This window comes from Dasypus novemcinctus, chromosome 2 (assembly GCF_030445035.2).
Source record: "Dasypus novemcinctus isolate mDasNov1 chromosome 2, mDasNov1.1.hap2, whole genome shotgun sequence".
Lineage (NCBI taxonomy): Eukaryota > Metazoa > Chordata > Mammalia > Cingulata > Dasypodidae > Dasypus > Dasypus novemcinctus.
In genome coordinates this window covers 161617933-161690021 of record NC_080674.1, presented here as the reverse complement: position 1 = coordinate 161690021, position 72089 = coordinate 161617933, and the positions used below count along the sequence as shown (strand labels likewise).

Sequence of the window (72089 nt, the reverse complement as noted above, 5' to 3'; positions counted from 1 at the left end):
GTTTGTAATATTGTGCTGCCTTCACTAACATCTATTACCAAAAATTTTCCATCATCTCCAATAGAAATTTTATGTATTTTAAGCCTTATCTCCCTATTTCTTACCCCAACCTCTGGTAACCTATAATCTAGATTATGATTCTATAAATCAGTTTATTCTAATTATTTCATATCAGTGAGATCATATATTATTTATACTTCAAGTTCCATCAATGTTGTTGCATATTTCGTAACTTCATTTCTTCTTATGGCTGAATAAATATTCCATTGTGTTTATATACCACATTGTGTTTTATAGTCATTAGTTGATGAATACTTGGATGGCTTCTACTTGTTGGCAAGTATGAATAATGCCACTATGAACATTGGTGTGCAAATAACTCTTGGAGTCCCTGCTTTAAATTCTTTTGGTTATTTTCCTAGAAGTAGGATGGCTGGGTATATGGTAATTCTACACTTAACTTTCTAAGGATCTGCCAAACTACCTTCCACAGTGGCTGCACCATTTTACATTGCCACCAGTAATGAATGAGTGTTCCTATTTCTATGAAACCTCTTGAACACTTCTAATTTTCCATTTTTTAAAACAGTAGCCATCCTAGTAGATGTGAAGTGATATATCATTGTGGTTTTGATTTATACTTTCCTAGTGGCTAGTGATATTGAACATATTTTCATGTGCTTTTTGGCCATTTGTATATTTTCTTTGGAGAAATGGCTATTAATCTCTTTTGCCATTATTTTAATAAGTTGTCTTTTTGTTGTTGAGTTAAATAATTTTTAAATATATTCTGGATATTAAATGCTTATCAGGTATATTGTTCTCAAATATTTTCTCCCATTTATTAGGTTATCATTTTACTTTCTTGATATAGTCCCTTGAGGTACATTGTGTTTAATTTTGGTTAAGTCTCACTGATCTTTTTTTTTTCTTTCTTTTGTGGCTCATGTTGTGCATAAAGTGTAAGAAACCATTGCCTAGGATTCTAACAGTGCTTCTATATGTTTTTTTCCAGGATATTTTTGGTTCTGGCTCTTAACTTTAGGTCTTTGATCCACTTTGAGTTGATTTTTGTATACAATATGATATAGGGGTCCACCTTTATTCTGTTGCAAATAAACATCCAGTTTTCCCAGCAACATTTGTTGAAGAGACAATTCTTGCCCTTCTGAGTGGTTTTTGCCCCCTTGCCAAAAATAAGCTGGCAAGCTATGCATTTGGAAAAATCCTTGACCAAATGGGGAAATATTAAATACAAATGAGTTTTTATGCCTATGAGATATCAAAATGAGTTGGAGGTAATTCCAGAGGTTATGCTTATGCACATCTCAGGAAGATCTCACTGACAGGCACAGTAAACAGTGCCTCAAACAGGAGGGCTTCTGAGGGCTCTAGAGACATCCAAACACTATAGGCAGGGCAGACAACCCCAGGAATTCGGCAATCTATCAGTGGGCCTTACTTTGGAATATATTTTCCCCAATGTAACAGAGATAGATTCATTTATAATTTTCCTAAATATGGCTCTTATGCCCCTTTTATTTGAACCTATAATTAGCAATATACTCCTTAAATATATGTTACACAGTTAAATCTTTGGTCCATCCATCTGCCAGTTGAGCCCTGAATCTCAGCAGAGTTGCAACACCTACTGTCCAGTTCATGGTACTCACCCAGGACAAATAACAAAAGAATGATGATGGGCAATGCCCATCTCAAAAAACAGAGAGTCAACAGACTCCAGCACCTACAATCTGATCTATTGGACTTACCACACTCAGCTAAGATGGAGTTGAAGAAGGACAACCACCACACCATGGAGCCTAGAGTGATTACAACTGAAAATGGGAGGATTGCATCCAGCATCCATGTGGAATCTGAGCCTCCTCTTGACATAGAGGTGCAATGGACACAACCAATCCAATGTCCACATAGAAGAGGTGGCATTGGATTGGGAAAAGTGGACATGGTGGACGATGGGTATGGGGAAAGGCAGGAAGAGATGAGAGGTGGAGGCATCTTTGGGACATGGAGCTGCCCTGGATGGTGCTTCAGAGGTAATCACCGGACATTGTAAATCCTCACAGGGCCCACTGGATGGAATGGAGGAGAGTATGGGCCATGATGTGGACCATTGACTATGAGGTACAGAGGTACCCAAAGATGTACTTACCAAATCCAATGGATGTGTCATGATGATGGGAACGAGTGTTGTTGGGGGGGAGAGGGGGGGTGGGGGGTGGGGCTGAATGGGACCTCACATATATATTTTTAATGTAATATTATTACAAAGTCAATAAAAAAAAATTATTCTCTCTTAAAAAAAAAAAAAACAACAGAGAGTATCCACACTGTAAGCAAGACATTCCTTCCATCTGCCTCAGGGGATATAACCCCCTTCTCAATCAGAAGCAGAATGGGTATCACCATTTCAAAATCCTCAAAATTGAGGAATGAACAAACAAGGGAATACAACTATGGACTAAAGAAGACTTATTATTATTCTAGAAATGGAAGATCTTGTAATATTTATATAAAAGCAGTGGCCACCAGAGGTTCTGAGGGGAGGGAGAGGAAAGAATGTGTATAACATGGACATTGGAATTGTCCTGCATGGCATTGCAATGACAGTTACAGGTCATTATACATTTTGTCAAAACCTATAAAATTGTATGGTGCAAAGTGTAAATCATAATGTAAACTACTAACCATGGCTAATAGCAATGCTCCAATGTGTGTTCATCAACGTAACAAAGGTGCCACACTAATGACAAATGTTATTAATAGGAGAAAATTGTGGGAGGGGGAGAGGGTAGGATGAAAACAAAGTTTAAAAAATCAATTGGCCTTAAATGTGAGGGTTGATTACTGAGCATTGATTTATATGTCTGTTCTTCTACCAGTGTGATGGTGTTTCAATTACTGTGACTTTGTAATAACTTTTAAAATCAAGAATTGTAAGTCCTTCAAATTCAATTTTCTTTTTCAAGATTGCTTTAGCTATTCAGGGCCACTCATTCTTCCATATAAATTTAATGATTGGTTTTTCCATTTTGGCAAGGAAGATTTTTGGGATTTTGATTGGAATTGCAATGAATCTATGAATTTCTTTGGGCAGTATTGATATCTTAAGGATCTTTAATTTACCAATCCATGAACATGGAATATCTTTCCATTTATTTAGGTCTTCTTTAATTTCTTTTAATAATGTTCTTTAGGTTTCTGTGTGTATATCCTTTGCATCTTTGGTTAGATTTTTTCCTAGATATTTGATGTATTTAGTTGCAATTGTGAATGGAATTTTTTTCTTTATTTCTTCTTCCAGTTGTTTATTGCTTGTGTATAGAAACACATTGATTTTTGGTTGTTGACCTTGTCCTTTGCCACCTTGCTGAATTCATTAGAGCTAAGAGCTTTATTGTAGATTTTTCAGGATTTTATGCTTATAGTATTATATCATCTGTAAGTAGTGAAAGTTTTACTCCTTCTTTTCTAATTTGGATGCCTTTTATTTCTTTCTCTTGTCTAACTGCTCTGGCAAGAACTTCCAGTACAATGTTGAATAACATTGGTGATAGTGTGCGTCCTTGTCTTGTTTCTGGCCTTAGAGGGAAAGCTCTTTGTTTATCACCATTAAGTGAGATGTTAGCTGAGTGATTTTCATATATGCCTTTTATGTTGAGGAAGTTCCCTTCTATTCTTACTGTTCTTAGGGTTTTTGTCAAGAAAATGTGCTGTATTTTGTCAAATGCCTTTTCTGCATTGATTGAGATGGTCATGTGTATTTTCACCTTCATTCTGTTATTGTGGTGTGTTATATTAATTGATTCTTTTATGCTGAACCAACCTTGCATACCAGGGATAAATCCCACTTGATCATAATTCTTTTAATATGCTGTTGGATTTGGTTTGCTAGTATTTGTTAAGGATGTTTGCATCCACAATCATAAGAGATATAGGTCTGTAGTTTTCTTTTCTTGTGGTATCTTTATCCAGATTTGGTATGAGGATGATGTTGGCCTTGTAGAAAGAGTCAGAGAGTGTTCCCTTCTCTTCAAATTTTTAGAAAATTTGAGCAGAATAGGAGTTAAGTGTTTTTATTTTGTAGAACTCCCCTATGAAGCCATCTGGTACTGGGCTTTTCTTTGTTGGGAGTTTTTATAAAAATTGCTTTGCCATTAATTTGTTGTTGAGATCTTCTATTTCTTCATGAGTCAGTGTGGGTAGTTTGGGTGTTTCTAGGAATGTGTTCATTTCATCTAGGTTATCTGATGTGTTGGTGTTCTCTCATAGTACTTTTTATTTCAACAGGGTCAATAGTGTAGATCCCTTTTTTATTTATGATTTTCATTATTTTTATTTTCTCTTTTTTAATTTGTCAGTTTAGCTAAAGCTTTGTTACTTCTATTGATCTTTTCAAAGAATCAACTTATAGTTTTGTTGTTACTATCTACTGTTTTTTGTTTGTTTGTTTGTTTTCTCTTTCCTTTATCTCTGCTCTAATCTTTGTTATTTCCTTACTTCTTTCTTTGGGTTTAGTTTGCTCTTCTTTTTCTAGTTCTTCCAGTTTTGAGGTTAGGGTTGAAGTATTTCTTCCTTTTTAATGTAAGCATTTAGAACTATAAATTTCTCTCTCAACACTGTCTTTGCTGCATCCCATATATTTTGGTATATTGTATTTTCATTTTCATTCCCTCAGGATATTTCCTAATTTCCCCTGTGATTTCCTTTTTAATCCATTGGTTGTTTAAGAGGACATTGTTTAGTTGTCCTGGGTGGTGCTGCAGGGACAATTACTGGACATTGTAGATCCTCCCATGGCCCACTGGATGGAACATGGGAGAGTATGGGCTATGATGTGGACCATTGACCATGAGGTACAGCGATGCCCAGAGATGTACTCACCGAATGCAATGGATGTGTCATGATGATGGGGAAGAGTGTTGCTTTGAGGGAGTGGTGGGGTGGGGACGGTGGGGGTAAATGGGGACCTCATATTTTTTTAATGTAATATTTTTTAAAAATGAGTTGAAAAAATAAAATAAAAAAAGAGGACATTGTTTAATTTCCACATATTTGTGATTTTTCCATTTCTCCCTCTGTTATTGATTTCTAGCTTCATTTTATAGTGATCAGAGAAGATACATTGTATGTTTCCAATTTTTTTTTTTTTTTTTGAGACTAGTCTTAGTCTAGACCTAACATCTGGTCTATCCTAGAGAATGATCCTGGTGCACTCGAGAAGAAAGTACATTTTGTCACTCTTGGGAGAAGTGTCCTATACATGTCTGTTAGATATAGTTGGTTTCGAGATACCATATAAGTCTTTTATTTCCTTATTGATCTCCTCTCTAGATGTTCCATCCATAAATTAAAGCGCCGCATTAAAGTCTCCTACTATAAATGTAATACTTTCTATTTCTCCCTTCAAATCTATCAGTGTTTGCTCATATATTTTGGAGCTCTGCTGTTAGTACATATGTTTATAATTGTTACATTTTCCTGTTGAGTTGACTGAATTTATCAGTATACAATGACCATTTGTGTCCCTCATAACTATTTTTGACTAACAGTCTGTTTTATTTTATATTAGTATAGCTACCCCAGCTGTCTTTGGTTACTACTTGGACAGTATAATTTTTTTCCATCCTTTCACTTTCAACCTAGTTATGTCTTTGAATTTAAGGTGAGTCTTAGAGTGTATATAGTTCTGTCATGCTTTTTTATGCATTATGCCAATTTCTGCCTCTTGCCTGGAGAGTATAACCTATTTATATTTAAAGTGAAACTACTGATAATGCAGGACTTTCTTCTACAATTTTGCTATTTACCCTTTGTAAGTCATATACCTTTTTTTTGTCCTTCAATTCTTCTATTAATTCCTATTTTCATATTTATTTGACTTTTTGTATAGTACCATATAGAGTCCCTTTTTATTTCTATCTGGATATATTTTTCATGTATTTTCCTTGTGACTACCATGAAGTTAAAATTTAAAATCCTAAATATGTAACAACCATATTTTATTTCATAGCAGTTTGACTCTACTAGCATACACAGACACTGTTCCTATATTCCTCTGTCTGCCCACCTTTTTTTGTATTTGTTACAAATCATATCTTTATACATCGTAGATCCCAAACCATAGATTTCTCATTACTTTTTGTATATTTGCATTTTAGCACCTGGTAGGAAGTAAGAAGTGGAGTTATATACCAAAAAAATACAATAATCCTGGCATTTTTAATTATTCAAATGGTTACCTTTAGAGGAGATCTTTATTTTTTTTATGCTGCTTTGAACCACTGTCTAATGTTCTTCCTTTTCAGTCAGAAGAACTCCCTTTAGCATTGTTTGTAGGACAGGTCTAATGGTGATGAACTCCCTCAGCTTTTGTTCATCTGAGAACATCTTATTTTCCCCTCATTTTTGAAAGAGTCTCTCCAGATATGAAATTCTTGGCTGACAGTTGTTTTTTCTTTAGCACTTTAAGTGTTTCAACCCACTGCCTACTTGCCTGCGTGGTTTCTGATGAGAAATTGGTACTCAATCTAATTGGGACGCCATTGTATGTAATAAGTTGCTTTTCTCTTGAAGCTTTCAGAACTCTCTCCTTGTCCTTTGCCTTGGACAGTTTGAGCAATATGTGATCGGGCATATTTTTCTTTGTTTATCCTGTTTGGTGTTCTTTAGGTTTCTTGAATGTGCGTGTTCATATCTTTTGGTAAATTTGGGAAGTTTTCTGTCATTGTTTCTTCTACTATTCCTTCTGCTGCTTTTTCTCTTTCTTCTCCTTCCAGGACTCCCATAGTGTATATATTGGTATGGTTGATGGTATCCCAGAGGTCTTTTAAGCTACCTTTTTATCATTCTTTTTTCTTTCTGCTTCTCATAATGACTCATTTCAATTTTCTTGTGTGCCAGGTTGCTGATTCTTTCTTCTGCCAGCTACAATCTACTGTTGAAACCCTCCTGGGAATTTTTCATTACAATTATTTGGTCTTCAACTCCAAATAGTTCTGTTTGGTTTCTTTTTAAAGTTTCTGTCTCTTTACTGAGATTCTCATATTGTTCACTCATTATTTTCCTGATATGTTTTAGTTCTTTTTCTGTATTTTTCTTAATTTCCTTGAGCATATTGATGATTTTTTTTAAGTCTTTGTCTGGTATACTCATACAGTGGTCTTTTTCACTTATGTTTTCTGAACTTTTTTCTTCTTCCTTTGGGTGGGCCATCATTTCCTATTTCTTTGCCTTGTGATCTTTTATTGCATTTTAAATTTTATTATTTTAATAATTTTTTATTATTTTAAAGTGTTGCTCTGGGATTTACTCCCTGAGATGTCTGTTTCTCAAGTTTGTAAACCTCTGGTGATTAAAACAATTTCTTGAGCATCAGTACTTCTATCAGGAAGGTCAGCCCAAGGCAAATGCAAAGTGCATTTGCATTTTATCTTTTCTGGGTCAGTGTCTTGTCATGAGCTTGTGCTTGATAGAGTCCTCAGGAGTTCTCCTGTTTACAGGAGTTTCAATGCCTCCTCTACTTCTCAGGAGACAGACTTTCTCCCTCTCCCAGGTTTTCCAGAGCAGAAGTCAAAACAAGTAAGCCTTTGTCCCAGGTCAGCCACCTTAATTATTCATTATACTGCTTTTGCTGTCCAAGCTATTTTTGCCTGGAAGGTAAATTCTGAGAGGGAGGCCTGCCTGAGAGGAGTTTCCCAAATCAGGCTTTCCTGACCTCAGCGAGGCCAGCAACCCACAAAGCCTGCTCCAAACTGGAGAGGGGATGAGGCGGGAGCAGGACAGGGAATAGGAGTTTCTTCTACACCTCCCCAAAGCTATGCTTTCTTGACTCTGTCCCTGCCCAGCCAATGTAGCCCGTCAACTGTCCTCGGCAGCTCTGAGGAAGCACACCATCTTTAAGTCTCCTCTGCCACCTTTGTGCAGGATGTGGTGGAAAAATGGCTGCCCTCAGAGCCAGGGCCCCAGTGACCTGACATAGCTAATCAAAAGCTGTGGTCAGCAATTGGCCTCTGCCCAACACAAATCCTGGGGAAGTGAATTTTTATGTTCCTCTCTGGCACCAGCAAGCTATGCCAGGGGCAGGACCCCACTGCAGCCTGCTGTGAAAGTGGGGATGCTGGGTGACAGGAACTGCTGCAGAGAGAGTAATTTACTGGTATTTACTATAATGTAACTAGTTTCTTCCTTCCACTCTTCTCTTTGTGCTTTATATTGTTTTACTGTACTCTGGAGTTTTGAAATACTTGATTCGGATAATTCTTGTCTGTTTAATAGTTGTTCTGGTGGGCAGACTGATTCCTGGAGCTTCCTACTCTGCCATCTTCCCACAATTCACATTTCTTTCTTATTTTAAACCAAGATTCACTTCTTTGTAACAACTCATTGGGACCATAGAAGTAACACAGAAAATGTTGAATTTAACTTTCATATGAAGATATTTTGGAGATATTTAGACCATTCTTATAATTGTATCCTACTCAAGTTCTCTTTCCTCCAGACCAAATTCTCCCCAGGGTTTGAACCATGTCTTTTATGATACAACTTTTCATTTCTTTATCATTTTGGTTGCCCTCATCAGGTGTTGTACAAAGTTCCAACAATTTATTGGAATACAGTCTTTTTAGTCTTTATTTCTATGGTATTTTTAAAAATCTCAAGCACTATATCTTTATTAAGTAATTCTGAATAAATTATGTGAAAAGGCGTTTTGGAGAAAAATGGATATGACTATTAGATATTAAAAGATCTTCAAACTTAAACCAAATCAAAACAACAATATTGTACATCAAAAAAGGAAAGATTGGTGATGTACAGATTTGGCAAGATGTTGAGGTATATGCACTCTAGTCACCTTGGAAGAACTATACATTTGAACAGCCTTTGGGAGTGCTGGGATGTGAAAGGTGAATTTAATTTTTTTCTCTAAAATGTTATTAAAAATGGGAGTTGCAAAGATATATATTTAGTTTTCTTTAATCTTATCTTTTTATCAAGAAATTTAACATATAAGAATCTATTAGAAATATTTTCATACCAGGCAACTCAACCTTATCTCAAATACAACTATTATTACTATGATGGCTTCTACTACTAATTCTAATAATAGATAACATTTACGGAGCACTCACAATGTCACAATAACTTTGTTAACTCACAACTTTGGAGTAGTTATTGTAATGATACCCATTTTTACGGAGGAAAAAACAACGGCCTAAAGAAGTTAAGTATTTTCTCAAGGTTACACCTCTAGGAAGTGGTGGACTGGGACACTCAGCTGTCCCGTTGACTTTATTTTCCTTCTCTATCACCTCCCATCATTTCCACTCCCATCATCTACATGCAACTGATCACTACCTCACTACTGAGAGTATCTTGTATCCTCTTGTTTCCCCCACCTCCATCTATTTTTCTCACCACAGCCAGAAGGGATCTTTCTGAAATGTAAATGTAATTATGTCATGTCGTTCTGCTTAAAATATTTCAGTGGTTTCCTTCATAGCAAACTAAAACAAAAACCTAGGCTTGTGCTGAAAGTCCCTGATTGTACCCATCTTACAGCTGCTCTCCTGGCTGAGTGTCTCCCACACTTCCTCCTCATGGGTACCAGACTGCCTCTCCCCCCCAGGGCATTTGCAAGTGCTCTTTGCTTTCCTTGGAATGTTCTTTTCCCAGCTCCTACCCCACTTCTTCATGTGATTAATTTCTACTCATTTCTCAGATCTCAGGTCTAGATCACATCTCATAGCACTCCCAATAAAGTACATTTCCTGTGTAAACCTACTATAATTTTACATTTATTTATGTGATTAGTTGATTAATTTTCTCTCCAACTGGATTGGAAAAGCCCCCTGACTATTATTACTTAAAATACCCTTCACAGTGTCTGGCACACAGTAGACTCTCAATGAAAATGTACAGTGTTATCCACAGGTAAGCTGGTATAAAATTAACACTAATATGGCAAATTGACACTTATTTTACAAACTAATCATTTATACCAGGACAATGAGGACACACTTCTGTGTAAAAGCATTTTGACAAGTTTTACGAACTTGTGTGCTTAAAATTTTATTGTTTTACTTAAATCAAGAAGTCCCTTAAAATATGAATCCTGGAATTGAGCTCATGGTCAGTTATGAACCGATCCTTGGGTAAGTTAGTTGTATCTTTAGGAATGCTCTGTTTAGATAGATACGTTTGTAATGCATAGCTCAGTACTTCATATGAAAAAAATAATAGCATTTGTAACATGGTAATTCTGAGTTTTAATACATGGTAAAGGCCTTGCAATCATATGGTCTAGGGTCATGTCCAGTATAGGTCCTGATGTTAATGTTGATTAACTATGTGACTTCATGAGATATTAAACCTTTATAAGTCTGATTTTTCTCATCTATAAAATGGGGAACAGCAATAAAAATATCTCCTCATTGTGGCCTTAAGAGTTAAATTAAATATCCAGGTAAAGTGGTCAGCTCAATGCCTGGCACATAGTACTCTATCATGGTGGTTGGCATTACTGCATCTGCAGCTGCTGCTGCTGACTGGTAATTTTCCCTCAGGGGGATGAACAGCTTTAAGGATTGGTAAGATTTTTAAGAACTATAAGGAGAGGAAATTTAGCCAATGGGAATTTTATCTTCTTTAACTGAATCATATTCCAATCTGAAGAGAAAACTCTGTATATTTTAGATGTAGCTTAGGTATTCCCTATATAAAGATGTAACTACTAAATCCTCCATCCGATGGTGGTTTAAGCATCCTTAGACATTCACTGTTTCTAATTTTAAAAAGTCATTGAGATACTGAAGCTGACACTGACTTTATTTCCATCGAAGAGTTTGGAAAGTGATCAAAGACCACCCGTGATTCTCCTCCTGACTAATGGCATCTCCTGCCACAGAAACTCCTACTGACTTTCTAGAAAATTGTGACTCCATAGAGGTATTTCTATGGAGATCTCTATGGATTAATTAATGAAAATTAATCTAAATCAAGGTCCTCCTCTCCTGCCTTTCTTATAAATCTGCCGGTGTGTGGACCCACTGGGCTTTGTAAATAAAGAACCAGGCTGATCATCAAGGGTGGAAGAATTATCATGAATCATGGCAAGAAATGTGATTAGTTAAATACCATCAATATTATGGGATATTAATGTTTTAAGGAATTATGACCATCATATGAAATCCTCTTATTTTAGTGATGAGGAAACTCATGCTCAGAAAGATTTAATAATGTATCCAAAGTTTATAGCTTAACAGAATAGAGTCAAGACCACAAATAAAAGAGTTCCAATATCTAGAGATGATCATGAAATAGTTTTACAACAACTACAGAAGGCAGAATAGACATGATAAAGACATGAGAGGTCAGGGCCACAGATGGTATCTCAAAACCATTTATTAATTCAGCAAGTATTTATTGAGAGCCTAGTCTGTCCAGAGAATCATGCAAAATATCAGGAATACTATCACAAATAGGCCCCAGAACTTGTGGTCTGGGATACAGCAGCCAGTATAATACTATAAATCAGGCATTGTTTTTTCTGTAAAGGGCTAAATAATAAATATTTTAGTCTTTGTGTGTCATGTGGTCTCTGTCACAACTACTTAACTCTACCATTGTGGCACAGAAGAACCCATAGACAAGACCTAAATAAATGAATCTGGCTGTGTTCCAATAAAACTGTGCTCCACCAAAATAAACAGCAGACCAGATTTGACATGTGGGCTATAATTTGCTGACACCTACTGTAAAATATTATGATGATGGCAATTAAAAAGTTATGTAGGGTCTGAAGATATGGGGAACAAGTTAAAAGTCCAGTTGAAAGATAATGGTGGCTGAGAATTGGAAAGTGATAGTGGGAATGGAGAACAGTGGATGGATTAGACAAATATTTTGGAGATATAATGGATTTGGAAATTGATTAGAAGAGCAGGGATAAAGGAGATGGAGGGGTCAATATGATACACAGCTTTCTAGTTTTGGCAATTAAACACCTGACGATGCCACTTTCTGAACAGGGAAACAGAAGAGGAGCAGCTTTAGAGGGAAGATGATGCATGAACTCAGTTATTAGATTTGTTAAGTTTGAGATGCCTCTAGGGCACCCAAGAGGAAATATTGAATAGGCAGAATATATCCAATGAAAATATTATTGTTAGAGGGATTCACACAGGTCCGCTAATGCAAGATCCCATAACCTGATAAAATATTGAAAAATGCGTCAGCCTTGACTGAGTGCCTTCAGTGATATGTGTGGTCCATTTCTAGTCCACTGTGCTCCAAATGCTCAAATACTTCCTCCTTATATTGATCACCTATCATTCCTGATTCTGTCAGGTAATTTAGAATGAATTGAATTCTTCCATTAAAAATATACAGATAAAAATTAGATAAATATACTTTAAAGAGTTGAAAGCAGTGATTATGTCTGTGGTAGTCAGGGTTCTCTAGGGAAACAGAATTAACAGGAGATATCAATAGTATGAGATTTTATAAGAGTCTCTCACATGAACGTGAGGATGCACAAGTCCAGGTTCCACAGGCAGGCTGCAAACCGAAGGCGCTAATGAAAGTTCAGTGAAGGTCCCTGATGAGTTTCCAGGAGACATTGGCTGTCCAAAGACAAGCAGGGAAATTCTCTCTGAAGGTTGAAATCCCTTCCCCTTTTAAGGCATTCAACTGATTGAGTAAAGCTTCACTCACTGCTAACAGCAATCTCCCTGATTTATATAGATGTAATCAACTATCTATGCAGTTAACTCACTAGTGACTAAAGTCCATAAATGTCCTTGTATTACAATTGCTTGACCAAACAACTGGGCACAATTACCTGGCCGAGTTGACTATTATTAGCCTAACCATCACAATGTCTAACTCAAATTTTTCTTCAATAGAACAAGTAACTCCAATTCACTCTACCATTCCAATTGTCATCAACAGACTATATTGCTTTTTTCCAAGTTCATCTTTAAATGCAGGATTCAAAACTGGGCCTAACTAGTGCATAATAGAACTGAAGATAACCTGCCTTGTTCTAGACACTACACTTTAATTGATGTTATCCAAGGTCACACTAGCATTTTTTTGACTCACTAGAATGCATTTTTGACTCACTAGAATGCATTTTTTTGACTCACTAGAATGTATGACTCACTAGAAGGCATAATTAGGAATATTATGCCTCTTAACCAAAGTTCTGTTCTACTAACAAAGGTCTCTGGAAAATGTGTTTAAATTGTTAACATTTACAAAATAAATGCTTTATTATAAGATGGTAGTTTTCTTAATCATTTCTTCAACAAACATGCTTCTTATAAAGTCAAATCTATTTGCTACAATAGTTTTTTATTGATATTTCATATATCCTAATTGCCCACATGCTAAGAGAATGGGAGAATTTCCTCAGAAGGATGAGATTGAGAAGTTAACAACTCCACACTCATGTCTTATAGCAGTTTTATTATTGTGTTTAGGTGGTAGAATTTTCCATATTATTCTAGATGAAGACAATGTAGTTCTCAAAGCTTCCCCTCCCCAATCCCTCAGACAAATCACAATTAGCATATAGCATAAAAAAGAAATAAACCATTTTTGCTTAAAGTCACTGAGAGCTTGGGATTGTTTGTTACTTCAGAATCATCTAATCTAAGCTACTGATTCAAACTTGACATAAACTTGTGGTAGTGCAATAACAAAAACTCTAAAATGCATTGCATTGGTCTAGGAACCAGATGGTAGACAGTGAGAACACTGTTATTAGAGTCTGGAAGGATCCAAGTTATGCAGAGGCTAACCATGGAATAAATTTTTTGCCTGCAAATCATATGCTTACTGAGCCCCAGGGAAAGAGGATTTAGACTGAGTTGTAGTAGTAGCTGTTGACTATGTTTGGAAAGATTTTATAAGAAAGAGATACTATCAGAAAAAAAATGGCCATTATTCAAGCAGAAATGAAAGAGATTAGAGAGAATACATATGTTCATGGACACATAGGTTTCAAAGAGGCAACTCTGTCTCAGCTCTAAAGAGTAAAATAAAAAAATAGAAAAATGTTTTATACAGCAAAGGCCAATCACAATTCATCCTTGTAGCAAGGTTAAAATCAAGAACATGAAAGTCATATAAAATCATTCTTACAATCTGAGTGGATTACTATGTCTCAGAATGAGGGCCCAGTTTAGGAGGTGATAAATCCTCTCAACTGCAATAAAATTGATTTTTTAAAGATCATAGAACTGAAAAAAAAAATCCTCTCAACTGGATGAAAGAACCCTAGGAAAAATGATTAAATATATGATTTTTCACAGTACCTACTTATATCCAAAGTACCACAATTAAATCTAGAGAGAGATTGTTAGAGGAGTAAGAAAGCAGAAAAATATAGCAGATCTAAGAAATAGACTGAGGAAAAGCTTTGAGTATTGTATTTGTCTTATGATGCTGACCAGAAACAAACAGACAAGGAGCCAACTAAGTTATTAAGAGAGGTATAGTGCTAAAGACTAAAAACAACTAAAACGGACTCTGACCAGCATTGGAAGCACCCCTAACAACTTCAATCTTTTACAAAGAGGAAGTAGGCTAAGAAAGTGGCTCAGTCCCCATGGAGGGTGTACACTTAATGTCATTGAGAAAGATGGACTGGGAAAACCCTGCCAGGAAGCAAAATCAAGGCTGCAACATCAAAGAAACAGTAGGGGACCATTGCAATGTCCACCTCACAGGACTTCAGATATGCCACAGTCCAGAGACTGCTGTCAGTTGTCCATTCTGTCCCTTCCCTTTCCAAATGGGGGTGTTCACTGTGGCTACCATTACTCCGTTACATTAAGCCTGGCAACAACATTTGCAATGCCCAGGAATGTCAGCACAGGTCTAATCTGTCTTCCATGTGTCATCTTGTCAATTATTTGAAGGCAACCCTCATGCCCTTCTCTCTCCTTTTCTCCTTATATCCTACTCTACTCTCTGAGTCTTCTTCAGGCAAAACATCCCTTCCTGCATCAATATCATCCACAGGGTATTGAGCCATCTTGACAAGGCTAAAAAGTGCAGATCCAGATGCAGGTGAGCTGAGGAATAGACATTAATTAACAAAGACTAAAATTCCATATACTTTCTTAGATCTACTTTGACTTGATTTCCTGCACTGACAGCTACTTAAAACTGAGAAGACTTTTTCATAGTGACAGTACAAAACATATCTCCCAGCATTTAAATCTTACAATAGTCTTTTTGACCTTAATAAAAATAAACATTCTCATTATTAAATTATCATTATCATAGTACATATCTTATTACTACTTATTTAAAATACTGTATTATTTAAAATAGTATATTGAACAATTTACCAAGAACTAATTAATAATCCACCCTCAAGCAATCTAATGAAGCAATACTGCTATTTTAATCATTTTGCAGATGTGTTAACTGAGACTTACAGGAGTTATATAACTTGCTTAAGGTCATACAGCTAGTAGGAGGCAGAACCAGGATCTGAATCCTGAGTCTACACTAGAGTCCACTTTCTTTATCACTCCTATACCATCCCCCTACATAAGCCCATTATTCTATCCCATATTAGACATCACTCTATTTGACTTGGCCTACCTACCCCACCACAATGATAAGATACCTTTAAATCTTTGTTTCTCTTTGTATCAAGAAGTACCTTCCCCAGCCTCAAGTTTAAAATCTGCTACTGCCCACCATTATGATTTTTTCCCTTTTACATAGAATATATTTAATTGTATTATATATACTAGGAGCAGCTTTACCAACAGAAAATGTGACTGTAAGGGACATACAATGAAAGATAAATCAAGCACATAGCCATGGAAAAATTATTCCAATTAAATATGTTTAGCACTTTCATTTCTTTTGGAAATCTACTTTCATTCTTTGCGTTAAACAGGACAGGCAAAAATTTAAGAAAAACTTAAAATTAACAATCAACTAGCTTGTTTTCTGTCATTTGGAAAATAAATTTTTTGTGGAATACATTGATACAACTAAGGCAACATCCATGAAAAAATAGTTTGGGAGCCACCATCAGTATCCAACCCTCATCTTACTCAACTGTTCATAAAATGAATTATTTTTATTACACACAAATGCAGACATTTGAAGTTAGAAACAAATTCAACTCAAGTCGCAAAAGGTCTTAATTATAGAAAGAGTTTAAAAAGATAGTTTTATATTCAAAAGTACATACTAAGTCCACACTCAGCTATTGCCAAATAGAGAATCTCTGGAATCTACTTTAACATGCTGCACAGCATTCCTAGCACTAGAAAACTGCCAGAATTTGCAGAGGTTAACTTCTTTAGATCCCAAAGAAAAGGAGACATCCAGGAATAAAGGACTCATGATAAGAGGGCAGGAGGAAGCAAGCGGGCAGGCCTCTCAATCTTCTTAGTGAAATGAAGTTAAGGATTGAATAAAGAGCTTTTTGGTTCAACTGGGCTTCCCTGAAGAATCTGTGACAAACTGGAAGAAACCTGCTCAACCTCAGGTGTTGAGATTTTACTTGACAATGGCTGCGTTATTTCAGAATTTAATTAGTGAACCTGATAAAAACAAAATTAAAGTAATCTTGTATGTAATGATTAATTAGAAATGGGCTTCATAATTTCTGGTAAAAATTTGCAAACTAATGTAACCATGTCACCAGGAAACAGGGTCTCCGGTTACATTCCCTGCGAAGCAGTCTCCAAAGCTACAAAGCCACACAGCCAGGACGCTAGGTGCCAGTGCCTATTCTAGGGAGCTGACCCCTTTGCTCTTGAGACAATTCCAAACAGATGTTGCCATAGGAACTGATGGGGCTCTCATGCCATTTATAAAGGACAGCAGATCTGTGGCAAAGACAATATTCTTAGTTTCACTAATTTTTATGTATCCCAAAGATCTATAACACATAGTAATTTACAATTTTCCAGGGGCATCTGTTTGAATCTTTGGTGCTTGGAACTAGAGAACAAGATAAATAAAGCTAGTTAACTAACATTACTATTTTAACACAGCCTTTTTTTTTTCCTTTATTATTTCTCATATTACCAGCAAATTAAAATATGCACTGTAATGGTATTTCAAGTTTGGAGTTACAGAGGTATCCAGGCACATCTCTTACGAATGCCGGGGGGTTACTTTTCATTTTAACAGAATTACACTTTAGTTACTTTTTCAGCACTGATTTTTTATGTTGATCTTGGGACTTGCTGTAGTGGTCCCCTACACGACTGACCTGGGAGTCCAGTTTTAACATCCTGAATTTTGAGTTTGAGTTGCGTATGTTCTTGTTGAGGCTCTGATAATAAAGGCTGTACTTAAAACTGCTGACTGAAAAATGAAAAGAGGAATGCAGTGCTTCTAGGTAACTATCATCTAGTTTACGGACATTTAATGGGGGGGGGGGGGGTGAAAGGAAACAACTCTAACAGAAATCAACATTTTTGGAGCACTCCCTGGGCTCCAGGCACTGCACTAAGAGTTTTGCATGCATGCTCCTATTTAATGATCAGAAGACGTGAGGTAGATAATAGTGACATCTCCATTTTAGGGATGAAAACAGAGGCTCACAGAGGGCAGGTCCCCTGTGTGAGGCCATACAAGCCAGCAAGAATTTGAGTCCATGTGTATTTGACTCCAGAACTATTAAACAAATACCACTTTTGAAAGAATTACAAAGCCCAAGTCTTGCCTCCTCCCTACTTCTAATAATCATAAATCTCTAACACTTTCAAAAGTCCAAGAGGAAAAGGCAAGTGTATCTGTCCCCATATTACTTTTCTACTGCTGTCAAAACAAATTACCACAAACTAGGTGGCCTTAAGCAACAATTTCTGGGGTTGGAAGCTTGGCTTAGTGTGGCGCAGTGTTTCACTGGGCTAAAATCAAGGCATCTGCCAAAGCTGTGGTTCTCACTCTGTCTCGGGGTCCTCTCCCAAGATCACTGCTGTTGGCAGAATTTGTTTCCTTCTCATACTTTCTATGTGGTTCCCTCTATCATCAAGTCAGCAATGACAGGCTGAGTCCTCTTCTGCTTTTCAGTATTCTTGTGATTATATTCTTATGATTATACTGAGATAACCCAGAATATTCTTCCTATTTTAATAACCATAACTATGTCTGCAAAGTCTCTTTGCCACGTAAAGTAACATATTCATAGACGTAACACCAGAGAAGGAAAGATCATGGGGGCCAAAATTTCTCCTACTTTCTTCTCTCACATTCTCTTCTACACAGCTGCCGACCACCAAAGCAAAATACCCTCTCCCTTTGAAAATGCTTCATAGTATCCTGCTAGGTGTTTAAGCAATTACAGTATTTAGACTGGGTTCTCATCCAAATGAATCAACACCATGCGTTTGTACTTTAAGAAATACTAGCTAGCTAACTGGGATATTGTGAAAGGCCTACCTAGAAGCGAAGGACCTTCAACTTTTACATATTTCAGGTGATCTCGCTCACTTTGGACTTGCTAATGGAACAAAAAACCATGAACCGATACTAGCTATACCCCTGCTTCCATCCCCACATTCTACCCTTTCCAGTGCTTGAAACTCCACAGACTCTCTTAGGCTTCCCTTGGAAATGGTGGTATGCACTGACACTGTAATATGGATTCACCAAAATGCCAAATAAAAATACAACATCTTATAAATTCAGAAAACTGCTAGCATGCCCCAAAAAATTGCTCTGACCTTATCATTCAATGCACATTCAGCCCATGCCTTGGTTCTACTTAGCACATATCCCAGTTCTCATGGGTCATCCAAACCTCTCAATCATCTAATAGAATTAAATGTTCTGCTCTGTAAATACCTTCTCTTCTCGTAACAAAAAAAATGCAAGGCAAATAATAAAAACAGCAAGCAAATGAGGGCTATTCCACAGACAATAATTATGTGATAAGGTAAAAAAAAGTAGTAAATGTTAATTGTAGAATCGAGGTGGTGGGTATAAAAATTGTTCACTGGAGAATTATTTTAACTTTTCTCTATGCTTGATATCTTCATACTAAAGTGTTGAAAAGAACCATCACAATAAATTCAACCGTAGATATCAAAGCCAGCCTTTCTCATTACTTTTATCTCAAATCACATGTCATTTTGTAAGAACGTCTCATATATACTCCATTTGTAATTTCCAGGGCATTACTTATTTTTCTTCCCTACACAGAACTCTTTCTGTTGCCCTAAAGCAGCTCATTCTTCCAGACCCATTTCAGGTCCTACCTTCTATTAAAAGAAAGAAAAATCCTCCCCTTTTCTGAAGAGCTATTCCATTTATGTGTGCTATATTATTTAAAATACAGTTCTGGAATTTTTTAAAAAACAATTGTAGGTGTGATAATAGTATTATGACCCTGAGTTTTAAGTTTTCTTTTAGATATATATATTAAAAGCTGGACTGCAAGTACATGGGTACTCATTACACTATTCACACTATTCTCACTATTCCATTAAAAAAACCACAAAACATAAATACAGTCTTGGAAACACAGTAGGTAATCAAATAACTACACTACCAAAATGAAATCAATATTGAAACAATGATCTAAAAATTCTAACAAAATGCCCCTATTCAAGCATTTCAGGCCAACAGAAGTTCTATTGATTATTCTGCTTTTTTCTACTTTGGTTTCTGAAAACTACTAAACCTCATGTAAGAACAAGTTTGGGTTCTGGCTTATCAATATAGAAACTTCTTCAAAATATGTGTCCAAAGATAATTCAATCAGAATGAAAATTTCATTTTATCCTGCCATGTAAATTGATAAGAATGAAATTTTTATTTTATATGGAATTCCAGCTAATAAACACAGAAGAATCACAAAATATCACCAATTTGCAATCACTACTGGGATATCAATTTAGGCAATGACCATTAATGGCAACTAAAACCATTAGGGGAAAAGCTACTAGTCGATTTTCTAATGGATAGATTGGGCAAAAATATCCAAACCCACTCAATTGTGATATTACAAAATGAGATGTAAGTATGCATTAGGTACTTCCTGCTGTGATGCAGTAGAACATAACATCATCTATGAATTATTTTTTTAAAAAAACAGAACACAAAAAAAAACCCTCTAGATATTATTAGCAGTTTATAGGACATATTGGGGACAGGCAAAAATTTCAAATGATACTGTAGTGAGGATGCATTTGGTAAAATCCAATTTTATAATATAAACAACTCAGCTTCCTCAAAAGTTAAATTATGAAAAAAGAGGGAACCTTTAATTTAACCTATAGATTAAAAAGAAACTGAAGAAATATCAACCAAATTCAAGGTATAGATCTTATATAGATCCTGATTCAAACAAACAAATTGTAAAACAAATCATGAGGCAATAAGGAGAAATTTTGAGTACTGACTGGATATTTGACATTAGAATTTTTTAGCTGTCTTAAACTATTAGTTATGTTCTAAAAAGTGCCTCATCTTTAGAAATACACACTAAAGTATACATGAAAATATATTATACATGGCGTGGGATTCGTACTAATCCACTGTGGGGAGGGGATGGACGTACATACAGGTTTAACAAGAATGACAATAAGATCATAATTGTTGAAGCTAGGTCATGAGTGCATGGAGATTCACTATACTATTCTCTTTATTTTGTGTATTTTTAAAATTTTCCATCATGAAATATGTTTTAAAAATTAGAGTTTTGTTTTAATAGTGTTATATTACAAAACATTTAAAAATTTCTTCTTTAATGAAGACTTCTACATAGAAAAATACAGAGTTCTCAGTTGGATGATTAACTGGTACATATTTGCTCAATTAAATCTTTCAACAGTTACTTAGAAACTCACAAAGAAAAATGACTTCAACAAAGAAATCTAGGCCCTAAAAGAGGAGGATACAAATCACCTCTGTCATAGTATAGTAAATTATTTGCATTTCTTTGTGCATAGGCTGACTTTGTGCAGATATAGACTACAATTTACTTGAAAGGTCAAAGACTATAAACAGAAACAAGAGTTCTAAGCTAAAAAGGAAAAAAAGCAACCAAAGTGAAAAATTTTTAAAAATGTGTATCTATAAATACCAATAGGTCAATTTTTCAGGAATGGATGAAAAGACAAATCTAAATAACTGAGAAAAAATTATTTAGATTGGATGCTGGTTCAAAAATAAATACATGTATGACAGGGAAGAAGCAAAAAAATATGGAACATCACAAATTTGTGTATCATCCTTGTGCGAGTGCTATGCTAATCTCTGAATCATTTCAATTCTAGTATATGTGCTGCCAAAGCGAGCACCCATTATGATTTTTAAGACCTTTATATCTCAATGAGCTCTTTCATCTCAACACTTGAACTTTTTTCCTATTTCATTGGAAATATATATTAATGTTAATAGTGATTTTCAATATCACATCTTCTCAGTAATGACAGGACCCTAGCCCTGGCTCTGTTGTGAGCTTACGTGTGTCCATGGTTATCAAGAATGCTCTTCACCAGATTTTCCTGGTTCTCCATCTTCTATGGACATAGGATAGTACTTCCTACCCTCCCTGTGGTTGGGTGGATACACATGACTAAGCCTGGGCAACAGGCTATAAGCAGAAGTAAAGTGTCGCTCACTTTTGGCTAGAGCATATAATGCATAGCCTCGACTTTCTGGAGCTCTCTCTCCCTTTACCATAATGATACCAAAGTTTCAGATAGTGACCATTCCATCAGCCTAGGTGCCAAGGGAGGGACAACATGGAGCAGTTCCTCCAGATGACCCATAATAAATATGGAGCATGAATAAGGAATAAATCTTTATTGTTTTAAACCACTGACATATGAGGGTCATTTGTTATAGCAACATAAACTATTCCATCTTGACTGGCTTGTTTTTGGATAGGTCACTTCACTTCTTTAGTCTTCAATTCCTTCATTCAGTTTAACAAACAAAAGGGAAAGAAGAATGAATATTTAGTGGGTATCTCTTAAACATAAATGTTCTAATATATGTAAACTCATTTAATTTTCTCAATAACCATATAAGGCAGTCTTGATCATTCCTTGCAAAATATTCCTGAATCCAACAATATCTCTCTAACCCCACTACCACCACAGTAATCCAAATTTCTATCATCTCCTACCTGGAATATTTTACTACCTTTCTATCTGCCTCTTGTTAAAATTTCAAACCCTCCCATACTGCTTTATTCTCTTGCTCAAAATCCTACGAAAATTTTATCCTTAAGTTTGAATAAGATCCAAAGTCTTTATCACAGCTTACAAGACTCTACATGATCTGTCCTCTGCCAGCCTTTTCACTCTCATCACTCATATACTCTCCTGTCCACTCATTAAGTTCTAGCCATTCTGATCTCCTAGAAGTTTCTGAAATACATCAGGCTTGTTTATGCCTCAGGGCCTTTGTACTTGCTATTCCTTTTGCAGGGAATACTTTTCCCTCTGCTCTTTGATGACTGACTTTTCATCATTCAGACCTTAACCCCAAATCTTATCTCCTGAGAAAAGTCTTCTTTGACTATCTTTGGTAAAAGAACACCTCCAATCTTGCCTCTGTTTCCTTTATGACACCAATTATTATCTGAAATCATATTATTAATGTATTAGATTGCTTGTATATTTTTCAAATTCTCTACAGTAAGAAAAGCTCCATGAGGGCTTGTCTTGCTTGTTCACTGATGATTCTACAAAGCCTAGAACAGTGCCTGACCCACAATGAATAGTCAAAAAATATTTATTGAATAAAATAGAATTAATTAAACCTGAATTTACAGATAAGGAAATAAGACTCTGAGAGGATGAAAAACTTCTCAAAGCCTTACAGGATTTTGCTGGGTGTACCTGGTTCTGAAACCCACTTTCTGTTGCCCTAGCAAGACACTGCCAAAAGAGATTGAAGTATCAGACAGCAGGCAGGGCTAGATGTTGTGCAAGTGACATTTTAGATTTTGGAATCTATTGTTGATGAAATCAAAACCAGAGAACTCTGAAATTCCAATTGCACAAAATAACTTGAGAAGTCCATTCTTCCATTTTTGTCATGATGTATATGTAATGAGGACCAATGGAGATTTATATTCTTACTACAGCCTTGCGACTTTAATATCTATTTCCATCCAGATTCCCACAACTTTGCAAAATGCTCTGCTCAGAGTCCCCATATCTGATTTGAGTTACAGTGTCACCGTCTGTGTCTGCTCTATTTTACCATTTCCTTCCAATTCAGAGAAATGTCTCCTCCTCCTACCCCTCCCCTGCTCCCTGCACTGGAGCCAGCACTCTCAGCCCAGCGTGTCCTCTGCAAGAGAAGCCGACACACACTCATTGGTCCTCAGCCTGTGGAGGGGAGGGGCTCCAGTGCAGGGGGCACTTCAAAAGGCAGCAGCCTTGTGAGCAGCCCAGCCTTCAGCCTGAAGCACTCGGGTCTCGGATGGCCTCATTCGCTGTGCCTGTGCTTCCCTGACTGCTTTCTCTTTTCTTTCTGGCTCAGCTTGGGACAAAGCTTCAGACCAGGGGAGGATCAGGTCTCCGGATTTTAGTGTCAGTGATGGAAAAACGTGAGAATGCCTCCTGGATTCACCAGCAGGAACAGGAAGATCCACTCCAGAAATATCTGAACAGCACCGAGGACTACTTGGCCTTCGTCTGCGGGCCTCGGCGCAGCCACCTGTTCCTGCCAGTGACTGTGGTGTATGTGCTGATTTTTGTGGTCGGGGTCATTGGCAATCTCCTGGTGTGCCTGGTGATTCTATGGCACCAGAGTATGAAGACACCCACCAACTATTACCTCTTCAGCTTGGCTGTCTCTGACCTCCTGGTCCTGCTCCTTGGGATGCCCCTGGAAGTCTATGAGATGTGGCGCAACTACCCCTTCCTGCTTGGGCCCGTGGGCTGCTACTTCAAGACGGGCCTCTTCGAGACCGTGTGCTTCGCCTCCATCCTCAGCGTCACCACAGTCAGCGTGGAGCGCTACGTGGCCATCCTCCACCCGTTCCGGGCCAAGCTCGAGAGCACCCGGCGGCGGGCCCTCAGGATCCTCGGAGCTGTCTGGGGCTTCTCTGTCCTCTTCTCTCTTCCAAATACCAGCATCCACGGCATCAAGGTCCATTACTTCCCAAACGGGTCCTTGGTCCCGGGCTCTGCCACCTGCACAGTTGTAAAGCCCATGTGGATTTACAATTTCATCATCCAGGTCACCTCCTTCCTCTTCTACATCCTCCCGATGACTGTCATCAGTGTCCTCTACTACCTCATGGGGCTCAGGGTGAGTATTCCAGCTGGCTTGGGGAAGCCTCCCTTTCCTTTCCATTGGCTCAAAGTTCAGAGAAAAGCTTAGAATCGTAGAAGTTCAGAATCAATTAGAAAGAAATCTAATGAGCTCAGATGGACGAATCTTAGAAGTCAAAGGTCTTGCCCCAAATCAGATAGTTAACAGAACTGTAAATCATTTCTTTTAACTCATCTTCCATTTTTCTTCTCTCTATACCTGGGGTTCCCAAAGTGTTACTAAGAAACACTTCGAAAACTTCCTATGAATACCAAAGTGCATTCTCTAATCCACCATGCCCACCCCAGAGAATCTGACTCAGTATGTCTCAGGTGAGGGGAGCATCTATATTTTAATATGATCTAGAGAAACTGTTCCATACTCTGCTATCTCTCTCCTGTCCCATCTACTGCACTGATATTTTTCTCTGCATCAGCTTGGCCTGAGTAGCACACAAATTATCTCTGCCTATTTTGTAGTCCCAGATAAGCAATTTTGAAAACCAGATCCTTCCTTGTGACTGCTGTGACTGCTTTGGTTGTAATAGTTTAAAATGCAAATATATGGCTTGAGTGAGATCAGCTAAGTCCCCTTGAGTAGGTAGAGATTGAAGGGTGGGGAGGCAAGCAGGGCACATGAGATAGAGTAGAAGAAAGGTGGCTAAAACAGATATCTGGGATTAACAGAAAACTATTATTTAGGTTACAAAATATCATTAGAGTCTTCTTTTCTATGCTCATGGTGGCAAATTGATATCTTTCTTTTTTTCTGGGTCTAAATTACCTGAGGAAAACTATTTTTGATGAGGGTGGGAGTAAGTATAAGTAATTCCTCTCCTGATGTACTCAACATCAAAATTCATAAAGACGAAAGCCTTGACTGTGACTGTTTTATACTCATTTAAGAAGGCAGCTTGTGTAGTAAATAGTAAACAGTCATTAGATAGTCATTAGATAGTTTACATACCCAGATCCATATGTCAGATAATATGCCTTTAGGCAAGCCACATAATTTCTCCTGGCCTTAATTTTCCCTCCATTTATGAAAAGATAACATCTGATAATAGCTATGACTCTTTCTAGCTCGAACAATGAATGATTCCTTAGGGAAAAAAAAAAGAAAAGAAAAACCCTTTGAGCGGGCTCATCACACTCATATTCTATGGTCCAAGGTGGCTCTGACATTGTTCATTATGTGAAAATTAATATGCTCTGCTCCCATCTCAGTCCAACTCTGAGAAAGATGAATGTCAGAAATGTATGTCCCACATGTGGTCCTCTTGGGCACCTGTTGGCAGGATCTAAGGAAAAGTAAATTCTTAGTGCCACAGATGATTTTTTTAAAATATGTTTATTTATTTATTAAATACTTTATTTTTGTTTAAAAATTCTTAGATTACATAAATGTTACATAAAAAATAGCGGGAAATCCCATATGCCCCGCTTTCAACCCCCTCCTACATTAACAACACCCTTCATTAGTGTACATTTGTTACAATTGATTAACACCTTTTTGAGCATTGCCACTAAGCGTGGATTATAGTTTACATTGTAGTTTATGCCCTCTCCCATACAATTTTGTAAGTTATGACAAGATATATAATGGCTTGTGTCTGTCATTGCAGTGTCATTCAGGACAATTCCCAAGTCTCAAAAATTCCCCATATTATACCTGTTTTTCCCTCTCCCTCCCCTTAGAACTGCCAGTGGCCCCTGCCTCCACATCAGTGATAAAAGTTCTTCCATTGCTAGAATCACAGTAAGTATATAGTAGAATACCAGTAAGTCTACTCTAGTCCATTGTTCATTCCCCAATACTGAGGCTTCTGTGATGGTGATGCCCACTCTGCCTCCAATTCTCCAATTGAGAGGGGGCTTAGATCCCATGGGGCAGATGGATGGGACTATTCCTTGGGATGGTTGTTCACCATCATCTCCTTGTTAGTTGTCCTGTGTGAGTCCAATGAACTGGAGAGTAGGTGTTACAGCTCCACTGATGATTTTAGTAAATCTAATCAGGGAGGGAGCTATGTCCATCTCCTTCTGAAGGACTAGCTCCCTGTATCCCCAGAGACATAAAGTCATCTCATGCTAGCTTACACCCATATTTTTAGAATGCCCTGTCCATCTCACTTAGACAAAAAGACTTCTGCACAATTCCAAATACCATGACATCTAAGAGACACCCTCACCCAGACCTTATCAAAACTACCATGTCCAACACCAATCACTTATCCTGGGTCAGTATGGTGAAAGTATTTGACTTCAAGAAAGAAACACACATCTTTCCTAACCAATATGTTTGAATTTCATTTTATGTATCACACCTACCTATCAGGAGCTAAGTGACAGCTTAGACAGCAGCTTTAGAAACCATCTGGATTTTCTTTGCTTGTGTAATGCAATTTATGGCATCCTGTCCTGAGGAAGGAAGAGTCATTACCTAGCATACCACAGGATGTAAGGAAAGGAGCTATCTGCTTATAGTGTCACTCCTAAAGAATTTAAAGATCCCTAGAATGGGAGTCAGAAGAAATAGTCCCTACTCTGTGGCAGGGTTTTTATACATGCCATACCTTTTGCCCGAAATGTCCCTCCTGTCCCCAGTACTACCACCATCCCTTTTGTTTTTTTTTTAACTCTTACTTATCCTTTAAATCATACTTCAATCATCACTTTCTCAATGATGCTCTCCCTGATTCTCTAGCTAATCTGGTCCCTGTTGTAGGTGTTCCTGGTGATTTTCCTTCATTGAATTTATTTATCACAATTTGAAATTCTATACCTGCGTTTCCTTAATTAATTTATTCCTCCTCCCATTAAACTGTAAGCTCAATAACTGAACAAGAGAGATTAAATTAATTCCTTCATTTCTGAACTTCAGCTTCTCTACCTTCAAAATAAGAGACTTGGACACATTGACTCAAAGGACTTTTTTGACCTAACAGATTTTAGAGACCCAAGCAACCCTAATTATTGCTCAATATACTAACTCTCTTGATGGGTCTAAAGGTAGAGTTGATTCTGGGACCTTCAAGAGGTAGCACACACAGAACCAGTGAAATCACAGGACCGGGAAAGAACCTAGGGAACCCATGAGTATGCTCAAAACTAAGCATTCAGTGCTGCTTCCTTATTCCAGCATGCAAGTCTCCTCTGAATTGCTCTCCAGTGTTCATTTTCTTCCTGGAAATGGAAGAAAGACAATCTCAGGGAAATTTCCTCTCCATCTGAGAGGAAGTTCTGATGAAACTCTAACCTGGCCTTTTATCTCCTGCGTGCAGCATTAAATGATTGAGTTAATAAGGATAGATATTTCAATGGCAGCAGGATCCAGTCATGTCATATATAAGGCTAAATTATTTTTGTTTGGTTTGGTTTTTGTTAACTAGATTTTCCCAGGTTACAGATATTTGAACAAAAGCTATATTTATATTTGGTATTCTGAAGCTAAGTCCACAAACTATATAAAGAACACCTGGTGGGATGATTTTGATCAATATAAACAACTGGCCAGGATAATATATCAACCCCAGTGGTACTCAATTCCATGATCCTTTAAACATATAGCTATGGGAGTTGGGACAGGGAAATTCCTAAACTTCTGAGACGGCGACCGCAATTTTTTAGCCCTTTTTTTGATTAAAGCTTGGGGGTGGATATAAATAATTAACTACTGAATATCTACTTTGCTAAATATCTGAAGGGAAATGAAATTATCCAATAATAAAATAGCATTTAATATTGGCTAGATAAATTGCTCAAATTCTATTCTATTATGAGAGCTTCTTCAAATTCTGTTGGAACAATGTATAAAATGAATAAATATTGAGTTTTTACTCTTCCTGTAGTTAGGGAGTTGTGACACTACAATCTCAGGAAACTGAAAATTAAGCAATCATTAATAGACACCTGATTTTCCTTTTGGTGCAAACTATACTTGTGCAGGAAGCTTGTTCATAAAAGAATTGTGTGAACCCTTTACTTGATGTTTGATTTAATGAAATTGTTCTCTGTAGAAAAGAAATACCACTGAGAGCTATTAAATCCCCCAAAGAAGTGGCCTCAATGCTTTTTCATTGTACTTAGTTACAGACTGAAACCAAATAATCATGTAACTATATCTTGCAATAACTACAAACTTTCAAAATTGGCTTGGAATTATTGGAGCCTTTAATAGATTTAATTGGAAATGAGTAGTTTTGTAATTTGGTGCATTGCTCTGACCTTAAACAGCAATGTTTTCTTCAGTACATCTGGCTGCTACTCTGTATCGTCACAGACTCTGCTTGTGGGTGAATGGTCCCATGAGAAAGAGGATATCCAGAAGGAACTTAGTAATCCACATCAGGAACTGTCCAGAGATGAGCCTTAAATATGAATAAATAACACACTATTTCATTTTAAAAATCATTTTTATTATATATTTTGAGTTGCCTCAAGGATAATAATCCAAATCACAATAACTATAATATATAACTGCTATCAAGTACTTATTATGTGCCAAGCCCTGAGATAAGCACCTACCTGCACCATTTTATTTTGCAATTATTTTAATAACATTTTATCACCTTCTGTTTCCTCCCTTCCATTCTTAAATGACTGCACAATATTTTTCCCTATTCCTTTCTGAATTCTAAGAATCAAATCTCACAGAAGTTTCAATCCTTCACTTTGCGAAGACACGGGAATATGTAGAGAGCACCATATATTCAGGAGGGAGAGGGCTACATTTGTTATTCCTCCAAGATGGGCCATTGCCCTCTGGCTCACTCCTGAATGCACCTTGCCTTCAATGAGCTTGTTTTTGATAGGGGGCAATTTTTTGACTCCCTCTTCCAGTTCTTACTGAATTTTAAATACCTCCCCCAAATTGTTGTCTCAGAATGTCATCCAACTCACTGCCTCTTAGAACAGCTCATTCTATTATCCATAATCACACTGATTTCTTCTTTAGTTTGAATTGGAATCTGTCTCTATATAAGTCAAACATTTGATACTTATGTACCCCCAGGACCATATGGAGTTATTTGAATTTTCTTTCCACCTTATGACCTTGATCAGGGAACCCCAATTCAATCTGGATAAATATGAAAGGGAGCATAGACCTGAAAAGTCCAGAGATAGAGCTGGCTCTAGATGAAGATTAATCCAGCTATACATGCAATGTCACCAAGAACTTAGCAACTTAGCTTTCTGTTTCTTTTTTCCATGGTGTTGGTTTCAACCTCAAGCTCTATACAGTGGCCTATCCATGACCCCAAGATCTTTCCTCATGGTGGAAAAAAAATGTAGCTGTTGTAATTCAAGATCTCATATGCTCACACTATACCATGTAGAGAACAAGAGTTCCCTTCTGGCAGTCCCAATAGAAGAGAAATGAAACTTCCATTCCCAAAAGTGCAAGCAAATATCTGAGACCTCATTGGCCCTAGTTGTCGAATCATCAGGACTGAAAGATGGAATAAGTGGATTATCAAATTATTCAGGGACTGGAAATGGAGTTTGGGTCATTTCCATTCAAGTTAATGATTAAGAATGGGAAGGAGTAAATCCCTTAAGGGAAAATCAGGGTACAGTATTAAGAGAAGAGGGCAATAAAAACTAGAGAAACAATCAGCTAATATATACTACATTACATTCTAGATATTTGGTGCAAGTTTATCATAAGTCCTTAAATCTTCTTTTATCTGGCTGAACATCCCCACAAACTGAAAATACAACATAAAATTTAAAGAGAAAAATAATTACACAACTAGATAAGTGATGTAGAAGCTCAGTGTTGTTGGAGTTCGAAGGAAGAAGAAGCCAGTGGGCTAAAGAGGCCACCAAGGTCTTCCAGGAGCAGGTAGAACTTGAATTGGACAAGAATGATTGCTAGTGCAGGTTATACTGTTATTTGAAACTTTCAGTTGTTACATCAAGATCATCATGTCTTCTAACAAAGATGAATATATCCTAACATCTAAACTTAGAAACACATGCATTCATCACTACTATTAGTAAAAGCATTTCTCGAATTGTATTTCTCAGGATGGTTTTAGGTATTCTATTGAAAAGGATTACAAACAGCAGAGATTATTGTTTAGTCAAAGAAAATTATCCCCCTTAAGGGAAATACCATTATCCCCTTTGGAGATTCATGTGCCCAAGAGCCTCCATGAGGCAGGAATAATATCTGGTTTTGTCTTCCACTGATAACTACCATATAACAGAGTTTTTGCCTATGTAATAGATGTTCAATAATTATTGATAGGTTGATTGAATGAAAGAATGGAAAAGCCTCTCTAACATGCTTTACTCCAATATTTTACTTATTTTTATGGAACACCTATTAACATACTACATAACTAGTGTTCTACAGAATAGCATGTTAAAAATGGTGGCCATGCAACCTGACCACAGCTGTCTTTCCATTTGAGTTAGGTGACCAGGATTTTAGATTCACATCCATTTCCAACTTACTATTAAACTTTTGATATTTCCCAAAGTCCTAGTTTTTGGTTGGCAAAATGAGTGTTAAAGTTACATTTCTCAGATCTTAATGGGAGGGGGAAAATGCTTCCCTTTCTTATCTCCTCTTTCCACTCTCCTTTCAGCTGAAGAAAGACCAATCCCTTGAGGCAGATGAAATGAATGCAAATATCCAGAGACCTTCTAGAAAGTCGGTTACCAACATGCTATGTAAGTTCTCCATTTTGCTTTTTTTTTAAATGCAAAGAAATTCTATTTGGTACTAAGAAAAGTGCTGCTAAGGGACAGGATCAGAATGCCCAGAAACATAATAACATGAACCTGGTCTGTATTGGCTTTTTCAAACTTCTAGGACCTCTTTGTTTATTAGGTTTTTTTTTTTTTGCCCTCAAAACAATACACTAAAATGAATCCATCCTGACACACTGTTCATGGTGTTTGGTAAATCAATCCACTCTCTAATCCTTTGGGCATCACTTTCTCCCTCTTTCCAATGAGCAGATATTTTTAACCTATTTGTGGTATGGATTTCTTTGAAAATGTGCTGAAAGCGATGGACTCTCTACCTAGAAAATACACAAATGCATGGACACAAAACATTTTGCATTCCAATTCAGGGAATCATGAATTCTCTGAAGCTCCTTCATGTATTTGATATGGTCTTTTAATTCCAGATTAAGATCTTCTGGCTAAGAGCACCTCTAAGCAGTCTTTCCACCTATGACAATGTATGACTATATATAAACTTTTATATAGTTAAGATGTTAATAAAAGTATTCAGGCACTGACGCACACTCTCCCAATAGAATGGTATAAAAATACATGATCCAGTGTTATCCTATGACAGAAAGTGATGAGGACAAGGAGGTTTATAGTATACTTTCCAAGTCAAAACCTGTGGTTTGGGAGGAATGAATCCTCCAGGCTAATATGCATATGAAATAGTCACTATAACCATGTCGTATTTTGTGAACAATAAAAATGTGAAGTCACTGAAGTTTGTCTTTTCAATTCTAACAGTCATTTTTTTTTGTGTATAATTTGTTAGGCCCTAAGGGCACCTGCCACTCTCTATTAAGAAATCTGATGTCTTTATTCTCTCTCACCTTTCACTTTGATCATCATATACCCTCACAAAAAGATATGAAACTCATTCACATTAAAGCACTACTGATAAAATATACTGTAAAGTATTTGCCTTTTTGTGGAGGGCATGGAATGTTGGTTTGTTTTGTTTTTAATTTAGTTAAAGGAAATTACAGGCAGTAGTGAACAGATGAGGGCCTTTTTCTTGAGACCTGAGCTCTAAGGAATCTTCCAGATATCCCTGAAGCTGTACCATATAGGCAGACACCATATTCTGAATATGCTTAATGCTATCAGGAAATATATGCACTTCATACTGTGGAAAAATTCAATCATGAACCCAAGTAGAGAGAATTTGTAAATAAACCCCAGCTTCAAAAATTACCACCTCATAACTAACCTTGTTTCACCTATACACTACTGCTCCATCCAGGCCCTACAAGGTTATACTGAGGCAAGTCCCAGGCATCATATGATTGCAACTTGTATTTTATGACTTCAGAAGAGGGGAAAAAATGCATATTTATATTTGTGGAGATTAAATGTCTCAAAGAGACACTAAAGTAATACCAATATCTGCCTTGGGAGCTGAAAATAAGAAATTGGAAGGAAAACAGCTCTAGCAATTTATGATATAATAGACACATCCCCATCCCAAGCAAAAGGTACTCATAAGCAGTATCATGCTTTTGATTACTTGTTCTTTTTCTCTCTTCTCCCCAACCCCATTTTAAATGATTGAATTCAGAAAAATTTCTAATTATTTCTAGAGCAACAAGATGAATTCATGCAGACATTTAACAGTTTGTTATTAATCAGTGACTTTAAAGAATACCAACTACTTGAACTCAGTTGTTTTAATTATTTAACCAGTTCATGTGGTTCCAACAGTCTATATGCAACACTTTATTTTCTGTAATGGAATGTTTTCAGAAGTTCCCATAAATTCTATAACATTTTAAATGTTCCACAGGAAGGTTTTATTATACAGAAATCATGAGCAATTATGTGGAAAATGGATCCTAAATTCTATACAATTCTTTCTAACATTTAAGTATTCTATACTGCAGCATTTTTTAGGCTCGAGTTTGCCCATAACAATTATAATTAACAAAGAGGTAGGCAAAGTGAGGGCAAAATGATAGAAAGATAATTGGACTCAAAGGGGCATTGTATACCTATCCTTGCTTTGACCTTTTTACTCTCCCATTCATCATCCTTTTCCAGTTGTCTTGGTCTTAGTATTTGCTATCTGTTGGACCCCATTCCATATTGATCGGCTTTTCTTCAGCTTCGTGGAAGAATGGACAGAATCCCTGGCTGCTGTGTTCAATCTCATCCATGTGGTGTCAGGTAAAATTTAGTTGGTCTGGTTTCATAACAAGTGTCCAGATAATTGCAGTTTCTTCTTCATCATGCTTGGAGCAGTAAGTTCTGCCTAGCTACACCAATTTATCATGAGGACCTGTTTTATGGTCATGAAGGTGCTTGATTTTTGTTGTTTAAAAGGCTGATTTGGTATGTTTCTGTCCAAAATAAATATACCAGATTACTATTGTAGAGGTTACTTCATGGAAAACCTCAACTGTAAGCATGATAATTACAGCTGGAAAATGGTGTAAGGAGTAATTCCTTTGGTTTTCTTTCCAAAGATCATGTATTTAAACATCTGTGACCCTGAAATCTCATATTGCCTTTTAGCAAGTGTTAGAATCTCATGAAAGTGAACCAAAGGAAATCCTTGGAGCATCAAGACCTTCCCATTCCAGGGCCTAGCCAGAATTTGATCACACCCTCTAAATCTCTCCTGACCATCAAAGACTTTGTGTTTATGCCATTAGCCCAACTGTTGTTATCATGTGTTTTCCTCATACCGGATACCATTTGGTATTGTTATACTGTTAATTAATAAATTTTGACATAGAGCTTGCCTACAGAGTATTATTCCAAGTTCTTAGAGAACAAGTATTTCCACTACCTTTCAATGTACCTCGAAGTTTCTGGTACATAATAGCAGTTAAATAAGAATTTATTTATTGAAGGAAATAACAGTCCATAGAGCCTATAGAACTGTTATCCTTCTGTTTCCTCCCTGCTCAACTCTGTGCTATGATATGTAGTTCTCTGAATGTCCTGAACTATTTATTAATAAATGAGGATGAATACTTTGACAAGGGTATTTATCACTTGTCTTAAATCTTTTGCCATTCTCCAGTCCTTTTATGTATGGAATGTTAACTTTACCCTCACAACCCAGAGAAATGGCTTATGCAGGCATTTCATTTCTATTATATAGAGAAGGAAATTGAAGGGCAAGTGTTCATCTAAGGTCATAGTACAAGGAAGGTCTAAGATCAGAAGTTAGGTTCTCTGATACCCTATCTTAGGCTTATTCTGAGCCTTCAGAAAGTAAATAGGATTTGACAATAAAGAAAAAGTGTATTCCAAACAGGGACATAGGGAAGCGTATTTGCTCCATGGATAGAGCGTCTGCCTACCACATGGGAACCCTGGGGTCCAAACCCAGGGCCTCCTGACCCATGTGATGAGCTGGCCCATGCGCGTGCTGATGGGCACTAGGAGTGCCAGGCCATGCAGGAGTGTCCCCGGTGTAGGGAAGCACCATGCGCAAGGAGTGTACCCTGTAAGGAGAGCCGCCAGTGCAAAAAAAGCGAAGCCTACCCATGAGTGGCGCCGCACACACGGAAGGCTGATGCAGCAAGATGATGCAACAAAAAGAGACACAGATTCCCGGTGCTGCTGACAAGAATACAAGCGGACACAGAAGAACACACAGCGAATAGAAACAAAGAGCAGACAACTAGGGGGGTGGGGAGTGGGGAAGGGGAGAGAAATAAATTTTTAAAAATAAATATTTAAAAAAACAACAGGGAAGTAGAAGTATGCAAAGTGGGGAAAATAAATGGTAAAATACAATTATTCAATAAAGTGAGAAATAAAATAGAAGGAGCCATTGAGAGAAAAGCCTAAATTAGTGAAAGGACATTGGTATCATTTCTTTGAAGAGATATTTAGCATAGCAAGGAATCTCAGCAGTGACTAAGCCTTGACTGATTTACCATTCCTCCATTACTTGCAGTTTCAAATTATAAATAAAATTCTAATGAGATGAAAATGTTTCTCCTTCCTCTGATATTTAAGCATCTCTTATTAATGCTATGAGAACATGCTCCTTTATTAAACAAGTGAAGATCAAAGGAAATTGCCTAACATCTCAGGGAGATTCCATGCCAAGCAAAATTTTTCCAAGACACTAATTTTTCTGTGTTTGATTCCTAAGTACACAGGTGGTAGATCTGTTTAAATCATTTTGTATTCTTGTATATATTATCATTTCCAAAAGAGGCAATTTTAGGGACTCTAGGTCTTTGTTAAATATGCATATGTCTCCCTATCATTCCTCTCACTCACTTCCTTCTCATTATGTCTCTTTCGATGTCCTGCTTCCCAGGTGTCTTCTTCTACCTGAGCTCAGCTGTCAACCCCATTATCTATAACCTGCTCTCTCGTCGCTTCCGGGCAGCATTCCGGAATGTAATCTCTCCTTCCTGCAAACAGTGGCACTCTCAGGATCCACCACAGGGGCCACCTGCCCAGCAGAACACCTTCCTGACAAAGTACCACCGTGTGGAGCTAATTGAAGATGCAGGTCCCCAATTCCCTTGTCATTCATCCATCTGCACCTCTCACCTCTCCACAGGTGTCTGAACTGGACAGACATCATGAAAGGAACTGTAGAAGCTGTCACATTTAGAAGGCCTAGATTCTTTCAAAGTTGACATTCCTCTATGCAGGGAAGGAACAGCCCACAAAGTATGTCTTCTTACATAATGTTAGGGAGGAAAAATTGCTCCAAACAAATATGAAAATTGAGACTTAAATCTGGATCTAGAATGCAGACCTCTTGATTTTAGTTCAGTTAATTTCCCTCTATCCTAGCTATCTAAAGCCCTTCACTAGCTCATGACTTGCAAAGCATGACACCTATATTTTTTAGTAATTTACACTACTGGAAATGGTTTGTTCTGATTCATCCACATGCTGAATCCGGCTGTCACTCTTACCACCAATGACCACTGTGAGCCACAGAAGTGATATGTGTAGAAGCTGTTCTACTTTGTCAGATTTGAAGGGGACACACCAGTGTTCCTCCACAGCCAACCATTTATCTAATGCCTCATATTCTGAAATTATGACATTATTTCTTGAAAGTCTGATGCCTTTTACTTTAAGAGAATCTCCTTGACAAAATGGGAAGGCTCCTTAGAACTATTCACTCTACCTCCCCGACCCCTAGTTATTATCAATCATTCTTCACCAGGAATGGGCTCAGACACAAGTTCAACTTATTGGAAGAGTGAAGACGCAGAAGAGAAAGCAACTCAAGGGAGACATAAAGGACGCCAGATACAAATCTATTATTTGAGTTATTAAATTAGTTATTTTCATAATTTTGTCTAGACCTGGGTTTCTTATGTCTTACTTCATAAGTAGACAGAGGTGTGGTCTGCCATCTTGGAACAAAGACAAGTCAAATAGTAACTACTGGACACAAATCCATGACTATTGCCTCCTCAATCTTTTATTACCTGTATAATATTCTTTGGACATATTACATGGGCAAAATCTACTTTCTAAATTCATCTCTCATTATATCACCATGAATAATATATACTCTATTCAATCTGGATTATTTGCTCTTCCTATGAAAATATGTAGTACAGTTTTTCCCAGCCACACATCTTTGCTCATGGAATGCCCAATCTCCAATTTTAGCTAACCTACCAATCCTCAGTGTGACACCTCTTCCACGAAGCCTTGCTTGATTTAGTCAAATAGATGTGATATCTGACTTCCCTTTCAATTTATGTCTCTTAAGTTGTGTTTTTTTTTTTCCCTATGCTTTGTATTTCAAAGATTTATATTCTTGCTCTGCCAGAATGTAAATTTGTCAAGGAATGAAGTGTCTTGTTTACATTTTTGTTATCCCTGGAGCCCTGGCTATGAATCTATCACAATGGTATGTGTTCAATAAATATATGATAAAGTAAATTGGATTCCTGTTCCAATGTATTGAGTCAAATAACAACTCTAAATAGACCCATATTAAGAGCCCAAAAGACCTATATTATGTTTGGAGACAAACATCATCATTTCCTAATATTACAGTCATATTCAAACTGATTCAATTTTTTTTTTTTTTTTTTTAGTTTCTTTGCTAGTTACAATCCAACTTTAATGAATCAAAATTCTCTCCAAGAATGATTTATGTTGGTAAGCAGAATTCTCTGGTCATGTGGGGACCATAGAAGGCTGAATTGAAAAGACTCCCCAAAGCAAACCTCAGAAATGGTTCCATTTCCTTCTTGCCTTTTAAAGACGTTTGTGAATGAGGACCTAGCAGGGTCATTAACCTTAATATCAACTCCCAAAGACCAGGACTAAAACTTTTGCTGCTGTGATGTAAATGACAGATAGTAAAAGAAACAACACTAAAACTGAATCTAGTAGTTTGGTTGCTTGACTATAACTTTGGTCTCTTTTTGCTTTCACCTCATTTACCTTTTCTCTTAAAAATTCATACCCCCAAAATTATCATTTACTCGTTAATAATTTCATTCAGGAAATATTCATTTAATGCCCAATAAGGCCTAAGCATTGTGCCAAGTTCAGGGCATGTAGAGATGAATGAGACACACGAATTTCCTGACCATGGAAGTTTACATTTAATGGAGGAGAAAATCACTTTTTTAAAAATGATTATACAATTAATTATCTAAATCCAACTTTGAAGGGTGCTACCAAATATAATATCAAGTACTATTGGATTATATAAAAATTGGATTTGACTTAGTCAAGGAGCAATGAATTTTAAATAATCCTGAGTGTTAAAAAGGAAAAAACAAAACAAAAACCATCCACACACATGCATATATACATATAAATTGAAATGTCACAAGTCCTAAATTCAGTTTATGTAATAATTAACACAAAGTTAGCAAAGCAAAGAAATAACTACAACTAAACTGCTTAATGCTACACAAGGATTGACCTCATCATCTCGTCATGAATTCCTTTCAATCACTGACATTTAGAATAATGGCAGAAAAAGCCAGATAGTTGACATGCTTAATAAAATATTGGCAATTTAATTCTTCTTCATTATGATAGTGACTTTTGTGTTCTCTGATAATTCCAAACTTAGTGAACTGAAGCAATGACATTCAGAATGTTGCTTACCAAATTAGTATGTCTAGCTCAAAGAGACTGCAGAACTTCTTAATATGAGACCCAGTGTGAACAAGTGTAAGGACGTCTAAGAATCCCCTAAAATTATATTCAGAATTGTTTCTGTGCCATTTTTTTCCTTGAGAGGGTTTTATAGCTTTGATTATCTCTTCAAATTAGTGACTCAGATTATTATAACCACTATTGTAAAGTATCTTTAGCAGTCTTATATAAGATACTCTCTTACTGGATGCGTTTTAATTGAATGAAGGCATTGTAGGATAATTAAAAAGTATCATTTTCCATCATAAGAATCCAGTATGGGAATTAGCTTTTACAGTGGTATACCAGTGCCAGCTCTGACTGACTTGCAAAAACTTACCGTTAAATACTTAGGAATTTTGCAAGCCAGTTGTCAAAGGATTGGTAGTGTAAAATCAACAATAGTGAAAATATTTATACCACAGAAATTGGTAAATACTCCAAATCTGGGCTCCCCTCCTATCCAAAGAGTCAGTTTATCAGCACACCACTAGCTATAAAATATGCTGGTAATGGGAAGCAGACTTGGCCCAGTGGTTAGGGTGTCCGTCTACCACATGGGAGGTCCGCGGTTCAAACCCCCCGGCTTCCTTGACCTGTGTGGAGCTGGCCCATGCGCAGTGCTGATGCGCGCAAGGAGTGCCTTGCTGCACAGGGGTGTCCCCCTTATAGGGGAACTCCGCACTCAAGGAGCGCGCCCCGTAAGGAGAGGTGCCCAGGGCGAAAGAAAGTTCAGCCTGCCCAGGAGTGGCGCTGCACACACAGAGAATTGACACAGCAAGATAACTCAACAAAAAGGGACACAGATTCCTGTGCTGCTGACAACAACAGAAGCAGACAAAGAAGAACATGCAGCAAATGGACACAAAGAACAGACAACTGGGTGCGGGGGGAGAGGAGAGAAATTAAAAAAATATGCTGGCAATGTTGTTTATAGAATAAATGCAACAGTGTTTTAATTATAGTCCACTTAAAGTTGTGGTTAGATCATGAAAGAAAAAAAAACAGTCATTAGACCATATTTTCGATTTAGAGGCACCTAAAATCATAAGCATTTGATAATTTACCGCAAGTGGAAGAATTAACCTTGGATGCTGTCCATTGATATTAGTTCAGAAAATAGCTACACGTGTAATCTTCTCTATGTATCTGTTTTTAAATATCCCACTGGATTAACTGTAAATTCTCCACATTTTCTTCTACTTGGCTAGAGACCTCAATTTTTAAAATGTGGAAATGGGTTATAAAAAATTATAGAGAAGCTTGAGGTTATACCAGCTTATGCAAACTAAGCAAAGCAAACATCAAGGTTCATTCTAACAATCTGTTCCCTACTTTTTGTTCATCACCTTTAAATCATTCTCATGTTTGAACTCTACTTTAGATACACATACATGTTATACTTTGGAAACATTTTTTAAGTAATGTCCATGTTAGAAGTTTTAGCTAATCTACATATGACTTAGAAACTGTTGCATACACATAAGTTATACCATTTCCAATGGAATATATATCTATATAGTGAAATATATATATATAGTGAATTTAGTAGGTTTGAACAGTAAGATTCAGTTGTTAAAAAATACATAAAAATAAAAACAATTCATTATTTTCAAAGGCAAGAAATAATTTGTATGTTAAGAAACTCACTTCAATACATAAATAAAAATGACTTGTGGGTAAATATATATTTTGAAAATAGAAAACATACCTGGGAACAACTTGCTTATTTGGATAAAGTCCCAAAAGAAGGCATAGCTTACCATAATTGTATGCTTCCCATTGTAAATGTTGGGAATTTTAATATAGACCCTGACTTTATTTCCAAATCTTTAACAATAGGAACTGAATAAAGTTTTACTTCATAATATTTACGTGTACTATTAGCTCACTAAATCCTCATAGCTTCACTAAGAGAGAGATATTGTTATTATCCTGTTTTTACAGTTTTGAAAGAGTAAGACTTTACCGCATTTTACCATTGGGAAAATTACACAAGCAACCACAAAATTTCAGACACATACAACAGCAAGTACTTACATCTCACGCATGTAACAGCTGTGTGACTTAACATCATATATGTCACTCTGGGGCACTGGCAAGACACACAGTGGCTACCTGGAGGATCAGGAAAGTATCCCTATATCATAGTGTTTATGTGAGTATTAAATACATTATTATACTATTTGTAATGCCCTTAGGACTATGGCTGACATAGTGTGCGGAAAAATGATAAATAAGAGCAGGGGCATTTATTGTTTCAGGAAGATACACATTTTTTAATACCATTTCACTTTGTTTACAGTTTTTAGAGATGGTTAGTCTCCTTGTCAGCATTCAAACTCAAAATGATTTAAATGAGCTCCACACTAGGAAATTTGTTCGGCATTCTTGTAGTCATTTCTACCCGATAAACAAGCTGCCCAAGGCTTCATCACCAACTGCTAGGATTTCATGAATAATGAAAGCACGAATATGTATTAAAGATTGTTTTCCTGTTGCATGAAAGATTAATCAATATTATGATTGGGCAGTCAGCAAAACAACAAGGAACACAGGCTGCTAAGCACAGTTAAGCATATTAATTGTTTTTGAAGACCTACATCCCATCTTCATCTGGGGAATTAGTAGCTGAGATCTGGCTCTCAGAATTAGAAGACAGAGAGGGCTAAGGATCTAACTTAATGTGATCGTTCTAACGTAGACACCAAGCTCAGAGAGGAATAACAAGGAAACAAGCCTCAGGGATTTTAAATGTTACACTATTTCCAGTACATATAGAAATGGATATTTAGCTGCATCACATCTCTCACCCTCAACATCAAATGTGCATCAGATATGGCTATTTATGGAGCTCTTACTATAAGGCAGATACCAGGTCCTATGCCTTGCATTGTTATCATATAATCCTTATAACAATTCCCATTTTACAAATGAGAAAACAGACTTGAAGCAGTAACAGAGGTGTTCCCATGACGAGGTAAGTGAAAAAGCCAGGATTCAAAGGCAGGAGGTCTGACCTGGAATATGTACTTTTTTTTTAAGGCCAGTAAAAATAATATATTTTGGCAATGGGGGAAATAACAGAACTGGGTGTGAAATGGTTAAGAAAGACAGAAATACACACCAAGATTAGATGTGGGCTCCTCTAGGCAGAGAGAGCCTGGAATATGTTCTTAACCACTATAAATGCTATACTCCACTCTCCACCCCCACCCCAGACACATAGAAAATATGGAATTTATACCAGGTGGCAGAAATGGAACAAGATCTAGAGAATGAATAACAAGACATCCTCAATGCAAATCAAAACAACAATGAGATACCCTCTTCTCCCATAATATTGGCAGCTATCAAAAAATCAGAAGACTACAAGTGTTGGAGAGGATGTGGAGAAATGGGAACACTCATCCACTGCTGCTGGGAATGCAGAAGGATCCTGCCATTCTGGAGGACAGTTTGACGATTTCTCAAAAAACTAGCCATAGATTTGCCGTATGACCCAGCGATTCCACTACTGGGTATATACCCATTAGAACTGAAAACAAGGACACAAACAGATATATGCACACCAATGTTCATAGCAGCACTATTCACTATTGCCAAAAGTTGGAATCAACCCAAATGCTCATCAACAGATGAATGGATAAATAAAATGTGGTATATACATATTATGTAATACTACTCAGCTATAAGAACGAATACAGTACAAACACATGTGATAACATGGATGAATCTTGAGAACCTTATGTTGAGTGAAGCAACCCAGGCATTGAAGGACAAATACTACATGACTTCTCTGATATGAAATAAGTAAGCCAAGCTGTCTCAGAGAGCTAGAGACTGGATGATAGGCTTAAAGGAAGGTGGGGGATAAAGGAAGATTGTAAGCTGACACGAACATGGGTGAAATCTATGATAAGCTGAAGGTAAGTAGTTGTATAGGGAAGGGATAAAATGGGTGCATAGGGATAACTTTGGGTGGGGCTTTGTGGGCTTGAGGGGGGCTAGGGATGGGTGGATGGGTCAGATGGCCCAAGAAATTGGGGGGCGGGTGGGGGAACATTTGAACGTAGGAGATTGTCAGGTATGTGGTTGAAATTATAATGTACAGAAAACTCTTTAGAAAATATAATAAGGAAGGTTACCTGTTTAAGATGCTTAAGGGGTGGTATCTGATACAGGGTAAGCTTCTAGGGACTATGTGAATGTTCATTTTGTCAAGTGGGTTATATCATTGGGTGGAGACCCATACAATAAGACTGAAGGTATACCCACATCCTGGGGAGGACTGATGTTCTCAAACAGAGGGAATTGTATCTCTTGAGAGAATTGGTGGCTCCCAATATGTTAGGGCAGTCAAGGATGTCAAGCCCTCAACATTGTTGCAAGTATCTCTGAATATGGTTCTTCAAGTATTGAAGATTGATTGTCACGGTGGGCCCTGAGGGGAGGGGGAAAGAGGTATTGAATAGATGGAATCAGTGTAACTGTAGGGCAATGGAAGTGTTCCACAAGATCATGCAATGATGGATATAGGACACAGTAAATTACACCAAAAATATATAAAAGTTTGTAGGCTAAAATGTAAACCATAATGTAAAACATAAGATAACTAAAAATTTAGAAAATTGTGTAGTCTAAAATATAAACCATAATGTAAACCCAAATGGAATCATGTTTAAAAGCTATTGTTTCATTATCTACACATCAGCTGCAGCAAATATAATATGAACATGTAAAAAGATAATTGTTTGGGAAGGGACAAAGGGTTTGATGTTGGGTATGTGGGAGTACCATATATTGTATATGTGAATTACTGTGATCTAAAACTTATGTGAAGACAAAATTAATAATTAGGAAAAAAAAAAGAAAGGATGTAGACACTGAGGAAGAAATGAAAGAAATTGCCTTGCCACTGTACATATAGGGCAACACCTATAACAGTGATGAAAGCAAAATGTCAAAAACAAAGCTTTTTCATTTTTTTCATTTTTTGATACCCAAATTTATTTTTACTTTATTTAATTTTTCTAAATTAGTATGTATGATATATCTAACCTTTAAACCCATCACTATATTCCATTTTACTATTAATGAAACTTGGAAATATATTAGGCTTCATTTTTAAAGAAGTTTCAGACTACAGAGAAGTTCAACTATGGCAGGGGAGGAACACTGATGTGGGATGTTATTGATAAGGGGCACATGATTGGGAGTGAGTTCTCCAGGGCATGTATACAGGGTACATAAAAATGTTTGGATATTTTCATAATAGTTTCAATTAAAAACGACAACTGAGGGAGTGCTGAGTTCCTAGTCAGGGGAGCTGTATCACATTCCCCAGTGGAACAGCAACAATCCCCAAAATGCAAGGGCAAAGACCAATAACGACAGATGATCCAACAATAAGCCCTTGATACTGATGGCTATGATTATGAGACTGTGTGCCTGAAATATGAACTGGGCCTAGAATTGCAAGGTGCCTAAGAGTTACCACCTAAGAGTCTTCTTGTTGCTCAAATGTGGCCACTCTCTAAGCCAAACTCAGCATGTAAATGCATTACCTTCCCCCCAGCATGGGACATGACTCCCGGGGATGAGCCTCCCTGGTGCTGAGGAATTACTACCAAGCACCAGCTGATGATGTAACTAGAAAAAGACCTTGAATAAAAGGGTCAACTCAGACCAGCAGAATATCTCAGCCTACATGTAATATCAGGTGTTAAAAACTGCTTTTTGACTTTGGATAAAAGGGAGAAATGGAAAAGATAAATGAGTTTAAATGGCTATGAGTCTCCAAAAAAAGAGTTGGGAGGTCATCATAGGGGTAATGCTTACACACGCCACAACAGGGTACCAGAGACAGCCAAAGTAAATAGAAACCCAAGTACTGGTTCTCCTGAGGGCTGCAGTGACCCAAAGGTTCTATAGTCATGGCAGATGACTCTGGAGTTCAGTGCCATGTCAGTTGGCCCTACTTTGGAGTTTGTGTTCCTGAGTGTAATGGAGTTGGACTCAGATATGACCTTTCTACACATGCCTCTTCTGTTACTTTTATTGGACCTGTGGTTGGTATTGGGGTTGGTGTATACACAGGAGCCCTGAATCTCTGGACTGTCCATGTAACAGCCAGGCCCTGAGCCTCAGCAGTTGCAACACCTACCATCTGGTTTATTGGACGTACCCTAGCCAGCTAACAGGGAAGTGAAGAAAGTCAACCACCACACCAGGGAGCCAAGAGTGCCTACAACTGCAAGCAAGAAAATTACATCCATCATCCATGTGGAATTTAAACCCCCTCTTGATGTAGAGGGGGACTGGACATAACCATCCCAGGGTCCACAGGATGAAAAAATAGAGTATGGATTAGAGTGGACTTACTGGTGTTCTGCTGTGGAACTATTGTGATTAGTAATGGAAGAAATTGTAGCATTGATGTGGAGAAGTGGCCACAGTAGCTGCTGATGGTAGATAGAAGGAAGAAGAGAGATGGTGTGGGGGTATTTTCAGGACTTGGAGTTGTCCTGGGTGGTGCTGCAGGGACAGATGCTGGATATTGTCTGTCCTGCTATGGCCCACTGGGGGGTGACTGGGGGAGAGTGTAGACTACAATGTAGACCACTGTCCATGTGGTACAGCTGTGCTCCAAAATATATTCACCAGGTGCAGTGAATGTGCCACAATGATGAAAGAGGTTGTTGATGTGGGAGGAATGGGATGAGGGGCTTGGGGTGTATATGGGGGCCTCACATTTTTTTAAAGTAACATTTAAAAGAAAGTAAAGAAGAAGAAGAAAAAAACAAGTCATCCTCAATCTATTGAATCAATTAAATCCATGGGTACTCAAATGCACTAACTGAAAGGAAATTCATAATTCAATCTTTAATTATGTGTTCTTAACTCTGGCCCTGATTGATGCGGCTCCTTTTGTAACTTATGACATTTATAGAAAATTAAGAAATGGAGAAGCCTCCAAGATCAGGTAGCCCAATTCTCCTTTTACATATCAGTACTAAGAGCTTTACATTTATTATCTGATGTAACCTTCTCAACAACCCTAATCAATGAGTATTGTTATAATCCCCATTTGGTAGAAGAATCATGCATTGATACAGAGAAGTTAAGTGACTGTGACTTTGCCCAAGGTCACACAGCTAATGAGTACAGATTAGATTTAGCCCAGTTGGTTCTGCCTAGAACTCCAGCTGTTTTAGCTACAAATCTGTACACCTGCCTAAAGCATCCACAAATAAAGGTAAAGAAGGATCACTTGTGCAAGAGAAAACAGTAGGTGGCAAGGTTGATATTACACTTATTTCTTCTGACTCAGGTTCACAGATCTTCTATTACCTCACTACATTTGAATGAACAAAAGGTATCTACATCCTAGACAATTAAGAAAACAAAGCAAAATCTAAAAACAACATAATGCTTAAATGCATTAGATTAGTCTTTGGACTCCATTAAAGAGAACTTCATTGACACTTTATCTTTCTAATTTGATTAGATTTACAACTAATTTGCATTCTTACCCAGATACCAATTATGACAACAAAAGGATATAGCTTTAAACACACGTAGATAATCTTTAGATGATTCATACTGAGATGAAAAAAAATTTCTTGAAAGAGCATCAAAGAATTTAGTCTAAATCTTCCTTCTGCAAATTTTACTGACTAGAGCTGTCATTTCATCCTGGTGAATCCAGAAGTAGAGAACAGCAATAGGAGGAATCTATGGCTGACAGAGAGAAATCTTCCAAGTCTACTCTGTGTCAGACCATGGGAAACGATGCTTGCTACAAGAAGTTGAGGGTTGTCTGAAATTCTCTCCTCCACTTTCTTTCAACTCATTTCCCCTAGACCACTTTTTCTCTTATTCTAAATCCCAACAGGACTCACACACACTTTTACCCAATCATTTCCTGGCTCCTGGAAATTTTCCTCTAGTAGTTTCATTAAGTCTGTAGGGCTAATGCAAATCATGCTCGGTACGAACACTCTCTCACCTCAGGACCTCACATGTCTACTTCAAAAGATCACTTCTCATTTAAAGTACAAAAACTTGGGAAGCAGTTAGGGTGTCCGTCTACCACATGGGAGGTCCACAGTTCAAACCCCAGGCCTCCTTGACCCACGTGCAGCTGGCCCATGCGCAGTGCTGATGCGCGCAAGGAGTGCCCTGTCACGCAGGGGTGTCCCACACACAAGGAGTGCGCCCCGTAAGGAGAGCTACCCAGCACTAAAGAAAGTTCAGCTGTCCAGGAATGGTGCCACACACAAGGAGAGCGGACACAACAAGATGACGCAACAAAAAGAAACACAGATTCCCATGCCGCTAACAACAACAGAAGTGGACAAAGAAGACGCAGCAAATAGACACAGAGAACAGACAACCGGGGTGGGGCGGGGGAAGGGGAAAGAAATAAATATAAATAAATAAATCTTAAAAAAAAATGAAGTACAAAAACTTGTCAATTAGTGATACCTGTGTATTAGTTATTTATAGATTTTTTGCTTGATGGAAAAGATCAAGATATTACAGAAAAGGTCATCATTTTTCCTTGTTAGATTAAGTAGAGATCTGCCTAGGGCCATGGTCCCTAAGGTCTGGAGATATTTTTGATCGTCAGGACTAGAGAGTTGCTCCTGGCAACTAGTGCACAGAAGCCAGGGATGCTGCTCAACATCCTAAAATGCAGAGGACAGCACCCCTTCTCCCCACCCACTCCCCGAAAGAATTACCCAGCTCAAAATGTCAGCAGTGTGAGGTTGGGAAACCCTGGTCTAAAGGAAAGAGAATTAGACCCCCTGGTACAGAATTTGATTGTAGGTAAAGAATGTGCAAACTAGAAGGGACCATAAAGAACATAATCAAACTCTCTCTTTGTTGGCATGGAAACCAAGATTCGGAACTTAAAGAACATGCCTGAAATGCTACAGCTGATGAGCACAGAGGAAGGACTAGAAATCACGCCAACTGATGACCAGTGCTAGGCACTGTCTGGTTACTCTGCCCATAAAACAGAAATCTGATGAGTGGACAAATGTTGTTTTAGTAATTTTTCAAACAAGAAACAGTATAAAATCCTTTAGTTGTAAAGTCTGTTCCTAAGTTGGCAGCCTATAAAATGCCCTCCTGCCTTACCCGTATTTCATGTCCTCGTGTGATCATGTCCTTTGTGAAATCTCCTCATAAACGTGGGCTGATTTACTGACTTGCTTCTAACAAATAGAATATGGCAGAAATGACAGGATATCACTTCTAAGATTGGGTTTCAGGAAGATCCTGGCTTTTCTCTTGGGTACCCTCTCGCCTTCTATCTCTGTCTCAGCTCTCTCTGGGGAGGCCAGCTGCCGGGGAGCTGGGTCACAGATCCTCTGCCATTCAAGTCTTGTGGTGACTGCAGCCCCTGCAAACACCTTGACTGCAGTTTCATGAGAGACTGTGAGCTGGTGACACCCAGTTAAGCTACACGCGGATTCCTGACTCACAGTAACTGTGAGATAATAAGCATGTGTTCTTGTTAATGGAGGAAGGTGTGGGAGGGGCAGGTGGGGTATATGGGAATTCCCTATATTTTTTAGATAACACTTATGTACTATATAACTTTTTTTAAAATAAAATTTTAAGAAACCTGAAAAGAATAAACTAATATGTGCTGTTTTCAGCCACTGGGTTTTGGGATAATTTGTTATGTTAATATTATTACAGTAAAAAAAATTTAATAATATTGACATTATTTTAAAAGGAGAATAGTTCAAGTGTTCACATATTTTTAAAAAACAAGAATAGAACTTTCAAATCATCTTGGGATTGTCTTATTGGCTTGATCTTAGAATCATGTCATTTGGCCTGAACCTATTCTTGGCGTATTAGCTACTGATGAAAGAAATTTAATTTGCATGTTTTTAATTTTCTGAACCAAAAAAAAAAAAAAGAAAAAAAAGGAAATGAAATATTTGTTGTCCATAATTCCTATTGTATTTATGAACCAGAAAAAAATTTCACTTACCCAAGGAAAGAGATAACACATTTATTTGGTACTATTTTTGCTCATATCTAATATATTTGCAGAGGAAATACTGTGAACTCCCTAGAGATACCAAAAAAATACTTTACTACCCCCAAGTGAACATATAAGTTATATTACAGAAATAAATACAGAATTGTCATTGTCTTCCAAAAATGATATATAATGATTATCCATCTGACTCTGGATCTCAGAGCTGCAGAGGAATTTAAAATTTTGCTAGCATTAGAACTGGTGATATACTTGAATTCTTTCTGTAATCTATTTTATGCTTATACATTTTAGTTATGTAAGCTTGTTTCCTACGGAGACAACTCATTCTTTTTAAAGACAGCTTTATTTGAGTTGTTCTAGTAAGTCTTCATTTCTCTCAACAAAACTGTCTGCAAACCAAGTGAGACATCTCTTGTTATCTATACCAATCTTAATGTTCTTAGGAAATTCTGGAAAAGGAGGTACCACAAACTTCCAGACAGTATATTCAAATAACTCAGAGAACTAGACTTTAACCTTCCTGGTTTCTAACCCTAAAAAGCCCTTCAATGATTATTTCCCTTAAGAAAAGGACCCTACCAATCCTGACAGTTGTAAAGACTCAAATTTTTCTAGGTCACATTTGTGAGTCATATCTCTGAGAGTTCAATCTTACTAAAATTTCAAACTAAAAATCTAAATTAACAGCCTCTCTGTGTCATAGGTTTCCCAAGAAGATATAACGGATGATTTTGAAGAAAAATGCAAGCCTAGTTACAAGCTGAAGTTTTTTTTCAACCCTCTGTGCTGACTTGGGTAGGACTACATGTCATCGTAAAAACTCCTTTTGCTTCTCCAGGTAATGTTAAGAGACCATTGTTTCTCAAATTATGGCCAGTATACTACCTGCCTTGTAACATTCCGTGAGTTTGTTAAAACAATGAAGGCTCCCTAACCCCAATGCAGACTTTTGAAATGAAATCTTTACAGTGGAGTGCAGGAATATGAATATTTACTTCCCAAGCAATTAAACGTACTGAAATTTGAGAACCACTGGTATAAGCCAATTTTATCCTAAGAGTGATTGACAGAAGATTGGCTGTCACCATAAATTTTGTGAAAAACAAAGGATATTGAAGTCAGAATAATTAGGAAAATTCAGCAACTTATAGTGAAAAGATATGCTATAGCATTATCATATAAGGACACTTCTGCCCACCCCTTCTAACTACCCCCATCTCTATCACCAGCAAAGAGGAGCTGTTGTATATTGGGTTGGTCATAATTCTGGAATATTGACTGGGCTACAAGTATGCTCGTATGTAAGCACTGTGCCTTAAAAGCAGGAACAAGGCTCTACTTCCTCTTCCACACTTCCATTTAGAGATTGCTTCTTCTGTGCTGATGTGGTCATTCTCTCATCTTTCCACCTCCTCCTCATATATGTTAGCTTAGGGCCTGCTCTGCAGACCTGTCATGTTGTTCCCATCCATCCCTTCAACTTTCTTTATCTATGAGCCTAGCCTGAGCTGGTCATATTCCAAGATTTAAATCCGGGGGAGAATAGGAAGTCCCTTGTATGCTTTAAATTATCAATTATGTGTTTCATCATAGCCATTTAGAAGATGGCCCTGCATTGCGGTATTGGGCACTTCAGCAACTATTAACTAAATAGTACTTTGCCACTTAATTCTCACTCCATTTTTCCTTATATATATTACCTGTCCAGGAAACCTTTGGAAAGAAGAGGTATGTTTCATGCCAGGATTTGGGTATTTTAGGACTCAGAACTATAATACCATCCTAATCCCCCTAAAATCACATCCTTAAAACTACATAGCATACTTTATCCCCCTTTTAGAAACTTACAGTTCATAGTGGTATATTAAAGGCTCTATGAAGTTCTGCAGAGAAAAAAATCTGCTTAACTTTGTTTATCTGGATGTCTCCATTCCTGTGTAATCAAAGTATCCCACTGAGGTAATGTCAATAAGGGCACATTTTCTGGAAATGTTAGTATAGACTAAGGGCCAGCAAACTTTTTTTGTAAAGGGTTGGATAGTAAATATTTTAGGTTTTTCCAACTATACAATCTCTGTTGCAACTATTTAACACTGCCATTGTATCACAAAAGCAGCCATGGACAATGGGTAAACAAATGTTCCAATAAAGCTTTATTCACAAAAACAAGGAGTAGGCAAAATTTGTCCCACAATTGTACTTTGCTAATGCCCGGTATAGATGTAAGAATAGTCAAGAGGCTTTTTGGCATTTTTCTCCTAGATTCACAAGCTTATCCTGCATGATGTGGTCGTTCTCTCATCTTTATACCTTTGTTTGCCAAAATCCTTCGTATTTCAAACAAAGAAGGTCTTCTTTGATGATAAAAAATATTGGAGAAGTAAAACAGAAAGAATAGATTCCTCTTTTTCACCTGTCAATTAGAGTTAGTTTCATCTTGTTTTTTTTCCTCTTTGCTTTGTGTGTGTGTGTGTCTGTTTGTCGTTTGTTCTTCCATCTACAACTAAGAGTTCTGGCCAGTACAACTGGCTTTCCAGAAATAGAAATTCAAAAGCTCCAGGCAGAAACCCAGACTGGGAAGAAAGAATGTAATGACCAAGGAAAGAGAGGAACAGAGGGAGATATCCTAAAAGGTAAAGGAAAACAGTTGCCCCAGGGTATTTCCCCTGTTTTGTTTTGTTTTTTCTCTTTATGTTCCTTTCATCCCCACCCCAAACCTTTACCCTTAGCTAGGTGGCTGGCTGGTCCTTGGAGTCTGTCTTGCTCCTCATTTCTTCCTGGGACTGGGAGAAGTTAAAGGAGTAGAGAAAGCACATAGTTTCCATTTAGGATTAAAGTGAGTGGCCAACAATTCTAAACATAAAGCTATTCCTTTCTATCTTTCCTTCTGAGTGCTGAATTTGAAAATTCTAATCCATTCAATAATTATTTGTAGGCACATTATGAACCTCTCCCATTTATCTCCTTTTCTTTTATAACTAAATGCCAAAGTCTACATTCTCTGCCCCCACTGCCTCATCTTCCACCTTTCCTTGAAACAACTCTAATCAGCATGCTATGAAAACCACACTTACCAAGCTCATCAGTGACATCCAGTTGTCAATTATCAATTCTCTTCCCTCTCTGTCTCTCAAGAGCATTGATTTTTTTGATCATCCACTTTACTAAACTATTTTATTTATTTGGTTTCTGGGACACCATGCTCAACTTCTGAACTTTCTCAAATATTTCTTCCCCTCCCATCTAGTCCAAAACAACCATCATCTCTCATCTGGACTATCAATTAGCTTCTTCACTAATATTCTTGATTCTACTTTTGCCTCCCATAGACTATTCTCTTTACAGGAGACAGAAAGACGTTGATTTGAAGTTTCAAAAATCTTAAATCTGCTCAACATCTAGTAATGGCATCCCAGCACACCCAAACGTAACTCAAACTTTAGTCTACAGAGTTCCTATAAAAAACTGTGGACCACCACACTTCCTACCTACCCCACCCCTTACCACATATACCAACCTTCTTCTAGCTCATTCATGGTCTTTGTGCTTTCTGCCTGGAACATATTTCTTCAAGATGTTTAGATGCTTGTATCTTAACTCCATGTAGATATCTATTCAAATATCATATCAGATATCCTTGACGAACATATTTAAATTAACCACTCCCTCTTTACTATATAGTCCTTTTATCCCACTTTTATTTTCTTCAAAGTGCTCATCACATTTTAATGATAATGTTTTTTTTCTGTCTCTCCCAATAAAATAAGTTCAATGAAGGCAGAGACTTTGTCTATTGTTTACTACTGTATCCCTGGCACTTAAAAGACTGCCTAGAATATAGGTGTTCAGTAGATATTTGTTGAATGGGCTGGGGACTGGAATATAAAACACTTACAAGACATTATATATACTTGATATGAAAGCTCTCTAATCTAATTTGAAGTAGGGATAGGGAATTGTGGAAAGTCATACAAAGATATAACCACAAAGATATAAGGCAGAGTATCTAGTATAAAGAAAGAGATAAGTAAAATTTTATGAGAGCATGGTTGAATTAGAAATTACTTCTGACTGGGGGAAGGCTTTACAGAGTAGATGCCAATAAGCTGAACATTAGAGAACACAAATTATTTTGTTTGAAAGAAGAGGAAGAAGGAACAACATAAGAAATGTTAGGGAGGTAAGAAAGCTATTCATTCATTTAATGAATATTTATTGATTTCCTATTATGAGCTTCCTGGGCTTTGTTCTGAATGCTGGAGATTCAGGAATCAATAAGACAGAAAAAAATGCAAGAGTACAGTCTCAAAAATTTTATGTTCCAGTGGGAAGAGATGGCCAATAAGAAAATAAGTAAAGAAATATACAAAATGATTTTAGATTATAAAATAAATGGGTTCACCTAATAAATTGGAAGATGGGATAAAGAGCTTCAAAAGTATTGAGAAAGGAACAGAGGTACTATTTGAAACAGACTTGTCACAGAAGTTCTCTCAAGGAAATCCTGAGAAGTAAATGATGTGAAGGAACCAGCTCTGCACCAAGATAAAAGAAAATAATACCAAGCTGAGGGAATACCAAGAACAAAGGCCCTCTAGTGAGGAAGCCAGGTAGTCATTAGTGTTGCTTATTGACCATTTCTGGCTCTTCACCTCCCAGGCACATGTAGAACTGTACCTCCTTGTTCTTGTCCAAAATGGGGACTTGTGATTGATCCTAGCCTCTAAATTGTGAGGAGTAATGTGCATAACTTCCAGGCTAAGTATTTAATTGCAGATGCATGATCCACCACACTGATCTTTTTCCTCTGTAACAACTAACAGTTGTTAGTTGGGATGATGGGTGTTTCGTTGTCTAGGTTCCTGTGTGACTTAAATAAGTAGAATTTCTCTTCAGATTTATGATAGACAGACAATATCATTGGCTACAGGTTTTTGAATGAATGTATGCTTTAATTTCTCTTGGGTAAATATCTAGGAATAAAATTGCTCAGTCATATGGAAACCCTATGTTTAACATTTTTAGAAACTGCCAAACTCTTTTTTGAAGTGGTGTACTTTTTTACATTTCCACCAGCGGTGTATGAGGGTTCCAGTTTCTCCACATCTTCACCAATATTTGTTATTTTCTGTGGTTTTTATTACAACATTCTAGTGGTTATGAAATGGTATCTCATTGTGATTTTGACTTGCATTTCCCTAATGGCAAATAAACACATGATATGGTTTACACTGAGCAAGAATAGATGCAAGGATACCACTGAAGAGTTTCTTCTCAGAGTCCAGGTGATAAATGATGGGCAAGGTGATAAGAGCACAGAGGGGAAAAAAGTGTATTAAATATTTCAGAAATAGAATGAAAAGTCATGCTGAAGGATCATGTAATAGATGATAGAAAGTAACAAGTCAAAGCTGCTCCTGGATTCTTGTCTTGAATAGATGGGTGGATGAGGGTGCCATTTATTAAGATGAGAAGCTGTATGGAGGAACATGAGAGGAGAGGAAGGAGAAATTCAAGAACTCTGTTTTGAAAATACTAGTTTGACATGCCTATTAGACATTCAATTATAAATAGTATAAAGACAGTTGGATATGTATAGTAAATTGAGTTTATATACTACAGAAAAAAAGTTTTAATCTTAATCCCATCCCTTGAGTATGATCTATTGTAAATAGATCCTTTAGAAGATGTTAGTTTTAGTTAAGATAAGGTCAACTGAATGAGGATGGTTCTTGATCCTATTATTGGAAGTTTTATAGAAAGAAAACCAAGGAGAAGGAGCAGAAACTAGAAGTCAATGGAACCTATTTTATATGCCTTTGGAATAAGTTGGTAAGAAGGCAGAATCTCTGATACAGGTGATGAGGGGGAGACTACAGAGCTGAAATTCTTTTTTTTTTTTTTTTTTTTTTTTCAGTTTTACAATAGAATCATATTTATTTATTTATTTTTTTTTTAATTTTTTTATTTTTTATTGACTTTGTAATAATATTACATTAAAAATATATATGTGAGGTCCCATTCAACCCCACCCCCCCACCCCCCTCTCCCCCCCCCCAATAACACTCGTTCCCATCATCATGACACATCCATTGGATTTGGTAAGTACATCTTTGGGCACCTCTGCACCTCATATACATTGGTTCACATCATGGCCCATACTCTCCTCTATTCCATCATGAAGGCCCTGTGAGGATTTACAGTGTCCGGTGATTACCTCTGAAGCACCATCCAGGGCAGCTCCATGTCCCAAAGATGCCTCCACCTCTCATCTCTTCCTGCCTTTCCCCATACCCTTCGTCCACTATGTCCACTTTTCCCATTCCAATGCCACCTCTTCTATGTGGACATTGGATTGGTTGTGTCCATTGCACCTCTATGTCAAGAGGAGGGTCAGATTCCACCTGGATGCTGGATGCAATCCTCCCATTTTCAGTTGTAATCACTCTAGGCTCCATGGTGTGGTGGTTGTCCTTCTTCACCTCCATCTTAGCTGAGTGTGGTAAGTCCAATAAATCAGATTGTAGGTGCTGGAGTCTGTTGAGGCTCAGGATCTGGCTATCACATTGTCAGTCCAGAGATTCAAATCCCCTAAATATATCTTAAACCCCAACATTAACTGCACCTCCAGCACATTAGCATGAAAGTCTTATGAAGGGAGATCCCATCTGAGTCCAGATTCATCACACATAAACACCATTTCCAAAGAGGGGCCATCTGCCCTGGTAGTTAACCCCATCGGCCATGACCATAACTCCCATGGGTCTCTTTAGCCCTCAAAGGAACTAATATCTGGGGGTTGTATCTGCTTTATCTGTCTCTCTGACTCTGCTCAGTTGTGCATGAGGGCAAACCTTCTGCCAGCCTCCAGACTCTTTTTTAGAAACTCGTAGCCATATAAACTTGAAAAAGTTGGAAGAACTAAGATAGAGTACAAGACAAGAAACTGCCCTTTGATAGAAGTGGGTAGAAGGATGGAAAACAAAATATGGCTCAAAATAAAGATATGTTTCTGTATTTGTTAATGTCTAGATGAGAGAATCCACTCTGTTTCTATTTTGTGAGGTAGGGTTATATGACAAGAAAGAGGGCACAGAGGTTCTCAATTGAGGGAGTGAAATAAATAAGTGTCCTGAGGAGAAAGCAAACTTACCAGGATGAGACTTCTGGGCAGTGTGAGCACCCATTTAAGGTTTGTGATCTTACATTTAAACTGCAATGGGGGAAGCAAGCATAGCTCAGTAGTTTGAGCTACTGCTTCCCATGTACAAGATCCCAGGTTCAATCCCTGGTACCTCCTTTTAAAATAAAGCAGGAATTTTAGAATTCCCCAAGTATAAGGGCAGTGCCTAGTGAAGGAAGACCATCATACCAAACTCTTGATATTGATGATTGTACTTATGAACGTTTTCTTGTGAAATTGAAACTAGCCTAGTATTATATATTGCCTAAGACTTACCTCCTGAGGGCCTCCTTATTGCTTATATGTAGTCTCTCTCTAAGTCGAACTCAGCATATAAATGTACTACCTTCCCCCCAGCATGGGACATAACTCCTGGGAATGAACCTCTCTGGCACAGAGGGATTATTACCAAGCACCAACTAGCAATGCATCTGGAAAAGACCTTGGCCAAAAGGGGGAAATAATGAATGCAAATGAACTCTTATGGTTAAAAGATTTCAAAGTGAGTCAGGAAGTCATTCCAGAGGTTATGCTTATGCAAATGTCAGCAGAACCACATTGACTGACACCATAAACAGCAGAATTCCTGAGGGCTCTAGGGACATCCAGACACTATAAGGAGGACAGCCAATCTCAGGAATTAATCACCCTGTCAGTGGGCCATACTTTGGAATTTATGCTCTCACTATAACAGAGTTAGACTCATTTATAGTTTCCCTAAACATGGCTCTTCTGCCCCCTTTTATTTGAACCTATAATTAGCATTATGCTTGTTAAATATATGTCCCAGAGACTTAAATCTTTGGTCTGTTCATGTGCCAGTTGAACCCTGAATCTCAGCAGAGTTGCAATACCTACTCTCCAGTTCACTGGACTCACCTAGGACAATTAACAAGTAGATGATGATGGACAATGTCCATCCCAAGGAACAGAGTGTGTCTGCAACTGTAAGCAAGACAGTTCCATCCATGTGCCCCATGGGATATAAGCCCTTCTCAAGTAGAGGAAGAGTGGGCATCACCATCCCCAAATCCTCAGATTGGGGAATGAACAACAGACTAAAGTAGACTTATTATTATTCTATTATAGACTTATTATTCTATAAAGGGAAGAGCTTTTATTCTTGATATAAAGGCAATGGCCACGAGAGCTTCTGAGAAGAGGAAGAGGGAAGAAAAATTTTAATATGGGGGCACTTTTGGGACATTGGGATTGTCCTGCATGATATTGCAATGATGGATACAAGCCATTATATATTTTGTCATAACCTACAAAATTGTGCAGGACAGAGTATAAAGTATAACGTAAACTATAGTCCACAGTTAGTAGCAATCCTTCAATATTTGTTCATCAATTGAAACAAATGTACCACACTAATGAAAGATGTTGTTAATGGGCAAGTGTGGGAGGGGGAGATGGTAGGGCATATGGGAATCCCATATATTTTTTATGTAACAGTTATGTAACCTAAAGTTTCTTTAAAAATTAAAAAATAAACTGCAATGGATTAGCCAGCTTACTATATATATGTTTTCCCAAACAATGTTTATTTGTTTAGGTACAGATATGGGCAAGATAATCAGGTTCTGTCTGTATGGGTTTAGCCATGTGAGCACATCTGAAAGAAAGGCAAGTTTGTTGCCACTGTTTACAAAGAAATGATTATGATGGAACAAGGAATCTGAATTGTATAAGGGTGCAAATAAAGATAAGAGGAGATTGGCCAGTAGTGTAAAATGCTAAAGTCAATGCATTGGAGACCCAGACAGGGTCAAAATATTGTTTCAGTGGGAGGACTGAGTAATCAAGTCAGAAATACAGGGTTTGGTGATCAGAGAATGAGATGTTTGAAATGAAGATTTCAGAGGCCATACTGTCACTGGCAATGGTAAGGTCTAGGCTGAGGTTGGTGGTGGGCAAGAATCAGGTCATCTTCTTGGATGTTAAAGATACCAGGTGTTCTGATGGGCAAATAAACTTTTGCAAATTCTAACATTGTGCACAAATGGGGGGCATCCATCTATAAAGTCTCATGTTTAAGGTCAAAGCCTTCTGCTGCAGGAATCACCAAAACCTGAAATAAATTGACACAAATATTATTGAAGTCTAGGGAAATGGCAGTCGTGGGATTGTCACTGCTTAATCTGTATAGCTGTACACAGAAATCCTGTAGACATACTTCACCTAACCAGTGGTCTAGTCCAGGGATCATCTTATCCCCTAGGCAACAATTGGCAATGTCTGGAGACATTTTTAGTTATCACATTAGGGGCAGAGCATACCACTGGCATTTAAAGGGAAAAGGCCAAGGATGCTGCTAAACATCCTACAAGGCACGTGACATCCCCCCCCCCAAAACACACACACACATAATAAGAATTTATCTGGCCCAAAATGTTAATATTGCTAAAGTTGAGAGACCCTAGTTTAGTCATAAAAACTATTTTAGGCATTCCCAGTCTTCTTCTATACCCCAGTCACTAGATTAAAAAAAATTTGTATCATGATGTGGAGTTTATACAGACTCCTATCCATAGGCTGTTCCCTAATCTATCCTCCTCCTCCTCCACCCACCTATGTTTCTGATACAACTTGCTCTCATTCTCCACTGAAGAGATCTGTAATCTCCAAGCCATTCAATTAATTACCTGATACATAAAATTAAGGTAATTAAAAAGGAAGAATGAGGTCTATCCTTCTCAATTGGTTACACTCTAGATATCCTGTAAGATGTTAGTTTAATTGTGGAGCCTACATGAGCTCTAAAAAATGCCCCCCGAGATATTTCCTGTCTTTTCTTGGACATTTGCAATTCACCAAAGGGTTTGCAAATGAGAGTTCTATGTTAAGTATCCAATACCTGGGGGAGAAAGGGAAGTTCTCGATAATGTGCTCCTTGTCCTAAGAATTTCCCTTGAAGTTTTGTTCCACAGTAGATATTAATTTCAGAGATCAATTCCTAGTCTCAGCTCTGCCACTTACAGTGTCACCCTGGAGATGTTGGTTCACTTCTCTGGGTCCAATTCACTGCCAGTATCATGAGGGGAAATGGTGAACTAGGTCCTTTCTAGTATTAGAGTATTAGGAATCTCAAACTCATTTCAGGAGGTTCCAGGGGTATATCATTGAAACAAACTGATCTTATCCATTCCTCTGGGACTTACTCTCAAGTGAGGGAAAGACTGACATTAAATACATAACAAAATATGACAAGTGAATACAGGAGAATATAAAAGCATAAGGGCCTTGCTACTAAAAGTGTGAGTCTTGGACCAGCTTTATTGGCATGATCTGAGAATTCTTCCCTAAGAACTGGTTAGATAGGCACCATCCTGGGTTCCTATCCTAGATTTATTGAATCAGAATCTGCATTTTAACAAGATCCCCTGGTGGCTTGTGTATGCATTAGAGAAGCAAGAGGCTAGTGATCTGGAGGGACTTTATGCCCTTTCAATAAGCAGGACATGGACATAAGGCAGGAAAATATGGCTAGAGTCAGGTCAAGATGTTTTGGCTTCCTTTTGTAGACATCAAAAGTCAAGTTAAGGCATTTAAGTAGGTAAAATACATAATCAAATATTAGATTTATGAAGATTAATTTGTCAAACTGTAGAAGAGATTGTAGAAAGTAATTTAGGTAAAGGGAGACAGGTATCATGTGTCTTAGTTTGCCAGTATGCTATGACAAATACCATACCCTGTTTGGCTTAAGCAATAGGAATTTATTTTCTCCTCATTTTGGAGGTAAGAAGTCCAAAAGCAAGGTCTTGACAGGCCATGCTTTCTCCCAGAGTCTGGTGCTGACTTGCTGCAGTTCTTGGGGTTGCTTGGCTTGCATCTCTGCCTGTCACATGGTGATCTGCCTCTCATTGTATCTGCTCCTCTCATTTCCACTTAAATCTGGCTTCTTATTTCTGGCTTTTACTGACTTCTAGATTCTACTGACTTCTGACTATATCCAAATTTCCTCTGTAAGACCTCCAGTCATCAGATTAAAACCCACCCTGATTCAATTTGCCCACACCTTAACTAATAATAGCATCTTCAAGTATTCTTATTTACAGATGGATTCACACACCACACAAGAATGAGGATTAAGTCTTGAACATATCTTTTATAGGAGATATGACTTAATCCCTAGGCACACCAGGATACCTGCAAGAGTGCAGGACAATGGTCTCATGAAGACAAATAAAGTGACAGAGATTAACAAATGAAAACTAATGCTATTTTTATATTTGAATTGCATCTTTACAAAACTATAAGATTTATGATTTTAGAGTCTGCTTTTCAGACTCTGCAGAGAATTAAGATCAGTAGGGGATCTTAGGTTTCTAACCACGGTGCTAGGGGTAAAAGTTTTTAAAAAGACAGTAATGTATAAAATAATATACACAAGTAAAATCTGTTATCAGCCATTTATGGACATATGTTCATGTCCATAAATGTCCATATGGATTGCTCTCCACTGCCAAACTTATCAAGTTAAAAAAAATTAAACCCATATATTTATAACATGAATAAATACAGTAAAATCCTATAAGGAAGTTGCTTCCCATTTCTGGGTTTCTGTCCTACTGTGTGTCAAATGTGATGGTTAGATAAATTTCTTTGAAGGCCCTTAAATTCTGACATCCTAGAATTCAACCATTCAGTGACACCATTCATTCCACAATTTTTAACTGAGCATCCACAATTACACCAGGAACTATCAGGTATATGCCAAGATGGTGAGTCAAAGTAGGTATAGTTGTTTCCTTCATAAATCTCTGAAACTCACCTTATGGCCCTTCTGGGTAGAAAAAAGTCTAAACTTGCCAGAAAGATGACCTGAATATTTCATTGCTTAACTTGGAAAACTTGGAAGAGAAGCTATGTTAGATTCTGTGGCTACCATAACAAATTACCACAAACTTGGTGGCTTAAAACAATAGAAATTTATTCTCCCACAGAATTAGAAGCCAGAGTGCAAAATCAAGATATTGGCAAAGTCAAACTCCCTCTGAAGTCACTAAGGAAGAATCCTTCCTTGTCTCTTCCAGCTTCTGGTGGCTTTAGCTGTTCCTTGTCTGTGGCAAAATAACTCCAATCTCTGTCTCAATCACATGGCCTTCACCTTTCACACTTCACATAGCCTTCATACTTCATATGGCCTTCACCCTCATACTTCATGTGGACTTCACTTCATGTGACTTTTACACTTCACATGAAGTCCACACTTTACACATCACATGACCTTCACATTTTACATGGCTTTCACACTTCATATGGCCTTCACCCTCACACTTCACATGGCCTTCACACTTTACATGACCTTCACACTTCACATAGCCTTCACACTTCACATGGCCTTCATGCTTCACACTTCACATGGCCCTCACACATTTACCCTTCACGTGGTCTTCACCCTTTACACAGCCTTCACATTTCACATGGCTTTCACTCCTCACACTTCACATGGCCTTCACACTTCACACAGCCTTCACCCTTCATACTTCACATGGCGTTCACACTTCATATGGCCTTATCTCTGAGTCTTTTGCTCTTTTATCTCTTAAAAGGACACTTGTCATTGGATTTAGAGTTCACCTGGTAATCCAAAAGAATCTCCTTTGAAGACTCTTAACTATATCAGCAAGGATGCTTTTTCAAATAAAGTCACATTTGTAGGTTTTAGGAGTTAGGATTTAGTCATATCTCCTTGGAGGCCACTATTCAGGCTACTATAGAAAGCATGGTCGCAAAATGACTAGGTACTGTTGATGCGGGTATATAAATAGAGCTACAAGTCCACCAACAGAACCCACCATTAATATTGCTTCCAAGTAGCCCCACTTGAGTACAAAGAGATAAACCAAGCAGAGGACTGAGATATTAGGGAAGCATATACATTGTTCTTTCTGCAAAACACTTAACCCAGGGACCTTGAAGATGGCTATGATGACGTTTCAGAAGTGCTTCAATTAGTTGGCAGAGCTTCAGAGGAGGAAAAGAGGCATTTAAATGAGGGGCCAATTATATTAACCTGCTTAGGGAAAGCCTTTCAGAGCCACTCATTAGTAGAGCTATATTTAAGTGAACAGGGGAATAAAACATTGGTCCATTACCCTGAGGAGAGTGAGAAGAATCAGGGTTATATTTTAAAACAAACAAAAGCTCAGTGAGTTTCACTGGCTCAGATCCATTTTAGTATTTTTATTTCACTGACATTTGTAGTTTTCAACCAGTGTGCACCCAACTCCATTATGTTTATTTGATGCATATGAATAGAGATGGAGGTATGGGATAATAAGAATTATGTTACTATTATATCTCATTTTAAATTGCACAATTTTACATTCTCAGAATAAGAAAATTATTATGTCTAATATATATAATCACATCTAATCACTAATTTTTGAGATAATAAGTTGGATGAAAAGCCATTCATGGACCATGAACCACTGAAACCTGTAAAACCAAGAGCATAGCTACATTATGCTTTTCAGAGATTATATATAACTACAAAATTATTTGAAAGTAGAAATATCCATTACGTACAGATGTGACCAAAAGATATTCATAGTAACAAAATAAATAAGGGGCTTCTAGCCCAGACCTCTTGATCCTAATCAAATCATTATTCTAGCCTAGAGCTGGATGGCTTCTCCTCTGTGAGTGTCAGTATTTCCATTTGACAAAGGAAGGGCAACATCTCTGGTCCCATGCAACTGTGGTCTGAGAGAGAAAGACAGAAAAAGAAAGAGAGAAGATTGAAGTTAAATAAATTCGAAACACACTGCAAAGTATATATCCCTGTTAAAAATTCACATTAATATACTAGTGGTTCTGAGAAGCTCTGTAATAAAAAAAATTTTTAAGTATTTGTGCAAACTCCTACCATCTAGTTTATTGGACTTCCCCAGCCAAGTAACAGGGAGGTGGAGAAGGTCAACCACCACACCAGGGAGCCAAGAGTGCCTACAACTGCAAGCAGGAGAATTGCATCCATCATTCATGTGGAATCTAAGCCCCCTCTTCATATAGAGGTGGACTGGACATAATCATCCCTGGGTCCACAGGATGGAAGAATAGAGTATGGATTAGAGTAGACTTAATGGTGTTCTGCTGTGGAACTACTGTGATTAGTAATGGAAGAAAATGTAGCATTGATGTGGAGAAAGCACCGACGGTAGCTGCTGAGGGTAGGGAGGGGAAGAAGAGATATGATGTGGGGGCATTTTCAGGACTTGGAGTTGTCCTGGGTGGTACTGCAGGGACAGTTGCTGGACATTGTATGTCCTGCCATGGCCCACTGGGTGGACTGGGGGAAAGTGTAAACTATAATGTAAACCATTATCCATGTGGTGCAGCAGTGTTCAAAAATGTATTCACCAAATGCAATGAATGTCCCATGATTGTTGATATGGGAGGAATGGGGTGCAGGAGTTGGGGGGTGTATGGGGACTTCTTATATTTTTTTAATGTACCATTAAAAAATAAAGACAAAAAATAAAAATAAAAAATAAAAGTATTTGTGTAAGCTATTCTATAGATGCCAGCAAATTGATTATAAAGTTTATATAGAAAAGCAAAAGACCTAAAGTAACCAACACAATACTGAAAAAGAACCAAGTTTGAGGATTTGAACTACCTGACTTCAATAATTACTATAAACTTACAGTAATCAAAATAGTACAGTATTGGCAAAAGAATAAACACATAGATCAATGAAACTGAGTAGAGAGGCCATAAATAGGCCCAAGCTAATATGGCAATCTGAGTTACAAAAAAATTTCAAAGGCAATAAATTGGAGAAAGGATAATCTTTATAACAAATGGTGCCAGAACAATTAGACATCCACAAAAATTGAACCCACACATAGACCTTACATCTTACACAAAAAAATTAAATCAAAATGGATAATAGACATAAATGTAAAGTGTAAAGCTGTAAATCTTCTAGAAGAAAGCAAAGGAGAAAATCAAGGAAACCTTGGGTTTGGTAATGAGGTTTTAGATACAACACAAAGAGCACAATCTATGAAAAATATTTATAAGTTGGACTTCATTAAAATTAAAAACTTCTGTTCTTCAATGAAAGAATAGAACAATGATAATGAAAAGACGAGCCACAGACTGGGAGAAAATGTTTGTAAAACATATATCCATTGAAGGATATGTATCCAAAATATACAAAGGTAAACCTCAACAATAAGAAAACAAACAATCCAAATTTAAAAATGGGGAAAAGATCTGAATAGACATCTCACCAAAGGAGATATACAGATGGTACACAAGCATATATAAAGATGCTTAACATCATATGGCATTAGAAAATAGCAAATAAAAGCAAAAAGATACCTTGACACACCTATTAAATGACAAAAATACAAAAACAAACCTGACTAGAAATTAGTATTAAATTAAGTATGATTGTAACAGATGTAGAATGTTTAATTTAAGCCCCATGGTTACCACAAAAAAAACCTGAAAAGTATATACAGAAGGAAATGAGAAGAAACTCAAAATGGTACAAAAATTTTTTAAAATATGAAAATAAGCATAAACAGAAGAATTGAGGGATGAAAATGTATAAGACATACAAAGGCTATATAGCAAAATGGCAGAGAAAAACACCTGCTAATAATTTCTTTAAATATAAATGGATTAAACTATCCAATGGGAAAAAAAGCAGAGATTGGCAGAATGGATTTAAAAAACCAACTATATGCTGTTTACAAGAGATAGATTTTATTTTTTTCATATATTTTTCCATTTTTTTCCAAAAGATACTTAGATTACATAAGTGCTACATAAAAAAATATAGGGGATTCCCATATGTCCTGCTCCCTCCCCTCCCACATCAACAATATCCTTTACAATTGATGAACACATTTTGGAGCATTACCACTAAGCATGGAGCATAGTTTGTGCTGTAGTTTACACTCTCTCCCCACATACTCTTGTAGGTATGGCCAGATATATAATGGCCTGTGTCTGTCATTGCAATGTCATTCAGGACAATTCCCAAGTTCCAAAAATGCCCCCATATTACACCTGCTTTTCCCTCACCCTCCCCTCAAAACCTCCAGTAACCGGTGCCTTCATATCAATGATATAAGTTCTTCCATTGCTATAATCACAATAAGTCTATAGTAGAATACCAGTAAGTCTACTCTAGTCCATCATTCATTCCCCAATCCTGAGGATTCTGGGTTTGTGATGCCCACTCCACCTCTAATTGTGAGGGGACTGAGATCCCATGGGGCAGAAGGATGGGACTGTCTTGCTTGCAGTTGTAGACTAAGAGATCCGCTTTAAATTCAAAGACACAAGTAGGATGAAAGTGAAAGGATAAAAAAAAAATTCCATGCAATCAGTAACTAAAAAAGAGATGCAGTAGCTATACTAATACCTGATAAAATAGACTTCAAGTAAAAAACTATTACAAGGGACAAAGAAAGATACTATTAATATATACCAATAAAGGAATCAGTTAAACAAGAAAACATAACAATTATAAACATATATCACTTAAGAGTAGAGCCCCAAAATATATGAAGCAAATATGGATAGATTTTAAGGGAGAAATAGATGGTTCTACATTAATAGTAGGAGACTTTAATACACCACTTTCACTAATGGATAAAACATCTAGACTGAAAAATCAATGATGATCTAAACCAACTACACATAACAGACATATATAGAACACTTTTCCCAACAGCAACAGAATACACATTCTTTTCAAGTGCACCTGGATCTTTCTCCAGGATAGACCAGATCTTAGGTCACAAAGCAAGTCTCAGTAAATTCACAAATATTGAAATCATACATTATTTCTTCTCTGATCACAATGGAAGGGGCTAGAATTCAATAGCAGAGGGAGAAATGGAAAATTCATGAATAAGTAGAAATTAAATAAGACATTTTTAAATAACCAATGAAGTAAGAAATATCTAGAGAAATTAGGTAATATCTTAAGAAAATAAAAACAAAAACACAACATACAAAAATTTGAGATTAGTAAAAGGAATGCTGAAAAAAGAAATTTATAGCTATTAAATCCCTACATCAAAAAATAAAGATCTCAAATTAGAGATCTAGACCCACAACTGAAGGATCTATGAAAAGAAGAATAAACTAAGCCAAAGGAAGCAGAAGAAAAGAAATAACAAAGACTGGAGCAGAGATAAATGAAGTAGGGAATAAAAAAAAAACAATAGAGACAGAAGAAGGGGCAAGATGACGGAAGAGTAAGGAACTCCAAAAGTCAGCTTTATCTACATATAGTGCAGTTAGTAATCAGAATTATCTAAATAACCTGTGTGGAGAACCCAGGAGACCAGAAGAGCATCCTGCAACATCTTTGGAAGAAAGTAAGTCAGATAGTGCACATCTGCAGTGAAGATTCCTGAGTAGGCCACTCTACACCTCAGAGGCCAGTGTCCATCCCTTGCTGGCAGCATAAACCCCCTCCAGAGCCATTCCTTGGCTAGAGCTAGAAGCCCCATTTCCCAAAAATGGGGGAAGAAAAGACAGTCAGGAACCAATTGCAGCTACTGATCAGTAAATTGAGCTGGCCAAAGTCCAGTACTAAGAACAGGTAAAGTCTGAACCTGTCCAAGTTGGAAGGAAGCCAGTAGCCTCCATTTTGACTTTGTGCCCAGCATGAGGGGAAGTGGGGCTGATTGAAAACCACAGTGATGGTAGGGACTGGCTTCTTTCCACCCAGGTAGAATTGCAGCATATCCTAGGCTTTATCCCTACCTCTGACAGGAAGGAAGCTGGTGGAACCTGCACCAGCCTCTCTGGGAAACTGCAGGCACTTTTAGCCTGTAGGGACTAGACTGGTTAGCAAACTTGTGAATACTTCTCAACCCTCCAAAGGATAGGAAGGGGATGGTGTTTCCTCAACCTCTCTGGGCAATTGCAGGCACTTTTGCACCATAGAGACTAGAGTGTTGGGTACTCCAGTGGTTCCATACCTACCCTTGACAGGGCAGGAGGAGGGGGTCCTATGCCCTAAACCTCTCCAGGCAACTGCTGTCACTTTCAGCCTGCATGGACTAGATTGTCAGAAACATCTCGGACTCCATTCCTGCCCCTGACAGGGCAGAAGGAGGGTTAGAACACCCTAAACCTTTCCAGATAACTGCAGTTGCATTTTACCCACATTAACTCGTTTATTGGATATGTCTGTGGCTCCATCCCCACCTCTGACAGAACTGTGCTCCCTCACCCTCTCCAGGCACTGCCATCACTTTGAGCCAACATGAATTAAATTGCAGGCACACTGGGGCTTCATTCCCACCCCTGGCAGGGGAGGAGAGGGGCCAGTGCTTCATCAGTCTACCTGGGCAACTACAGTGAGATTTGATTTGTATAGTTTAATTTACTGCCCATACCTGTGGCTCTATCACCACATCAGTCTAGGGAGGAAGGGATGTGGAGCTTCATCATTCTCTCTGGACAACTACAGATGGTTTTGGCCTGCATGGCTTGGCTTACTACACATAGCTGTGGCTCCATCCCTATCCCTGGCAGTTGAGAAAGGTGGGGTAAGTTTCATCATTCCTGAGGCAACATGGGTAGCTTTAGCTTCCATGGCTTACAGTACCAAATGTGTCCTAAGCACCTATTCTGGAACCAGAAAGGAGGAAAGGACAATAAACAGAGGAAAAAGAGCAGGAAAAACTCAAATTGGCTAAAAATGAGCCAATATAAAATTCCAAGTTAAGTTTAAGCATGTATCAAAGAGTGGCTGTAACACAAAGCCAATAAAATAGAAAGCTGTAGACTTAAGAGAGTAAAGGGACCAAGAAAAAATACATCTAGCAAAATAGATGCTGAGACACCAGCAAAAATTGCAATCTATATCAAGAAACAGAAAGAGGGGAAACGGACTTGGCCCAGTGGTTAGGGCGTCCGTCTACCACATGGGAGGTCCACAGTCCAAACCCCGGGCCTCCTTGACCCATGTGGAGCTGGCCCATGCGCAGTGCTGATGCGCGCAAGGAGTGCCCCGCCACGCAGGGGTGTCCCCCGCGTAGGGGAGCCCCACGCGCAAGGAGTGCGCCCCTAAGGAGAGCCCCCAGCACGAAAAGGAAGTGCAGCCTGCCCAGGAATGGTGCCGCTCACACTTGACCTGCTGCTGACGACAACAGAAGCAGACAAAGAAACAAGACAACAAGATGCAGCAAAATAGACACAGAGAACAGACAACCGGGGGAGGGGAAGGAATTAAGTAAATAAATAAATCTTTAAAATAAAAAAAAAAGAAACAGAAAGATATGGCCCAGTCAAATGAACAAACCAAGCCTCCAGATGACATAAAGTAGTTGAGACAACTAATCATAAATGTTCATACAAATCTCCTTAATAAATTAAATGAGATAACTAAAGAGATTATGGACATTGAGAAGACACTGGTGAGAACAAAGAAGAATTTGAAGGCATACGTAGAAAAATAGCCGAACTTAAGGTAACTAAAGGAACAATAAATGAAATGAAAAATACTCTAGAGGCATTTAACAACAGATTTGAAGAGGCAGAAGAAAGTATCAGTGAGCTTGAAGACAGGATATCTGAACATAACAGAAGAACAAAGAAAAGAATGAAAAAATTTTAATAGGATCTCAGGGAACTAAGTAACAGCAAGAGATGTGCAAACATATATGTCATGAGTGTCCCAGAAGGTGAAGAGAAGGGAAAAGGGGCAGAAGGAATGTTTGAGGAAATAACACTATTGAAGGACATAGTTATCCATGTCCAAGAAGCACATCATACTCCCATCTGAATAAATGCAAATAAACCTAATCCAAGACACATGATAATCAGAATGTCAAATGCCAAAGATAGAGAATCCTGAGAGCAGCAAAAGAAAAGTGATTCGTCACATAAAAGGGATGCTCAATAAGATTAAGTGCCAATTTCTCATCAGAAACCATGGAGGCAAGAAGATAGTTGTATGATATATTTAAGATACTGAAAGAGAAAAAAACTGCCAACCAAGAATCTTATATCCAACAAGAATGTCTTTCAAAAATGAGGGTGAGTTAAGAATATTCACAGATAAACAGAAACTGAGAACCTCTGTAATGAAGAGACCAGTGATGCAGTAAATACTAAAGGGAGTACTACAGCCTAGAATGAAAAGACAGGAAATAGAGGCTTGGAAGAGGGTCTAGAAATTAAGATCATGTTACTAAAAGTAACTAAAAATGTAAAAATAGTGGTAAAAACAAGATATGATGGATAAAACTCAAAGATAAAAATGAAGAACTGCCTATACTGTAATAACATATGCTGTCTACAAGAGATTCACCTTAGATCCAAGGATACAAATAGATTGAAAATGAAAGACTAGAAAACAATACTCCATATGTATTAGCCAAAGGGGTGCTAATGCAAAATGCCAGAAATCTGTTGGCTTTTATAAAAGGTTATTTATTTGGGGGAGAAGCTTAAGGTTACCAGGACATAAAGCATAAGTTACTTCCCTCACCAAAGTCTGTTGCCATTTATTGGAGCAAGATGGGTGCCAACATCTGCAAGGGTTCAGCCTTCCTCTTTCTCTCTTGGGTCCATGGTTCCAGCTTCTTCCAATATCAGATATAGGTTGGGATAAGTCTCATCTCTCTCCTGGGACTCATTCCTTTCCAGGCTCAGCTACTCTGTTCTTTCTACAATGTCAACTGTAGACTATCAGGCAAACAGCTCATCTCTGTTCCTGGGGTCCCTGCCATGTCTAACAGAGGCTTCTCTCTTTCCTCACATATCTGCTTCTCTGTTTATTTACTTCCCTGGGCTATGGCATTAAAATCTACTACTGGGGAAGCAGACTTGGCCCAATGGGTAGGGCGTCCACCTACCACATGGGAGGTCCGAGGTTCAAACTCCAGGCCTCCTTGACCCATGTGGAGCTGGCCCATGTGCAGTGCTGATGCACGCAAGGAGTGCCGTGCCACACAGGGGTGTCCCCCACGTAGGGAAGCCCCATGCACAAGAAGTGCACCCCATAAGGAGAGCCACCCAACGCAAAAGAAAGTGCAACTTGCCCAAGAATGGCGCTGCACACATGGAGAGATGACACAACAAGATGACGCAACAACAACAAAAAAGAAACAGATTCCCAGTGCCACTTAAAAGGATAGAAGTGGTCACAGAGGAACACACAGTGAGTGGACACAGAGAGCAGACAACTAGGGGGAGGTGGGGGGGGAAGGGGAGAGAAATAAATAAAAAATAAATGTTAAAAAAAAATCTACTACCTCCCTTCTCTGCAGCATGGTTTCTCTGGAAGTCCCCTCAGTGAATGGGGACTTGACAGCCTACTGACATGGCCTAATTAAAGCCTTAATCATTATTTAATCAAATAAAATGAAGCTTTTGAATCCAATATAATCTAATATGCCCAGAGGAACAGATCAGTTTACAAACATAATCCAATATCTATTTTTGGAATTCACAAACAAAATCTAATTGCTATACCATACATGCAGTAACCAAAATAAAGCTGATGTAACTAAACTTATATTGGATGAAATAGACTTTATTTTTGTAATATATTTTTTTTATTTTTTTGTATTTATTTTTTTAATATTACATTCAAAAAATATGAGGTCCCCATATACCCCCCACTCCCCTCACCCCACTCCTTCCCCCATAGCAACAACCTCCTCCATCATCATGAGACATTCATTGCATTTGGTGAATACATCTCTGAGCACCCCTGCACCTCATGGTCAATGGTCCACATCATAGTCCACACTCTCCCACATTCCACCCAGTGGGCCATGGGAGGACATACAATGTCTGGTAACTGTCCCTGCAGCACTACCCAGGACAACTCCAAGTCCCAAAAACGCCACCACATCTCATTTCATCCCCCCACTCCCTACCTCCAGCAGCCACCATGGCCACTTTCTCCACACCAATGCCACATTTTCTTCGATTGCTAATCACAATAGTTCATGAATAGAATATCAGTAAGTCCACTCTAATCCATACTCTATTCCTCCATCCTGCGGACCTTAGAATGGTTGTGTCCACTCCACATCTATATCAAGAAGGGGCTTAGATTCCACATGGATGCTGGATGCAATCCTCCTGCTTTCAGTTGTAGGCACTCTTGGCTCCATGGTGTGGTGGTTGACCTTCTTCACCTCCATGTTAGCTGGGTGGGGTAAGTCCAATAAACCAGAGTGTAGGAGTTGCAAGGATGTTGAGGCTCAGGGCTTGGGTATCACATGGTCAGTCCAGAGATTCAGGTCCCCAGGGTATACATTAAACTCCAGCACCAACTACAGTTCTGGTAAAAGTAACAGGAGAGGCTTGTGAACAAAAATCACATCTGAGTCCAGCTCTATCACACAGAAACACAAACTCCAAAGTAGGGCCAACTGACATGGCACTGAACTCCATTTGCCATGACCATAGAACCTGTGGGTCTCTGTAGCCCTCAGAAGAACTAATACCTGGGGTTGTATCTACTTTATCTGTCTTTGGGACTCTGCTCAGGTTTGCATAAGGGCAACCCCTTTGATAACCTCCCGGCTCTTTTTGGAGACTCATAGCCATATAAACTCATTTGTCCTCTCCATTTCCCCCTTTTATTCAGGTCAAAAAGCATTTTTAACTCCTGGTACTATATGTAGATTGAGGTAGTCTCCTGGTCTGAGTTGACCCTTTTATTCCAGGTCATTTTCTATATGTAGATTGAGGTAGTCTCCTGGTCTGAGTTGACCCTTTTATTCCAGGTCATTTTCTAGTTACATCACCAGCTTTTACTTGGTAATAGACTTTAAAAGTAAAACTGGTATTAAAGACAAGGAAGGTCATTAAATAATACTAAAAGGAGCAGTTCACCAGGAGGAAATAAGAATCACACATGTGTATTCACCTAACCAGGATGCCACAAATTACATGAGGCAAACACTGGCAAACCTGAAGGGAGATAGAGGTGCCTCAACAATGATATTTGGAAACTTCAATACACCACTCTCATCATTGGATATATCATCCGGGCAAAGGATCAATAAAGAAACAGAGAACTTGAATAATATGATAAATGAACTAAACCTAATATACATATACAGAATATTGTACCTCAAAAGAGCAGGATATACATTCTTTTCAAGTGCTCATGGACCTTTCTCCAGGATAGACCATATGTTGGGTCACAAAGTAGATCTCAATAAGTTTAAAAAGATTGAAATTATAGAAAAGTGTTTTCTCTGACCATAATGGAATAAAGCTAGAAATGAACACCAGGCAGAAAGAGAAAATTGACAAATCTATGGAGATTAAAAAATAAACAATTAAATAATCAGTGGTCAAAGAAAAAACTGCAAGAGAAAATAATAAATATCTTGAGATGAATGAAAAAGGGGACACAAAATATCAGAACCTTTGGGATTAATGGAAAGCAGTGCTGAAAGGGGAATTTATAGCCCTCATTACTTACACTAAAAAAAATAAGAAAAGCTAAAACCAACCACCTAACTACATACACAGATGAAGAAACTAGAAAAAGAAGAGCAAACTATGCTCAAAGCAAGCAGAAGGAATGAAATAGCAAATTTAGAGCAAAAATAAATGAAATTGAGGACGAAAAACAATAGAGAGAATTTAAAAAACCAAAGTTGTTCTTCAAGAAGATCAACAAAATGAACAAACCCTTAGCTAGACATCAACAAACAATTCACAAGAAAAGATATTGAAAGAATCATCTAACAGATCCCCAAAA

The 72089-nt window shown here is 37.7% G+C and overlaps 1 protein-coding gene and 1 non-coding gene across 2 annotated transcripts; one reads left to right on the top strand and one right to left on the bottom strand.

Moving 5' to 3' along the window:
• Positions 1–21213: 21213 nt before the first annotated feature.
• Positions 21214–21317, bottom strand: LOC111766673 (U6 spliceosomal RNA). Its single transcript, XR_002798645.2, has one exon. It is a non-coding gene; the product is annotated as a U6 spliceosomal RNA (small nuclear RNA).
• Positions 21318–23427: 2110 nt separating this feature from the next.
• On the top strand, positions 23428–36926 carry NMUR2 (neuromedin U receptor 2). Its single transcript, XM_004468911.4, has 4 exons — positions 23428–24291; positions 30893–30977; positions 33081–33206; positions 35326–36926. Exons 1-4 carry the CDS (start codon positions 23575–23577, stop codon positions 35580–35582), a joined length of 1185 nt encoding a protein of 394 aa, XP_004468968.1. The 5' UTR covers positions 23428–23574; the 3' UTR covers positions 35583–36926.
• The last annotated feature ends 35163 nt before the right edge of the window (positions 36927–72089 follow it).

Bases quoted from the DNA above. Each gene is read 5' to 3' on its own strand.
- NMUR2 (XM_004468911.4), top strand. From the start codon at position 23,575: ATGGAAAAACGTGAGAATGCCTCCTGGATTCACCAGCAGGAACAGGAA. The intron at 24,292-30,892 runs GTGAGTATTCCA...CTCTCCTTTCAG, and splicing joins ACTACCTCATGGGGCTCAGG to CTGAAGAAAGACCAATCCCT. The intron at 33,207-35,325 runs GTAAAATTTAGT...CCTGCTTCCCAG, and splicing joins TCTCATCCATGTGGTGTCAG to GTGTCTTCTTCTACCTGAGC.